Below are 70269 nucleotides of genomic sequence, written 5' to 3' on the forward strand. Positions count from 1 at the left end.
TGTGAGTTAACAATGTTTGTTCCTCCTATGCCTATACTGTAGGCCATCTATAACCATCCCTCTTCCTCCTGTCCTAATTTGCCCTTACATCTGATTCTTATCTGTTCCTATCTAACTCTGTCAAAAGAGGATTTTCTCTTCTCTATAAATATACCCAGTGAGCTTGTTCATTGGATTACCACTGCCCCGCCCTGCTCCAGTCTGAGCCAATTACCATCACCCCCATCACTCAGAGAATTACTACCCCTACCCCCTAACAAAAACAATCCCTGGCCTTTGCCCAGTATTCTCTGAGCTCCAGATAGAAGTTGCCCACAGGCCCAGTGTTAGATTCCTGACCTGGACATACCCACAGGCCCAGTGTTAGATTCCTGAACTGGACAACCCACAGGCCCAGTGTTAGATTCCTGAACTGGACATACCCACAGGCCCAGTGTTAGATTCCTGAACTGGACAACCCACAGGCCCAGTGTTAGATTCCTGAACTGGACATACCCACAGGCCCAGTGTTAGATTCCTGAACTGGACATACCCACAGGCACAGTGTTAGATTCCTGAACTGGACATAACCCCTTTTTGTGATAGTAAAGGCATCTGCTGAAACTAACGGTTACAGAATTGATTTTTTACAGTAACAGCTCTAATGCTGAATTTCCTCCTCAGACCCACCCAGCATCAGTGTGCCATCATGTGTTTAAGTTCATGTAGGCTGTAGTGTTATTTTGTTTCCATCAGGAGTGTGACACTAAAGACTTGGGGTGAAAAGGCAGGAGAAGACTATCAACGACTTGTAAAGAGCAGAATCAACAACCTCTGGGTCATCAAGACAGTTGCTTTGTGAGAACGTGTTAACCATAGAAAGGTGTTAACCCATGTTCACAGTAACCATTGTTATGTAAGGCTGAAAAGTATCAGTGGCCAAGCCTTGGCCCCAAGTCAGAGCAGGACCGCCGAGGCCATGGCCCAGTGAGACACAGGTGCCGGTCCGTGGAGATAGATTCATACAAGTCTGTGCCCTTTGGGTTAAACACTGAGGGAAATCTCAGGTGGAAACATGGCATTATTATATGTGCTTCATGGCTTCAGATCAACATTGGCACATTTCTGGGAATGTCAGAGTTTGTTCGTAACCCGTCGTATTAGCTACCATACCAGGAAACCCCTGCGTTACACAAGCAGTTAAAGTCTGTCTGTCTGTGGTAGGGATGTCTTCTGGTTTTCAGACAGACGGGAGCCTCATTCTGTGGCCTGGGAAGAGGATCATCCTGGGTTCTTACTGACACATATAGGTAATACGGCTGAACCTCCGTGACCTCTCCATCTGCGTCCTCCACAGGTCTGCATTGGTAAATTACCTCCCAGTACCTTATGGATAACAACATTCAGGTTGTTGATATATTTTTCCTGACTGTAGCAAACCGCAAGAAGCAGTACACTGAAAAGCAACTTCCATACAGTTAAAAACAGTACTACTGTACTTAGAAAGTCTCATTTCCTCAGGGTCAAAATAACCAGCTATAAACCTAAATATATGAGCACAGGGGTGGAAAAAGACGTTCTGAAGCTTTTTATGAACACACTCAAATTCACCGTTGCTAATGTGATTTCTTTGCAGTAGAATAGTGCAGAAAGAACACTTAAAGAGAGGAAGTGATATTGGAAACAAGGAGAGGGAAACCTTTTAAGAACTAGAAAAAACAAACTCTAGGTCTACCCAAACAATGCCTTGGTGGGACCCAACCCAAACCTTCAGAGAGAGAGAGAGAGCGAGGGAACGAGGGAGAGAAAAAGGAAGGGGTCCTAGATAAATACCAGTTAATGGGTCATAATGAGGCTTAATGACAGACGAGACCTTCCTCCTGAATACAGAGAACAGCAGAAACAAACAAATGATAACAACAATCATAACAACTATGTCCGCCTCCGCCTTTGTAGGCGTCACATGATAAAGGTGACAAGCAATGAGTCGTCTGCTCCCATTTCTTGAGAATCTCCCCACAGAGAAAGTCAACACAGTTTGGCCTTTACTGAAGATGACAAAACCCATACATTTGGGCTCTTCAGTAATCGAATGATTTTCATGAATGTAAAGGACGTCCACAGACCAACATTTTACACATCAACCAATGTGCTCTTTGGTCCAATAATGATAGGAAGCCACTGAGGTGAGTATTTATTTTCACTCAAATTAAATAGTTTTCTTTCTCTTTAAAAGCAGTGTTTTTTCTCTCTCTTTATTTGATGCTTGAGTTAAAGCTCTAGAGTCATGTAATATTGTTTAGGGACTTCTATAGCCTGATTTAAACACTGTAAAGACAAATACGTCTATATGAAGATATCCTGAAGCAATAAAGAAAAAATCCTCGCATTACATAGACAAGAGTGATCTTGTTTATGTAATATCTTGGATTGTTACTGGTTGTTGTCACGGATCAATTTCATTATATTGCATCACGATCATATCATTCAATAGGAACAACTTTAGACGAGATGAACACCTCCATCCATGTGCTTTAACTGACTACTTTGTGGCACAGGACTGGACACAATACTGGTAACAGGACGCAAAGCCAAGAGAGTGACAAAGCAAAGAGAAATATACAAAAGGAGTAACAGAGATATTTACAGAAGCTACTAAAGGAGTAACAGAGATATTTACAGAAGCTACTAAAGGAGTAACAATACGAAAGAGACATCTAAAAGATAACAACAAAGATGGAGACCCTGGATCCCTCCGCTCTCCCAGGTGCCACCACCGCTGTGACCTATGACTCCAAATCAGAGATGGTGACCCTACCAGGAGGGGTTGTCTCTGTGGCAGGCATCACTGTGATAACCGGGGGCGCTGAACTGTCCTGTGGCTCTTGCATGCTAGCCTTTGGTGTTTGGGGCACTCTAATTGGCCTAAGCGTGGTTGCCCTGGGTATCTGGGACCAATCAGTGCAGGTCGGGGGTCGGACCTCGCACCTCCTGGGGCTGGGATTGGTGGTTCTGGCTATCAGTTTTGGGGTGGTGGGCAGTGTGGTGGGCTTTCGCTTCCTGACGAAGGGGAGGAGAGAGATAACGAGGGAGGAGAGGGAGGATGGAAAGGTGGTGCTCATAGGGGAGAGAGGGAGGAGTGTTAAAAAAACTGTGACTGTGTAAAAAAAAAAAAAAAGAGGGGATGATTATTTGCACATAGTGGTCTGGCTGTGTTGCACACTGTCCCACTTTAGTATTAGTAGAAGAACAGTTATGTTTTATATGTATGTTATGAATTTGTTTCACACCATAAAAATGTATTTTGGTTGAGTAACTTTAAGATAAAATATTTGACCATCTCTGGCTCCATGTGTAAATGTCAATTATTTCCCCTCTTGTTCTGGTGTCACATAAACAGACCTTTCTCTCTCTCTCTCTCTCTCTCTCTCTCTCTCTCTCTCTCTCTCTTTTCCCTCCTCAATCTCCCTCTTCAATCTGGGTGGAATGCAACAGGAAAGTGTGACGATGAGAGGTTTCCTGTGGAAAACAAAACACAATTTTCTATGTGATGCAAGTAGTTTAGAAGATTACTTTTCACATGGCCATTGCACGTCACTCTTCACTATTTAGTCAGACAGGCCCAAACATTGCATAACATTTCCATTATCTGTTACGGCTCTCGTTTGTGGAATGACCGGACCAAGAAGCAGCGTGGTAGGCGTACATCGTTCTTTTTATTGATGACACCAAAAAGAAAATAACAATGACAAAAATGAAAGCGCACAGTTCTGTAAGGCAAAATAAACTATACAGAAAACAAGATCCCACAAAACCCAAAAGGAAAATGACAACCTAAATATGATCCCCAATCAGAGACAATGATAGACAGCTGCCTCTGATTGGGAACCATACTCAGCCAAAAACAAAGAAATACAATTTTCCCACCTGAGTCACATCCTGACCTAACGAAACATAGAGAATAATAAGGATCTCTAAGGTCAGGGCGTGACATTATCAAATCAAATCAAAGTTTATTGGTCACATATACAGATTTGCAGATGTAATCGTAGGTGCAGTGAAATGCTTGTGTTTCTAATTCCAACAGTGTAGTAATACCTAGCAATAATAATCCAGAAGAAAAATATATATACTGTACATGATTAGAATACAGCATATACAGTACCAGTCAAAAGTTTGTACACACCTACTCATTCCATTTAATTTTTCTTTAGGTTGACTATTTTCTACATTGTATAATAATTGTGAAGACACAACTATGAAATAACACATATGGACTCATGTAGTACTCAAGTGTTAAACAAATCAAAATATATTTTATATTTCAGATTCTTCAAAGTTGCCATCCTTTGCCTTGATGACAGCTTTGCACACTATTGGTATTCTCTCAACCAGGTTCACCTGGAATGCTTTCCCAACAGTCTTGAAGGAGTTCCCACATATTCTGAGCACTTGTTAGCTGCTTTTCCTTTACTCTGAAGTCCAACTCATCCCAAACAATCTCAATTGGGATGTGGTTGGGTGATTGTGGAGGCCAGATCATCTGATGCAACACTCCATCACTCTCCTTCTTGGTCAGATAGCCCTTACACAGCCTGGAGGTGTGTTGGGCCATTGTCCTGCTGAAAAACAAATTATAGTCCCACTAAGCGCAAACCAGATGGGATGGCGTATCGCTGCAGAATGCTGTGGTAGCCGTGCTGGTTAAGTGTGCCTTGAATTCTAAATAAATCACAGACAGTGTCACCAGCAAAGCACCCCCACACCATCACACCTCCTCCGCCATGCTTCACGGTGGGAACCACACATGCAGAGATCATCTGTTCACCTACTCTGCGTCTCACAATGACACAGCGGTTGGAACCAAAAATCTCACATTTCCACCGGTCTAAAGTCCATTGCTAGTATTTCTTGCCCAAGCAAGTCTCTTCTTATTATTGGTGTCCTTTACTAGTGGTTCATTTGCAGCAATTTGACCATGAAGGCCTGATTCACACAGTCTCCTCTGAACAGTGTTGATGTGTCTGTTACAGATGTTGAGATGTGTCTGTTACTTGAACTCTGTGAAGCATTTATCTGGGCTGCAATTTCTGAGTCTGGTAACTCTAATGAACTTATTCTCTGCAGCAGAGGTAACTCTGTGTCTTCCTTTCCTGTGGTAGTCCTCATGAGAGCCAGTGTCATCATAGCGCTTGATGGTTTTTGCGACTGCACTTGAAAAAACGTTCAAAGTTCTTGAAATTTTCCGGATTGACCTTCATGTCTTAAAAGTAATGATGGACTGCCATTTCTCTTTGCTTATTTGAGCTGTGCTTGCCTTGATATGGACTTGGTCTTTTACCAAATAGGGCTATCTTCTGTATACCACCCCTACCTTGTCACAACACAACTGATTGGCTCAAACGCATTAAGAAGGAAAGATACTCCACAAATTAACTTGTAACAATGCACACCTGTTAATTGAAATGCATTCCAGGTGTGTACTTTATCAAGCTGGGTGAGAAAATGCCAATAGTGTGCAAAGCTGTAATCAAGGCAAAGGGCACCTTTGAAAAATCTGAAATATAAAATACATTTCAATTGGTTGAACACTTGTATAGTCCATATGTGTTATTTCATAGTTTGGATGTCTTCACTATTATTCTAGAATGTAGAAAATAGTAAAAATAAAGAAAAATCCTTGAAGGACTAGGTGTGTCCAAACTTTTGACTGGTACTGTATATATAAAGTGGGTAAAAGAGTATGTTAACCTTATTAAAGTGACTAGTGTCCAATTACTCTATGTACATAGGGCAGCAGTCTCTAAGGTGCAGGGTAGACTACCAGGTGATAACCAGCTAGAGCAGTGAATAACTTCCAAGGCAGGGTGCTTGGCGAAGGCCCGGCTAGTGGTGACTTTTTAACAGTCTGATGGCCTGGAGATAGAAGCAGTTTCTCAGTCTCTCGGTCCCAGCTTTGTGGACGGTGCAATTGCCGTACCAGGCGGTGATACAGTCCGACAGCATGCTCTCAATGGTGCATCTGTAGTTTGTCTTGGCCTATTAGACCCTCACAAACTTCTTCAGCCTCCTGAGGTTGGTTGCACCTTCTTCATCACACTGTCTGTCTGAAGGGACCATTTCAGGTTGTCTATGATGTGCACGAAGAGGAACGTTTGACCCTCTCTACTGAGGACCTGCCGATGTGAATGGGGGCGTGCTCTCGCTGCTGTCTCCTGTAGTCCACGATCAGCTCCTTCGTTTTGTTGACGTTGAGGCTATTTTCCTGGCATAACTCCGCCAGGGCTCTCACGTCCTCCCTGAAGGCTGTCTCACCCTTGTTGGTAGTCAGGCCTACCACTGTGGTGTCATCAGAAAACTTGATGATTGAGTTGGAGACGTGCGTGGCCAAGCAGTCATGGGTGAACAGGGAGTACAGGAGCGGGCTGAGCACACACCCCTGTAGGCCCACTGTGTTGAGGATCAGTGTGTCAGAGGTGTAGTTGCCTACCATCACTAATTGGGGTCGGCCCATCAGGAAGTCCAGGACCCAGATGTACAGGGCGAGGTTCAGACCCAGGGCCCTGAGCTTAGTGATGAGCTTGGAGGGTATTATGGTGTTGAAGTTTGAGCTGTAGTCGATGAACAGCATTCTTACATAGGTATTTCTCTCGTCCTGGTGGGAAATCAAATTTTATTGGTCACATAGACGTATTTAGCAGATGTTATTGAGGGTGTAGCGAAATGCTTGTGTTTCTAGCTCCGACAGTGCAGTAATATCTAACAATATCTAACAATTTCACAACATATACCCAATACACACAAATCTATGTAAAGGAATGGCATTAAGAATATATAAATATACAGACAAGCAATGTCAGAGCGGCATAGACGAAGATACAGTAGAATAGAATACAGTATATACATATGAGATGAGTAATGCAAAATATGAAAGTGACTAGTGTGCCATTTATTATTATTATTAAAGTGACTAGTGTGCCATTTATTAAAGGGGCAAGTGATTTCAAGTCTATGTATATAGGGCAGCAGCCTCTAATGTGCTAGTGATGGCTATTTAACTGATGACCTTGAGATCGAAGCTGTTTTTCAGTCTCTCGGTCCCAGCTTTGATGCACCTGTACTGACTTCGCCTTCTGGATAATAGCGGGGTGAACAGGCAGTGGCTTGGGTGGTTGTTGTCCTTGATATTTTTTGCCTTCCTGTGACATCGGGTGCTGTAGGTATCCTGGAGGGCAGGTAGTTTGCCCCCGGTGATGCGCTCGGCAGACCTTGTCTACATGTCCACAGGAGAGCCCTGTGGTTTCGGGCGATGCAGTTGCCATTCTTCACCATGCTGTCTGTGTCTGTGGACCATTTCAGTTTGTCAGTGATGTGTACTCCAAGGAACTTGAAGCTTTACACCTTCTCCACTGCGGTCACGTCGATGTGGATAGGGGGGTGCTCCCTCTGCTGTTTCCTGAAGTCCATGATCATCTCCTTTGTTTTGTTGACAATGAGAGAGAGGTTATTTCTCTCCGGGAAGAAGTAGGGTGGGGGTGTATGTTTCATGATTAACGTCTCATGGTGTGATTGTGATAACATATGGGAACTCAAGTCCTTTTGTTCACCCGACCCAGGATACCTCACAATCAAATGCCGACTGTATTATCTCCCAAGAGAATTCTCCTCGGTTATAGTCACAGTTGTGTACACACCCCCCTCAAGCCGATACCACGGCGGCCCTTAAAGAACTGGATTTTATGCAAAAGGGAAACAACATATCCTGGGATAGGGCAGTGTGCAGTGCAATGGTGATTGCGCCGTCCATGGATTTGTTCGGTCATATGCGAATTGTAGTGGGTCTAGGGTGTCGGGTAAGGTGGAGATGATATAGTCCTTAACTAGCCTCTCAAAGAACTTGATCCTTCATCCTATGGTTATGATGGAGGGTGGAGTAAAGGAGTGAGTGAGTGAGTGAGTGAGAGTGTGAGAGAGAGAGAGTGTGAGAGAGAGAGAGAGAGAGAGAGAGAGAGAGAGAGAGAGAGAGAGAGAGAGAGAGAGAGAGAGAGAGAGAGAGAGAGAGAGAGAGATACACTGAGTGTGCTCTTTCATGACATAGACTGACCAGGTGAAACCTATGACCTCTTATTGATGTCACCTGTTAAATCCACTTCATGTCTCAGTTGTCTCAAGGCTTAAAAATCCTTCATTAACCTGTCTCCCCTTCATCTTGGCTGATTGGATTGTGTATGTGTGCCATTCAGAGGGTAGACCGGCAAAACAAAAGATTGAAGTGCCTTTTAATGGGGTATGGTAGTAGGTGCCACGCACACTGGTTTGAGTGTGTCAAGAATTGCAATGCTGAACCGTTTCCTGTGTGTATCAAGAATGGTCCACCACCCAAAGGACATCCAGCCAACTTAACACAAATGTGGGAAGCATTGGAGTCAACATGGGCCAGAATCCCTGTGGAATGCTTTCAACACTTCAGAGTCCATGCCCCGATGAATTGTGGCTGTTCTGAGGGCAAAGGGGGGTGCAACTCAATAGTAGGAAGGTGTTCCTAATGTTTTGTACAATCAGTGTACATACATACATACATACATACATACATACATACATACATACATACATACATACATACATACATACATACATACAGATAGACTGACAGGAGAGAAAGAGAAATGTGTGTTTGCCTCCATCTGCTGGAGAATGTACTGTACTCATTCTTCACGCCCTGGATAGCAATACTCAAAACTAGTTAAATTTTCTATAGTTCATGCAAAGGCTTATGAATTCCCAAACAGTACTGAGTTTCACTGGCACATTTCCTTCACTTCCCCAAAACATTTGTTATTACGGTAGTAACTCATGTTATGTAGAAAGGAAACTTTCAGCGCATAGTCAGCAGGATTTTCTGTAAAAACACAACCTGACCTGGTTAATCTACAGTAGCCCATGGCATGACTGCTGTATATGAAATTGGATACCTGGCCACGTCTTTGCAAACATCTGCTGGTTTTCTGCAATGTTCAGTTGTTCACACATACTATACTTGATTAAAGTGAAAGGTCATATGTGAATAATTCTGACAGGTATTAGAGAAGGTCACCTGACAATCCTTCAACGTCACGTGTCATTGTTCAAATTATAAACTTTTTTCCCTCTCTTGAGAACAAGACCAGCCCATGTCCCGCCTCTTGTACACGACCGTTGAACACTGCAGACAGTCTTATCACTCTGATAGGCCAGAACAGGAATTCGATCAAATGAGTCGCAATTAAACTACACCCCTTTCTTTAAACTCGTTTTTAGGAGTAATTGATATATTCTCCAACGTGAACTACTCGAATATGACCTGTTTCAACAAATGATATACACGTTTTGGGAACTAAAGAGACTCAACGGTAAGTTAAGACATAAAAAGACAGAGTGAACGTTTTGGTGCAGTTCCCCCGAACTACAGTAGGCTGAACAGTTGGCCAAATAAAATGAAAATGATCTCGTAAGATCTGTAAATCATCATGTTATTGCACTTCAGACCGGCTAGATCGAGTTGGTGTTTATTGCTTAGGCTGCATCGTCGATTATTCTTTGGACGTCCGTGTGTTGCTGTCATTCAATATCTCGTGTGTGCGTGTGTGTGTGTGTGTGTGTGTGTGTGTGTACTTTTGTAGTACATACCGTACCCAGCAACACAAACTACCAATTCAGCAACAGGTGGTAAGTGTTTGTACAGTCTGAATCGTTTTGGAGGACAGATTGCATAATAATCTGACAGTTACTTTAGAATAACAACACATCAATAACAAGAAAGAAACCCCATCAATGACCTACATATCCAGGGACAAGGCTTGCCAGACATTGGTCTAGGTTACTTGGGATCCACTGCCTGGTGGTGTGAGGCCTAGACCAGGGTAGTGGGTACTGTCGGATGGTTTCATCCCCAGTTAGGAGCCTGGTGGTGTGAGGCCTAGACCAGGGTAGTGGGTACTGTCGGATGGTTTCATCCCCAGTTAGGAGCCTGGTGGTGTGAGGCCTAGACCAGGGTAGTGGGTACTGTCGGATGGTTTCATCCCCAGTTAGGAGCCTGGTGGTGTGAGGCCTAGACCAGGGTAGTGGGTACTGTCGGATGGTTTCATCCCTAGTTAGGAGCCTGGTGGTGTGAGGCCTAGACCAGGGTAGTGGGTACTGTCGGATGGTTTCATCCCCAGTTAGGAGCCTGGTGGTGTGAGGCCTAGACCAGGGTAGTGGGTACTGTCGGATGGTTTCATCCCCAGTTAGGAGCCTGGTGGTGTGAGGCCTAGACCAGGGTAGTGGGTACTGTCGGATGGTTTCATCCCCAGTTAGGAGCCTGGTGGTGTGAGGCCTAGACCAGGGTAGTGGGTACTGTCGGATGGTTTCATCCCCAGTTAGGAGCCTGGTGGTGTGAGGCCTAGACCAGGGTAGTGGGTACTGTCGGATGGTTTCATCTCCAGTTAGGAGCCTGGTGGTGTGAGGCCTAGACCAGGGTAGTGAGTACTGTCGGATGGTTTCATCCCCATTTAGGAGCCTGGTGGTGTGAGGCCTAGACCAGGGTAGTGGGTACTGTCGGATGGTTTCATCCCCAGTTAGGAGCCTGGTGGTGTGAGGCCTAGACCAGGGTAGTGGGTACTGTCGTGTGTTTTCATCCCCAGTTAGGAGCCTGGTGGTGTGAGGCCTAGACCAGGGTAGTGGGTACTGTCGTGTGTTTTCATCCCCAGTTAGGAGCCTGGTGGTGGCAGGAGGAGGGATCTGTGAGGAGGACAGGTGTGCCTGCTAGGGCAAATCAGGTTGGGAAACACCCTAAGTCGCTGTGTGTGAATTAAAAGGAGTATGCTTACTAACCATGCATGGAGTCATTTTGCTTAGTAATACTAATGTTAAGTCATTCTGATTCTGCATACTGCCAAGTCACTTGTATAATGGCACAACCTGTTATTGGAGAAAGCAACAGACATGTAGAAGTAGACAAGACTCATAGTGTGAATAAAGTAACTAACTCGATACACACTGTATCACTTCTATATCTAGAGTTCACATTCTGTCCCTCACAGTGAGACACAGGAAACTAAGAGAAAAGGAAACAGATGATGGTGGTTTGATTGTTGTAAAGGGGTGTTTACTTCTAAAAATATTAATTTAGTATGTACCTGCAAGCCTATATTTCCACTGACATTGTATAAATTATGTACTTTTTCTCTCTCTCAGAATGCCCCCCCCCCCCCAGAATAGGGGGGTCATTTACTGTAGAAATGGAGGAAGGACCATGTACAGTAGAGAGATGGATGAAATGAGAGTCTAGATAAACTAGTTGGGTAGGTATTTATATATGAGGAAGAAATGTATTGACAGACACAGTTCATATACTCGTATCAGCTGAGACCCATTCACTTATAGACAGAGGGAGACAGAGTGGGATGGAGTGTGGAGAGAGTATCGTGTGTGGGTCTGGGGAGCTGGATCTGGACCCTGACATTGTGAGTGAAGAGGCCGGGAAACTGTACTCAGAACTACAGGTAAACACACATCACATCCACCACTCAACTGCTTTCTGTCCTATCGCCCTTTCCTGCTTCTCTTTCTCCTAGCTGGCTTTTCATTCCTCTGTCTCTTTTCCATCACCACCCACACTCATCTGATGCTACCCCCCCATCCCTGCTACAGACAGTGATAGAGACCCATGGCGTAGGGGTTGTGGAGTCCCTGGTGCCCATCCTAGTATGGGTCCTGGAAGGTCTGGCCAGCTGCAGAGCCCAGCTCAGAGAGAGGGAGGACGAGGCTGAGAGAGAGAAAGGAGAGCGAGATGAGCTGTTGGAGAGATACCAGAATGAGAAACTACTGAGGAGAGAGAGCCAGGAGGTGAGAGGGGATGGAAGTGTTTGTTTTGTTTGTTGTTGTTATTATGCTAATGTTATATGGAGTCAGGGTTTGGGGTCAATTCCTTTTCAACTCAGTAATTTCAGGATGTTAATTAAAATGCATAAATAAAACGTTTCATATAGTGTCATTCATTTTGATACATGTTTGTTTTTTGCCTTTAGCGGTATCTGGAGTTGGATGACCAGATTGAGCAGGAGCGGAGGACGATGAGGGGAAGAGAGAAGGAGAGAGAGAGGAGGGAAAAAGAACTGGAGAAAAAGGCCAGAGAGCAGGCTGACCAATGTGAGTGTCTGACTGGGTCACCTCGTACTGGAAGAATACTTTTCCTTTAACTAGTTGGACACAAAGGATTTACTTCAGACGCCCGACAAGGCCCTTATCCCCGTCATTCTCTTGAAAAAGAGATGGAGATATCGGGGACGTAGGTCTGGGTGTCTTGTAAGGATCCGACTGCGAGTGGATAATCTGTCCTTACCATCAGTCCGGTTAGCCTACGTACAATCATTTGATAAAAATAGACAAACTATGGGCATGTATATCCTACTGACGGGACATTAAATACTGTAATACCTTATGTTTCACCGCGTCACGATGACATGATTAACATACGGCTGGTGGGTTTTACACTTTTTCGGCAGGAAAAAGCTGGTGCATGAATCTAAAGAAGTCTTGAGGTTTTGCTCACCTGAGGTAGAGTATCTCATGATAAGCTGTAGACCACACAATTTACCAAGATATTTTATCTATATTCTTCGTAGCTGTCTATTTACCACCACAAACCGATGCTGGCACTAGGACCGCACTCAATGAGCTGTGTACAGCCATAAGCAAACAGGAAAATGCTTAGCCAGAGGTGGCGCTCCTAGTGGCCGGGGACTTTAATGCAGGGAAAATTTAATCTGTTTAACCTCATTTCTACCAGCATGTTAAATGTGCAACCAGAGGGAAAAAAACAAGTCCACAGACAGAGAAGTGTACAAAGCTCTCCCTCGCCCTCCATTTGGCAAATCTGACCATAATTCTATCCTCCTGATTCCTGCTTACAAGCAAAAACTAAAGCAGGAAGCACCCGTGACTCGGTCAATAAAAACGTGGTCAGATGAAGCAGATGCTAAGCTACAGGACTGTTTTGCTAGCACAGACTGGAATATGTTCTGGGATTCCTCCGATGGCATTGAGTACACCACCACATCAGTCACTGGCTTCATCAATAAGTGCATCGACGACATCGTCCCCACAGTGACTACGTACATACCCCAACCAGAAGCCATGGATTATAGACAACAGCCGCACTGAGCTAATGGGTAGAGCTGCCGCTTTCAAGGAGCAGGACTTGCTATGCCCTCCGACGAACCATCAAACAGGTAAAGCGTCAATACAGGACTAAGATTTAATCGTACTACAAGGGCTCCAACGCTCGTCGGATGTGGCAGGGCTTGCAAACTATTACAGACTACAAAGGGAAGCACAGCCGCGAGCTGCCCAAGTGACACAAGCCTACCAGACGAGCTAAATTACTTCTATGCTTGCTTCGAGGCAAGTAACACTGAAACATGCATGAGAGCATCAGCTGTTCCAGGCGACTGTGTGATCACGCTCTCCGTAGCCGATGTGAGTAAGACCTTTAAACAAGTCAACATTCAGACGGATTACCAGGATGTGTACTCCAAGCATCCGCTGACTAACTGGCAAGTGTCTTCACTGACATTTTCAACCTGTCCCCGTCTGAGTCTATAATACCAACATGTTTCAATCAGACCACCATAGTCCCTGTGCCCAAGAACACTAAGGTAACCTGCCTAAATGACTACCGACCCATAGCACTTGCATCTGTAGCAATGAAGTGCTTTCAAAGGCTGGTCATGGCTCACATCAACACCATTATCCCAGATAACACCTACGTGAGAATGCTATTCATTGACTACAGCTCAGTGTTCAACACCATAGTGCCCTCAAAGCTCATCACTAGGCTTAGGACCCTGGGACTAAACGCCTCCCTCTGCACTGCAATTGGATCCTGGACTTCCTGACGGGCCTCCCCCAGGTGGTAAGGATAGGTAACAACACATCCGCCATGCTGATCCTCAACACAGGGGGCCCTCAGGGGTGTGTGCTCAGTCCCCTCCTGTACTCCCTGTTCACTCATGACTGCATGGCCAGGCACGACTCCAAAACCATCAGTAAGTTTGCCGATGACACAACAGTGGTAGGCCTGATCATCGACAGCGATGAGACAGCCAATAGGGAGGAGGTCAGAGACTTGGCCGTGTGGTGCCAGGACAACACCCTCTCCCTCAACGTGATCAAGACAAAGGAGATGATTGTGTACTACAGGAAAAGGAGGACCGAGCACGCCCCCATTGTCATCGATGGGGCTGTAGTGGTGCGGGTTGAGAGCTTCAAGTTACTTGGTGTCCACATCACCAACAAACTATCATGGTCCAAACACACCAAGACAGACGTGAAGAGGGCATGACAAAGTCTATTCCCCCCCAGGAGACTGAAAAGATTTGACTTGGATCCTCAGATCCTCAAAAAGTTCTACAGCTGCACCATCGAGAGCATCAAGACTGGTTGCATCACTGCCTGGTATGGCAACTGCTCGGCCTCCGACCGCAAGGCACTACAGAGGGTAATGCGTACGGCCCAGTACATCATTGCGGCCAAGGAACCTGCCATCCAGGACCTCTATACCAGGCGGTCTCAAAGGTAGGCCCTAAAAGTTGTCAAAGACTCCAGCCACTCTAGTCATAAACTGTTCTCTCTGCTACCGCACAGCAAGCAGTACCAGAGCGCCAAGTCTAGTTCCAAAAGGCTTCTTAACAGCTTCTACCCCTAAGCCATAAGATTTCTGAACAGCTAATCAAATGGCTACCCAGACTATTTTCATTGCCCCCTCCCCTGTACGCTGTTGCTACTCTCTGTTAATTGTCTATGTATAGTCACTTTAACTCTACCTACATGTACATATTAACTCAATTACCTCGACTAACCTGTGCCCCCGCACATTGACTCTGTAAGGGCTTGTAAGTAAGCATTTCACTGTAAGGTCTACTACACCTGTTGTATTTGGTGCATGTGACAAATAAAATTAGTCTTGGATTAAAAAAAGTGAGGTAAACAATCAGAAATGAACAGTGAACATTACACTCAAAAGAATAAAGATATTTCAAATGTTCTGTAATGACGATGTACAGTCATGGCCAAAAGTTTTGAGAATGACACAAATATTAATTTTCACAAAGTCTGCTGCCTCAGTTTGTATGATAGCAATTTGCATATACTTCAGAATGTTATGAAGAGTGATCAGATGAATTGCAATTAATAGCAAGTCCCTCTTTGCCATGCAAATGAACTGAATCCCCCAAAAAACATTTCCGATTGTTTGGGGCATCCGGAAAAAAGCTTGTCCTGAGAAGACAAGGTGAGCTACCATCAGTCCTGTGTCATGACAACAGTAAAGCATCCTGAGACATTTCATGTGTGGGGTTGCTTCTCTGCCAAGGGAGTGGGCTCACTCACAATTTTGCCTAAGAACACAGCCATGAATAAAGAATGGTACCAACACATCCACAGAGAGCAACTTCTCCCAACCATCCAGGAACAGTTTGGTGATGAACAATGCCTTTTCCAGCATGATGGAGCACCTTGCCATAAGGAAAAAGTGATAACTAAGTGGCTCGGGGAACAAAACATCGATATTTTGGCTCCATGGCCAGGAAACTCCCCAGACCTTAATCCCATTGAGAACTTGTGGTCAATCCTCAAGAGGTGGGTGGACAAACAAAAACACACAAATTCTGACAAACTCCAAGCATTGATTATGCAAGAATTGGCTGCCATCAGTCAGGATGTGGCCCAGAAGTTAATTGACAGCATGCCAGGGCAGATTGCAGAGGTCTTGAAAAAGAAGGGTCAACACTGCAAATATTGACTCTTTGCATCAACTTCATGTAATTGTCAATAAAAGTCTTTGACACTTATGAAATGCTTGTAATTATACTTCAGTATTCCATAGTAACATCTGACAAAAATATCTAAAGACACTGAAGCAGCGAACTTTGTGGAAATTAATATTTGTGTCTTTCTCAAAACTTTTGGCCACAACTGTACAGTGTTGTAACAATCTCTATTTCTCTCTATTTTGATGCCTTACCCTCTTCATGTCCGTGTAGATTATTTTATATGATTTGATTCACTTCCTTCATTCACGTCCTTTTTGTTACAAACTGAGGATGTTTGGTAAGACCATGGCAAGTAGGCTACGGCAGAATCTGACTGGCACCCTTTGTCATTGAGACGTACTGTATGTGATGCTAATTGCTACTGTGTGTTGTTTCTGTGACAGTGGTGGCCTTGGAGGAGCAGAGGGCTGGACTGGGCAGAGAGTTGAACACACTGAAGCACACTCACAACAAGGTCAGACGACAGCATGTTTAGACTGATGAGGCTGTTTGGGACTCAACCTCTGTGTACTCTTCTATCAGCTTCTGTCTGTCATTGGAAATGCATTTTATTATTCCCCTGTCCCTCCTGTTGTCCTTCTTTTTCTCTCTCCATTTTCACTTTTTCTCTCTCGCTGTCTCTCAGTTGGTGCTCAGTTATAAGGATCTGCTGGAAAGGAAAAGGGATCTAGAGAGAGAGGGATCTCCACTAAGGTTAGCCACCACTCAATTCAGTTAATGACTACAACCACATGAAACGGTATTCAGTCTTTCCATTCTAAAGAGATAAAGAAATCTCTCACTGTGGTTGATTAATTTGATGGTTTCTGATTTTCACTGCTTTATGATGTCACAATGGGCCCTGTCTGTCTTTAGTAACCATGTGCGCCCCAAGAATTCACAATCTACCCAGGGCCAGTCAGAATCCTGTGTTAGCGGGCAGGAGGTACGTTCTCTAGATTTGATAACCTCTGTACTGTCTTGTAGCAGTAGTATTTTTCTATGGAAGTTGTCCTTACTGACTCCTCCCCTTTTCAAGCTAACTGATCGAAGGCCAGAAACACCTCCTGATTCTGTCCTGTTGGAAGAACCTGTAACCAAGGACGATAGGGTGATTGACATTGTCGTAAAGCCAGACATAGATGCGTCCTTCATCAATGACATCATAAGCTCCACCCCTGAGCTGGCGAAGTTTCATGGCCTTATGAATGCCAGGTATGTCCTGTATGTGTGCACTTACAGTGCAAGATGAACTGGACTGACTTTATTGCATTACCAAGAAAGCTTTTCTTTTACACATTCATAACAATAAACCAACTCAGCCACAACTAGTTACCTGTAAATCAGACTACTTCCCTTCACAGGTCTGTCATGGTTCAGAAAGACTCTTGATGGGACATCTCCCGAACACACACTTTACTGTTGCATAAACTGACACTCACTGCCCCCTCCCAATCTTTTCTCTGTTACCCATGTTCCCTAGCACCCCGGTCCGAGCAGACGTCTCTGATTGGCTCTTTGACGAGACCAAGACCAGCATGGAGGAAGAAATGAAGGAGGTGGAGGAGAAAGAGGAAGGAGGAGCAAAGCAGGAGGTGGAAGGAGAGGACAAGGAGGATATGAATAGTCTGGAATGGGAGCTGAGGAACACAGAGTCTGTGTTCTCAGAGCTGTCAGAGCTGAGTCGGGAATACGTAGAGAGTGTGGACCAGGGGGCCAGTGTCAGAGGTACGGCCATTAGGCAAGGGCACACCTACACCCCCTGTTTGCAGTGAAACACTGCACTGGTTGTTCACATAAGATTAAACATATGCCCTTTGTTCTCTTAACACATACAACCTTTATTTTACACACAGAGGAAGGCTAGGGGGAAAGAGCTGAGGCCGATGGAGGGGGTATCTTAGGCAGTGCTGGGCAGTAGGCATTAGTTAGACTGGACTAACTGAAGTGTCAATGTCATGAGAACTGGCATGCGCAATTAAAAGTTAGGGTTACGGTATGGGTTAATGCTTTTTGTGGTGAGAACTGTTTGTTTTTTCTTGTCTGTGCAGGCAGCACCGACCAGTCGGAGGAGATTCTTTCTCAGTATGAGGAACTGAAACACACCCAGTAAGTCCCTGCGTTTATCCCACCGTTATTATTACCCTACTATGGCTAGTCCTGTATGACTAACTGTGTGTGTAGGGGGCTTACCATTCACTATGCCTCTGTTTCATTTAGATATGTTGACAGAGTGCACATTGGGCCTGAAGTAAAACTGGGCGGGTCCTTTGTTTACTGTATTTACTCTCACTCGGACATTGTCTCCCTCTACCTCTCCCAGTGAGTTAGTGAATGCGGCCCGGAAAGCACTGATCTCTCGTGTGGAGGAGCTGACCAATGAGAGGTCAGCTCTTAAAGTGGAGGTGACTTCCTGCCAGGAGACTGTCACCCGATTGGCGGGAAGAATGAAGGACATGGAGGAGGAAACTAAGAGGTACACAACTCTAGTGTCAGGTCGTTAATGGTTGGCAGAATGAGACAACAAAGGTATACAAACCATATTTGTTCATGTGGTGTGATTCATTGATTGCGTGTGTTTCTGCTCTTCTGTAGACTTCGGAAAGAACTGGAAGCAAATCAATCAGATGATGATGTAAGAGGGCTTTCTTTGTGTTGTCTCTTTATATTCTGCTAATAGATGTGTTGTAACCTTTTTCTTTTTCTCTAATGGACTTGTACTCTAACTAGAATGTTAATCTGTTACCCATAGTCCTCTCTGCCCATATCGCTGCGTCGGTTCTCTCGTTCGGAGATGTCCCGTGTTGTCATGGAGAAGAACCAGTATAAGGAGCGTTTGTTTGAGCTGCAGGAGGCTGTGAGACGCAGTCAGACCATTCGGTAACCACACCTGCCTGTCTCCCCCATAGAAGTAGACTGACAGGAGGTTTCATAGTCCTGTGGAGAAGGGAATAACTCATTTTTCTCCATCTCACATCAGTCATCCCTTCTTTTCAGGGTCTCCCAAGAAGAGAGGATCACAGAGAGAGAGAGGACTAGTGTATGGAGAAGGTGAGAGCGAGGGAGTGAAGAATCAGGAAGGAATAGATGACTGTTTTTAATTTGGCAATTATTGCAGTGAAGAAGTCCACAGATGCTGTTTAAACCTTGAGCTGCTAACAGGCACACAACCACACATATTTGTCCTGGGCCTGGCTCTGACCCCTGACATCACAACATTTAGCTCAATAGCTGTTCATATTTACCTTTGGCTACACAGTCTCTAGCCCAAGCACATGACCAGAGTGCCTATGGGAAAGTAATACTTATTGTATTCCTGTGAGGTCGGCAGGGTTTCTGGTCCATTGCAGTCAAATGAACCATTAACTGTCTCTCTGTCCATTCAAGATTCAACCGTTTGTTTGGCCTGAACAAGAACCCCTTGGTTCCGTCCGCTGCTCTAGCGCTGGCCCTGCCGACGTCCCTCACTCACTCACCAATGGGGTCTCCACGGAAACTGGCTGTCAGTACAACTCAGACTGAGTACGTTGATTTTTATTTTATTTAACCTTTCTTTCTTTAACTAGGCAAGTCAGTTAAGAACACATTTGTATTTACTATGACGGCCTAGTGGGTTAACTGCCTTGTTCAAGGGCAGAACGACAGATTCTTACCTTGTCAGCTCGGGGATTTGATCCACCAACCTTTCGGTTACTGGCCCTAGGCTCCAACCACTAGGCTACCTGCTGCCCCATGATAATGGGATTACATGTCTATGGCGCTCTTTTCAACTGCTCAAAGTGCTTTACATTATAAGGTTTGAAGTGAACTTACCTCTACTCCCGCTTCCTCCCAGTGGTTCCTCCCCTGCTGCAGCCCTGTCTCCGCGGGTCAGGAGGAGGGAGCTGTACAGAGACATCCGCTCCCATGTCTGGGGAACCCTGGGAAAACGCCAGGTTCATGGCTGGAGCATGCCGCGGTCACACACACAGGTAAACACGCATACATACAGTTGAAGTCAGAAGTTTACAAACACTTAGGTTGGAGTCATTAAAACTTGTTTCTCAACCACTCCACACATTTCTTGTTAACAAACTATAGTTTTGGCAAGATGGTTAGGACATCTACTTTGTGCATGACACAAGTAATTATTCCAACAATTGTTTACAGACAGATTATTTCACTTATAATTCACTCCATCACAATTCCAGTGGGTCAGAAGTTTACATACACTAAGTTGACTGCCTTTAAACTTTTTTGTAAAATTCCAGAAAATGATGTCATGGCTTTAGAAGCTTCTGATAGACTAATTGACAACATTTGAGTCAAATGGAGGTGTACCTGCGGATGTATTTCAAGGACTACCTTCAAACTCCGTGCCTCTTTGCTTGACATCATGGGAAAATCAAAAGAAATCAGCCAAGACCTCATGAAAACAATTGTAGACCTCCACAAGTCTGGTTCATCCTTGGGAGCAATTTCCAAACGCCTGAAGGAACCACGTTCATCTGTACAAATAATAGTACGCAAGTATAAACACCATGGGACCATGAAGCTGTCATCATGCTCAGGAAGGAGATACGTTCTGTCTCCTAGAGATGAATGTACTTTGGTGCGAAAAGTGCAAATCAATCCCAGAACAACAGCAAAGGACTGTGTGAAGATGCTGGAGGAAACAGGTACAAAAGTATCTATATCCACAGTAAAAACGAGTCCTATATCGACATAACCTGAAAGGCCGCTCAGCAAGGAAGAAACCACTGCTCCAAAACCGCCATAAAAAAGCCAGACTACGGTTTGCAACTGCACATGGGGACAACGATTGTTCTTGTTGGAGAAATGTCCTCTGGTCTGATGAAACAAAAATAGAACTGTTTGGCCATAATGACCACTGTTATGTTTGGAGGAAAAAGGGGGAGGATTGCAAGCCGAAGAATACCATCCCAACCGTGAAGCACGGGGGTGGCAGCATCATGTTGTGGGGGTGCTTTGCTAAAAGAGGGAATGGTGCACTTCACAAAATAGATGGCATCATGAGGTAGGAAAATTATGTGGATATATTGAAGCAACTTCTCAAGACATCAGTCAGGAAGTTAAAGCTTGGTCGCAAATGGGTCTTCCAAATGGACAATGTCCCCAAGCATACTTCCAAAGTTGTGGAAAAATGGCTTAAGGACAACAAAGTTAAGGTATTGGAGTAGCCATGACAAAGCCCTGACCTCACTCCCATGGAAAATTTGTGGGCAGAACGGAAAAGGTGTGTGCGAGCAAGGAGGCCTACAAACCTGACTCGGTTACACCAGCTCTGTCAGGAGTAATGGGCCAAAATCCCCACCAATTTATTTGGGGAAGCTTGTGGAAGGCTACCCGAAACGTTTGACCCAAGTTAAACAATTGAGAGGCAATGCTACCAAATACTAATTGAGTGTATGTAAACTTCTGACCCACTGGGAATGTGATGAAAGAAAAAAAGCTGAAATAAATCCTTCTATATACTATTATTCTGACATTTCACATTCTTAAAACAAAGTGATCCTAACTGACCTAAAACAGGGAATTTTTACTAGGATTAAATGTCAGGAATTGTAAAAAACTGAGTTTAAATGTATTTGGCTAAGGTGTATGTAAACTTCCGACTTCAACTGTACAGTGCCTTCAGAAAGTATTCACACCCCTTGACTTTTCCACGTTTTATTGAGTTACAAAGTGGGATTAAATAGATTTAACTCATGTTTTGACAACAATCTACAAACAATAATCTGTAATGTCAAAGTGGGAGAAAAATTATAATATTTGTAAAACATTTATGGAAAATAAAACATCTATCTTGATTACGTAAGTATTCAACCCCTGAGTCAATACATGTTAGAATCACCTTGGGCAGCGATTTATAGCGCGATTATAAATAGTATTTTGGGCTAAATCTCTAAGAAGCGTTGCACACCTGGATACACTATTTGGCCATTTATTATTATTTAAAAAATTATTCATGCTCTGTCATGTTGGTTGTTGGTCATTGCTAGACAGACATTTAAAAATGTGGGCATCTTAAAGTTTATTTAAGTCAAAACTGAATGTTCCTGAGTGGCCTAGTTAGAATTTTGTCTTGGTAAGCAACTCCAGTGTATATTTGTGTTTTAGGTTATTGTCTTGCTGGAAGGTGAATTTGTCTCCCAGTGTCTGTTGGAAATCAGACTGAGCCAGGTTTTCCTCTAGGATTTTGTCTGTGCTTAGCTCTATTACAAACATTTTTATCCTAAAAAACTCCCTAGTCCTTGCAGATGACAAGCATACCCATAACATGATGCAGCCACCACCATGCTTGAAAATATGAAGTGTTACTCAGTTATGTGTTGTTCTGGATTTGCCCCAAAACATAACGCTTCGTATTCAGAACAAAAGATGAATTTCTTTGCCACATGTTTTCCAGTATTACTTTAGTGCCTTATAGCGAACAGGATGCATGTTTTCCAGTATTGCTTTAGTTCCTTATAGCAAACAGGATACATGTTTTCCAGTATTACCTTAGTGCCTTATAGCAAACAGGATGCATGTTTTGGACTATTTTTATTCTGTACAGTCTTCCTCATTTCTCTCTGTCATTTAGGTCAGTATTGTGGAGTAACTACAATGTTGTTAATCCATCTTCAGTTTCCTATCACAGCCAGTAAATGTTTAAAATCACCATTGGCCTCGTGGTGAAATCCTTGAGCGGTTTCCTTCTTCTCCTGCAACTGAGTTAGGAAGGATACCTGTATCTTTGTAGTGACTGAGTGTATTGATACACCATCCAAAGTGTAATTAATAACTTCTCCATGCTCAGAGAGATGCTCAATGTCTGCTTTTTTGCCCTTCTTTGCGAGGCATTGGAAAAAATCCCTGGTCTTTGTGGTTGAATCGGTGCTTGAAATTCACTACTCTACTGAGGGACCTTCCAGATAACTGTATGTGTGAGGTACAGAGATGGAGTGGTCATTCAAAACAGAATTCACACAGAATGAATCCATGCAAGTTGTGATTTGTTAAGCAACACTTTTACTCCTGAACTTATTTAGGCTTGCCATACCAAAGGGGTTGAATACATACAGTTCGGAGAACAAGTATTTGATACACTGCCAATTTAGCAGGTTTTCCTGCTTAAAGCATGTAGAGGTCTGTAATTTTTATCATAGGTACACTTCAACTGTGAGAGACGGTATCTAAAACAAAATCCAGAAAATCTCATTGTATGATGTTTAAGTAATTAAATTTCATTTTATTGCATGACATAAGTGTTTGATACATCAGAAAAGCAGAACTTAATATTTGGTACAGAAACCTTTGTTTGCAATTACAGAGATCATACGTTTCCTGTAGTTCTTGACCAGGTTTGCACACACTGCAGCAGAGATTTTGGCCCACTCCTCCATACAGACCTTCTCCAGATCCTTCAGGTTTCGGGGCGGTCGCCACTCCTTAGTTGCCCTGGCTGTGTGTTTCGGCTCGTTGTCATGCTGGGTGACCCAGCCACGACCCATCTTCAATGCTCTAACTGAGGGAAGGAGGTTGTTGGCCAAGATCTCGCGATACATGGCCCCATCCATCCTCCCCTCAATACGGTGCAGTCGTTCTGTCCCCGTCCTGTCCCCTGCAGAAAAGCATCCCCAAAGAATGTTTCCACCTCCATGCTTCACGGTTGGGATGGTGTTCTTGGGGTTGTACTCATCCTTCTTCAAAACACGGCGAGTGGAGTTTAGACCAAAAAGCTCTATTTTTGTCTCATCGGACCACATGACCTTCTCCCATTCCTCCTCTGGATCATCCAGATGGTCATTGGCAAACTTCAGACGGGCCTGGACATGCGCTGGCTTGAGCAGGGGGACCTTGCGTGCGCTGCAGGATTTTAATCCATGACGGCATAGTGTGTTACTAATGGTTTTCTTTGACTGTGGTCTCAGCTCTCTTCAGGTGATTGACCAGGTCCTGCCGTGTAGTTCTGGACTGATCCCTCACCTTCCTCATGATCATTGATGCTCCACGAGGTGAGATCTTGCATGGAGCCCCAGACCGAGGGTGATTGACCGTCATCCTGAACTTCTTCCATTTTCTAATAATTGCCTTGCCTTCTCACCAAGCTGCTTGCCTATTGTCCTGTAGCCCATCCCAGCCTTGTGCAGGTCTACAATCTTATTCCGGATGTCCTTACACAGCTCTCTGGTCTTGGCCATTGTGGAGAGGTTGGAGTCTGTTTGATTGAGTGTGTGGATAGGTGTCTTTTATACAGGTAACGAGTGGAGAACAGGAGGGCTTCTTAAAGAAACATTAACAGGTCTGTGAGAGACGGAATTCTTATTGGTTGGTAGGTGATCAAATACTTGTCATGCAATAAAATGCAAATTAATTACTTAAAAATCATACAATGTGATTTTCTGGATTTTTTTTTTAGATTCCGTCTCTCACAGTTGAGGTGTACCTATGATAAAAATTACAGACCCCTACATGCTTTGTAAGTAGGAAACACTGCCGATTTTGCAGGTTATCAAATACTTGTTCTCCCCACTGTATAAACTCAAGACATTTCAGCTTTTCATTTTTTTTTTATTTGCATAATTCCACTGTGACATGGGGTATTATGTGTAGATCAGTGACACACAATCTCAATTGAATCCATTTTAAATGCAGGCAGTAACACATCAAAATGTGGAAAAAGTCAAGGGGTGTGAATACTTTCTGAAGACACTGTAGGTAAACACAATATTTACTTCAGAGGTGAAAATACTCACACAGACTGTGGAAGTAGACACAAACCTTAATCTGGTGCATACAGTAGATTGTGTGGGATTATTGCAGGATTCCTCAGAGCCGACCCCTGAGCCCAAAGATGTCCCTGTCCTAGTGCAGCTCAGACTGATGGACCAGAGAGATTCTACAGCCAAGGTAGGACATACTATTCAGAAACATGTCTACAGTCAGTGCTATGGTTCTTAACCCAGACAGTCTTTTCCCAGAAGACAGTCCATAACTTGTGTTTTCTCTCTGTAGCTAAACTGTGCTGTTGCTGTTACACCTGAGATATCAGGCGAGACAACGGTAAGGTGGTGATTACTGTCAAATTACTAGTTCTAGTCACAGTAACTACCACTTGCAGTACCATCTAACCACCATTTTCAGACCATGTCATGCCAATGGTTTCCTCAATGCCAAATCGACCAACTAGCTCTTACTGGCACTTCTTGTAGATCTGGGAGGTTTGATAGGTAGAATCAATATGGTAGTAGCTCCATGTCCACTGACAGGCTAGATGAAACCATGTTGTTTAGCATACTGTTTACACCCATCCACACCTTTTTAGGTCTCCACACATATGCCTAGTGGGTAGGGGTTAGGGCAGTGTTTCCCCAGCTCGGTCCTGGGGACTCCAAGGTGTTTTGGTTTTTGCCCTAGCACCACACAGCTGATCCAAATGATCAACTCCTCACTAAGCTTTGATTATATGAATGTGAAGTGCTAGGGCAAAAACCAAAACGTGCACCCCTTGGAGTCTCCAGGACCGAGTTTGGGAAACACTGGGCTAGGGGTTGATCTGTCATTTTTCAGTAGTAGGCATCACTCCTCTCTCTTCCATCCACCCTGTCAGTGTGCTGTGTGGGTGGTCTCTGGTCCCGCCTCCAGTAGTGATATCACAGTAATCAACCCTGCACGGTCCAATACGGTGCTGGATCAGTTCAGCCTCCCGCCCACCTCGCCCGCCCTATGCATCTGTGCTGTGCCCCCTACTGGTCAGTGCTATCTATTACTCTCCGGGTAAAAGTTACCCTTGGGCACAGATCTAGGATCAGCTTACCAATTTTAGATTTCTGTAAACTTGTTAACCATAGCCACCATCATTTCCAAATCATCACTCAACTAGTTATTTCCATTAACAATGCTTTAAACACTGGCAATGCTATCAGCTTACCATCTCTGTTCTGTTTCTGTGTCATCAGGTGAGACCTCAGGAACTGTGTGGATTGGAACTCAGGAAGGAAGGTGAGGTGTGGAGATCAGAACCATGCTGTTCCATGATAATGTTAAACAATTGACAGTTGCTCATTCTCCCTCTCTCCTCTCTTTTTTCCTCCATTCCCAGTGTGTTAGTCCACTCCGCGTCCACAGCTAGGAGGCGCTGTCTGCAGTCTATCTCTCTGTCTGAGGGTGTGCACTCTCTCACGTGAGAACTCCTGTACCCAGTCCGATATAGACCGCGAGCCCCTACAGTTGGACACTTGGATGACTCGATCTGAAAGGATAATTGTGTACCAGTTTGAATATTGCTTTATTTATGTTTACTTTCAACTCTAAACCCTTCAGGTATTCACATGGTCAAGTCATTGCTGGATTAGCCAATGGGACGCTTGCATTCTTCTCGCACAACCCAGGTAATTCCCCCTCTCAGGTTACTGTCAGGATCAGGTCAGGCTACTGTCAGGATCAGGTCAGGTCAGGTTACTGTCAGGATCGGATCAGGTCAGGTCAGGTTACTGTCAGGATCAGGTCAGGTCAGGTTACTGTCAGGATCAGATCAGGTCAGGTTACTGTCAGGATCAGATCAGGTCAGGTTACTGTCAGGATCAGATCAGGTCAGGTTACTGTCAGGATCAGGTCAGGTCAGGTTACTGTCAGGATCAGGTCAGGTCAGGTTACTGTCAGGATCAGGTCAGGTTACTGTCGGGATCGGATCAGGTCAGGCTACTGTCGGGATCGGATCCGGTCAGGCTACTGTCGGGATCGGATCCGGTCAGGCTACTGTCGGGATCGGATCCGGTCAGGCTACTGTCGGGATCGGGTCCGGTCAGGCTACTGTCGGGATCGGGTCCGGTCAGGCTACTGTCGGGATCGGGTCCGGTCAGGCTACTGTCGGGATCGGGTCCGGTCAGGCTACTGTCGGGATCGGGTCCGGTCAGGCTACTGTCGGGATCAGATCAGGCTATGGTCAGGATCAGGTCAGGTTCCTGTCAGGATCAGGTCAGGTTCCTGTCAGGATCAGGTCAGGCCACTGTCAGGATCATATCAGTGCATATGAAGGAAAGGAGGGAAGAAGTGGTACCATTTAAGTTTGAGATACGATGGTTCTTGCTAGAAGGGATACAGTTTGTCAGAATGGACTTTTTGTAACAGGTTAGGAGAACTTAGCATAGCCGGTTAGGATAATTAGGTTACGTTTAAGAAAAGGGTTCGGGTTAGCTAAAATGCAAAAAAATATATATATATATTTTGATGTCAATTTGACAAACTTCATACCATCTATCCATGACCAGATACAACCTGTGATTGTAAAAGACTAATGATGACTAATCATCACTATATTTGACAGGTGGATGGGATCTCCAATCACATGAGGTTTTGCCTCTGGGATCAACTCCACTGCAGCCCATTCGCTGTTGCCTAGCGAAGGGGGCGGGCTTATGGGTAGGATACTGGAATCGGGTTCATGTGGTCAATGTCGAGAATAGAAAAGTGGAGGTAAGAGTTAGACAAACCTGAAAATATTGTGTGTGTGAATTCAGAATGGTTTGTACCTTGTATTATTTTGTCTATTTCCCACCTCTCTTTCAGCAAACTTTAACCGTCTCGGAGCGCAGTGAGCAGCAGGTGCGTTTCCTGTGTGCGGCAGGAAGTGGTGTGTGGACGTCCTGCCGGCTCGACCCTACACTCAGGCTTTTTGATTGGTCCACTGGCCGGCCTCTGCAGGATGTGGATCTGACCCCTCTGGTCACCAAAACACTGGGTAGGAGCATGAACAGGATTCTCAGTTCATGAATCTGTTAATGTTTTATACTGCTGATGTGAGCATGTAATGGCTGACATATAAGTTAATGTATAACTTTGAATAAATTTTCTTCAATTTTGCTTGATAAGTTCCTGACTGTTTGGCTCTCTGTTTCCTCCAGGCCCTGCCTTCTTGTCTCTCTCTCCGCTCCAGATCTCGTCCCTCACCTTCATCTCTGGCCGGCTGTGGGTGGGAACAGGAAGTGGCGCCATCTTCTCCATCCCTGTGTCTCTCAGTGAGTGCAGACCACTGAGACCCAGGGGTCAACAACATAATGACCTGAGAGATAATGCCCTTACACTGGTCACATCTCAATTGTCTTCTTCTCTGCATTCCATAGGTTCAGAGTCTGCCTCTATACCATACTGCTTTTTGGCGGCAGCACAACTGTGTTACCATGGACACCGCCAGGCTGTCAAGTTCATCATTGCTGCACCTGGTGAAAATCTCTTATCGTTGTTCATTCATTCACTGTTGTGTAACAATGCAGTTATTCTACAGCGGGGCTATTCAACTGGCGGCCCACGGCCCATATCCGGCCCATTTATTAATTTACCCTGGCCCTTTGATCAATTCTAAACATTAATCAAAGATCTGCAAAAGAATCCCCTCAAAAATCCAACGTTCAGTGTCAAAATGACAAGCACTATAGTGGTTGTCTATAGTGTAGTTTCTAGTGTTTTTTTGTGGTTTATAGCGCCTATGTGGCATGTTGATCATTTTTTCTTCATATGAATTTGGCTCTAGTGTTTGAACGGTTTAAGCTACAACATATTATGACACCATTCCTGAAAGCTACGACTCTCAGGAACACTACGTGCCTTCTGTTTCCCTCTCTGATGCTCACAAGGACTTGTTAGAAGGGAGTGGGACAAATGAATGCACCTAATGACTGTGAGAAATGAATTCAAAGCTTCTGTCCCTCAGAATGGAATTTGGCATCACCTGATTTTACATATCTTTGTGTTCTTTATTAAGATGCCTAGTTTTCAGATTTTAAAATAACCTAATTACATTTAAGAAGCTTTTAATAGGTAAAATAATGAGCAAGTGTTGTGACTTCCTTTTCAATGATGAGCGTTTTTGGGCTGCACCTCGACTCACGTTGGTTGAGCGCCCTTCACTTCTTTCCTAATTACTTTTTGCAACATTTCATTTGAAGAAAAGTGCTTTATTGGTGATGTGCGTTGCTTTTTTTTTATACGGTTCTTCCGAACATTAATTGCATGTGGAAAATGTCCATCCCCCTTGCAATGAACCTTTTTACATCTGTCCCCGGTAGGAATATAGTTGAATAGCCCTGTTCTACAGTATTAAATGCTATGCAGTTATTGCATAGTTATTAAAAAGTATTATATTGTGATACTATGTAGTTATTACATAGTTATTTGACAGTATTATATTGTGCTACTATGCAGTTATTAGTATTCTATATCTCTGTTCCCCAGGCTGTGTGACCAGCTTCTCTACAATAGGAGGCGGTGCTGTAACTCTAGTCTCTACCTCACAACTCATTCTCAGTGGAGGAGAGGGCTACATCAACTTCCGTATCGGTGAGTTGGGGACATCACGTGATTGTCATTAGAGTGGTTGTCTAACTGACTCTGTCTCCCTCTTACCTTTTCCAGGGGACGACGCGAATGACGGCACACCCGAAGCTGCTCCACTGCGGTCAGACCGCAGTCACATGATCATCTGGCAGAGCCCCACCCCCTCCCTGCCCAGCTCCGCCCTTTGACCACACCCACATCCAGTCTAGAATGAGACAAGGAAGGATTAGTCAGAGATGTCATACAAGAGACCAGGAAGTACAAATGGGAGCCATGTTTTAATTGGCTTCATTCACTAGGAGTTCCATTTGGATTTTTGTTCTAGAATCTTGGGATTAAATTAAGACATCACAGCTTAATCCTTCTTGTCTCACTCTGTTATTCAGTTGCTACCCTCATCTCCTTGACTAAACCTTTCACCTGGTTAAGCCAGTCTCCTCTGTGTGCCTTAATATGATTTGACAATCGTTGCTGTGAGATTGGTCATTGTACAATGTTTTGTGTTTTTTGTGAAACGTTTCCTCATTATGGTAATCATATATGGGCGGCAGGTAGCCTAGCTGTTAAGAGCGTTGGGCCAGTAACCCAAAGATCGCTGGTTCGAAAACCCGAGCCGACTAGGTCAAAAATCGGTCTGTGCACATGATGAGCAAGGCACTTAACCCTAATTGCTCCTGTAAATCACTCTGGATAAGAGCGTCTGCTAAATGACTCAAATGTAAATATCATCATCACTGTAGCAAAGTATTTTACAGTAAGAGTCTCTGACTTTTGGTTGGTTAGTTAAGAATGGTTAGGGTTTGTGTGCAATTCCATGACGTTTGTTCAAACTCGTTTACATTGATACTGAGATGTAGTGTTGAAGCTGCTGGGTTCCTGGTAACTATTGTTGCATAAGACCCTGGCCTTCAGTTCCCATTGCATGCTGGGTAAATCTACAGCGTAACTGCACTCTCTCTCTCTCTCTCTCTCTCTCTCTATCTCTATCTCTCTCACATTTGCAGAGCGATATGGGAGTGGAAGTCTCAAAAGATACTTAAAGTATTTTATGCAGTATTTGAAAGAGTGTTTGTGTGACCCATGTCTGAAAATGTTCATCATAACTGGACTCTATGCAAGATAATCTATGAAAAATAAACTTTTGTTAATACTTTCATAAAAGATCTGTTTTCAAGTCAATATAATGTAAGACTTTAACACCCCAAATCTTCACAAATGCCCTATGGTAGGTTATTTTATAGTTTTAATACAATTGTATAATTTAATACAAAAACCCTATTATGATTCAAAGAAAACCACAACACATGAATTATTATGAATATAAAGACCAATTCTGTACAGATTCAAGCCTAAACAAACCAACCAAGTGAACTATGAATAGCCTCCATGCTTGATTGTTTAAAATCCTATTCAGACAGTGTACAATTCTGTTATCTACCAGAGGTGTTTTAGCAAAGGTCAAGTCACAATAAAAAGCAATGACCGACTGTTTTTCCATCTTGTAATTGACATTAGTGAACTAGCAGTATGTAAGTCTCTTCCACTGTGGAGGCGGTGGAACTTGGGTTAAAGAATGAGGGAGTTCTATAAAAATATATATATATATCTTAAACAGAATCTTATTCCTGTCCCGGGTGAAATGGGTTGGCGTTGATTACATTCGTTTTGGAACCGGGCATCCTCCCCGTCAGCTCCAAAAAAAAGGTGACATAGGTTAATCGTGTGGAGTAATGAATAGGATTCTGCGTTTATACATACACAAAATCATTTTTTTATCAAAAGCAATCATTATCTGCCTTCCTATTGAAATCTAGCTTGAAAATGTGAACATATGCTGCCTTGATGACAACATGACCGAGCGGCGCAGATTACTGTTTGGTTTGAGAAGGGTGCTCCTCCCAACCCCTCTTTTGCCTGTTCACATCACGGGCCATAGCCTGGTTCATTTAATAGCACTCCCTCAATGCCAACAATACTGCTCCCAGACCCCCAGGCAGTTTGACTATCAGGGGCCAATAGTCTAATGGAGACAGTGAGGACCCTCCCCTACAACCACACCCTTCTCCTATGCCTGACCATGAAGCATCATGAGGGGCTGCTGTGGCTCCTAGGGAGTCGTATCCTGCGGCTGAGGGAGCGGGCCAGCCGGTCCATGGCACCCATGGTTCCCCCTAGCTCCTTCCTGGAGGTCAGGCCCTCAAGGTTCCCGCTGTACCACATGACCCATCCTCCCAGGGACATGAGCATCAGTAGAGCCCCAGAGTACACCAACAGGTCCCCAAAGTCCTGTCCCTTAATCTCTAATGGGGCGAAAACCCCCACCAGAAGAGCAGAGACACCTAGCAGGTCCATCAATATGGCAAACACCAGGGCCAGCTTACAGTGGGACAGACCATCATAGTGCTGCGCCATGGTCACTCACCTGGGGGACAGAGAGGTGGAGGAGGTGAGGTGTGTGGCACATTGACAGACATAAATCGTGTACATTGACATTGCTCAGAGTAGAATCACAATAGAGTCACCTCTGGCAATGATACGGGGTTCACTCTAGGCCTACTGGTCGAGTGGGAGGATATTGTATGAACATAAACATGACACCATGGCGTGTATGTTCTGGAGCTATTAAAGTACAGCTATGTATGAAATAATGTAACCATGGTCAAATAACTACAGTATGTTATGTCAATATTTACTGTGTCTGTGTATTTAGGCCTACACTTTAAAAAAAAGAAGTTTTATATAACATTGTAGGTTCCTACAATACTCTTCAATGTATCTTTATTCATAGGAAAAACAGGTGCCACACCTGAGCGTTATGATACTCCCAGCACAACCAAGACACTTTTGTGTTTCGATGCCCGTTAAAAAACGCATTTAAACACAGAAAAACATAACAGATTAATACTCACCTCATCACAAGTGCAAATGCGTTTTGATTAGTATCTTTTCAATGTTTATCTCATAAAAATGTAAGTCCACTCAAACTGTATCCTTCCGGTTCTTCACTGGCAGGTAAAAACAGTGACTCATGAGTGAATAATGTTACCTGACACCTCTCCACTCCCCCCTCACCTGAGCTTTTCTGCACTGACGAATATCATTGGTCCTATCATTGGTCCTATCATTGGTCCTATCATTGGTCCTATCATTGGTCCGGAGCAGCACTAAACGAAAGCAATAAAAACATGTCAAACAATATTTTACTTTTCAATTATTTTCACCCTGACATTTATTTTGGAATATGATTTCTAATGTATATGCTAAACAGAAATATAAATGCAACATACACAAATGTCCACTAGCAGTTCTGCCCCTGTGACAACAATTTTGGACCCCCTTGTGGCCCCCCTAAATGTGGAGTATTAAATCATTTTTACATAACTCATTTTTGCTATCGTTCTTTTTTTACATCCGTTATTAGACAGTGGCAACGCGGAACACTAATTTAACCCACACATTTTCTAGAGGGACGGCTTTAGGCGGAACATTGAATGATTATGAACATGGTCTCTTGCCTGCTAATGCCTACAATGCAGTGAAGAAAACGATATGACAGCAATAACGTCTAATGTAACTGGCCCCTCTAACAGTACAACTGGCCCCAGCTTGGCCCCCCCAGTTGAAATGGTCTAGAATCGCCACTGCAAATGTCAACGATTTTACTGAGTTACAGTTCATATAAGGAAATCAGTCAATTGAAATAATTGAATTAGGCCCTAATCATCTGAGACCAGCCAATCAGAATGAGTTTTTCCCCACATCAGCTGCCGGGTGGCTGGTCTCACATGATCCTACAGGTGAAGAAGCCAGATGTGGAGTTCCTGGGCTGGCGTGGTTACATGTGGTCTGCGGTTGTGAGGCAAATTGGACATACTGCCAAATTCTCTAAATACGAAGTTGGAGACGGCTTATGGTAGAGAAATTACAATTAAATTCTCTGGCACCAGCTCTGGTGGACATTCCTGCAGTCAGCATGCCAATTGCATGCTTGCTCAAAAGTTGAAACATCTGTTGCATTGTGTTATGTGACAAAACTGCACATTTTAGATGTGGCCTGCACCTGTGTAATGATCATGCTGTTTAATCCGTTTCTTGATATGCCACACCTGTCAGATGGATGGATTATCTTGGCAAAGGAGAAATGCTCACTAACAGGGATATAAACAAATGTGTCCACAAAATTTGAGAGAAATAAGATTTTCGTGTTTATGGAACATTTCTGGGATATTTTATTTCAGCTCATGAAAGATGGGAGCAACACTTTAAATGTTATATTTGTGTTCAGTATGTAATTTAATGTGTTCTTATTTAATAATGACCAATTAATACAATACACAAGAGCTTTCCATTGATAAAGATATGTATTTACAGTTCGAAACCTGGGTTGACACCGACAACTGGGACGGGATGTACAGCAGGGTCTTTTCGTTACAAACTACATTTCAGTAAATTATAGACTCTCCCTTAGGTAACCGGAAACGACGGCGAAGGACATAAACAAGACTTGTAAAATTAACGCTAAATTATTATTGTTATAGCTAGGTACGAAAGTGGACAGAATGAACGGGATTTACATATGAAATACATTGTTATAACGACTGAATAACGGTTCGTATATCATTGATTTGTGGAGAACTCCACCAGAAAATAGTTTGTGCGTAAAAGAAGCTGCTAGCTTGCTACTAGTAAAATAGCTAGCTGCTGATTATCTAACTAGCCTGTGTAAGATTAGCAGAGTCCTTATGGCAATTTGATGTGTAGCTAGCTAACGTGTCCATTTTTTAAATTATAATCTTTCAAACTAGCATGTCAGCGACGAACATCGTGTATAATGTGCTAATATAACTTTCTAGTACGCTCGCAAGTGTAACGTTAGACAAAGGGGAATAAAGCGATCTGTGTGAAATAAGTAGGTAACTTATTCTGCATCTCTGCTGAGAATTGCCATACAGTAACTACTAGTAATTACATTTCTAGTGGCATAATTGCATCCACAAATGCTTAGTTAGCAAGCTGAAGACAACACTTCGAAGTTATTACAAAACTGACTGCATACTGTTACATTTGCAACGAAACATCGTCAATGGGAGTTGTTATCCATCATTGGATGTTGTGTGCCAAATGTAATACATTAATAAACCTGTATTGTTTCTGTACAATGAAGGGTGCACGAGATGCAGGAGGGAAATATTAATGACGCTTTGCCTACCTCCAAGAACCATACAGGTTCCCATCCCATGCAGAGTAAGATTGTGAAACCTTCTAAAATCTGCATCATTGATATAGCTGTGTATGTACCTCTTCAAGACAAAGTGATAACAGTTATTTAGCCATAATAATGCCTACTGTATATTTCTCCCACTGTAGCTCCGAAGAACGAGGATGCCTATGAAATCTCCATTCCCTTTGAGGAGAATAACTTTGAGCAGCAAGGCTTCTTCAATCAGAATGAGCAGAGTTTTGAAGGTTCATATCAAAGCTTTTATTTCCTACTAGATCAGAACCCATACCATAGATGAATGTAGTTGAATGACCATCTGGAAGGACAGTCCAGTGAGTCCACTCACCTAGTTTCTCCGGTGTGAATCAGTTAGTGATTAAGATTAATCCTAATATTTATTCCCTGACCCTTAACTTCCTGTGTGTGTTTTTCAGAGTCGCCCCCTCCCTCGGGTGCCCCCCCACCAGGCAGCTCGTACCTGCTGATAACCAACCTGCGGACACAGCTGCAGATCTCCCTGGAGAAGAACTCGTGGCTGCACAAACGCATAGAGGATCTGGAGGAGGAGAGGGACTTCCTGCGTTGCCAGCTGGACCGCTTCATCTTCTCTACCAAGACCCATCAGAACCAGGGCCCCAGCGAGAGCCAGTACAGCAACGGTGAGAGAGGGGCATGGAGAGGTTTTGGGAAGGAGGATGGACACTGGGGAGACACAACCATGATGTAGAAAGATGTATTGTGATTAGAGAAGTTCTACCATGCTAACCACACCACTCACATTGTGTGCACGAGTGTTGCTCAATAAATGTACACATGTTATTCAATAATTTCATCCCAACTGCTTGTGCGCCTCAATCAGCGCCTGCGTAGCCAGGCGCTAAAATAGAACTTGGTTCTATTTTAGACACTTGATGTGCTGCAAGACCCGCCTCTCCCATCTCCTCATTGGTTTTTAGGAGCATATACCCATGTGGGTGATTGAAAGATGGAGGTCCACACTCCAATCTATTTGGTAGTGGTAATGTACCTTAAATATGGTTGCCAACCACCATATAAAACTCCACAGAATAAGAAGAATGAACAAGGAGAAAAACTAACTAGGTTTCCCCTTTTTATCTGTGGATTAATTGTCGGAGTAGAGAACACACGATTTTGTATGACTCTACATAGATAAACATTCGAAAAAGATCCTTAAAAAAAGGACCATATGCATTTCAGGTAAAATAACAACCCAATGTTTATTTTCCAGGGCAAATTAGCTAGCAACAGCAAGCTAGCTAAATGTCCATGAAAGTTTCATGTGTGTTTCGACCTGTCCCCAAATGAATATAGTTTGTCCACAGTTGGTTTGGTATTTTAACCTGTATGTCATGAACGCGTCTGGTGGGGATAGACAAAATCAGCAGGTAGACGCACGCACACGTGGAGACGGTTTGTCAGCATGTAAGACAACATACTTTTTACAGGCATAGATTTATTCTCGGGAACCGTTGTTTTTCCTCCTGCAGGCTATGACTCTAGACGTTTTGAATGGAAGCCGAGGAGAGAGGTGGAGCGCCCAGTTGGTAAGGACTGCTTTATGACCTCACTAGTCCCTTGTTGTTCATGATACATGTATCTAGATTCAGAGCATATTCTATACATTCTCATCACCTCTCACCACTACTGGCCTCAGTTCACTGATCACCCTCATTGATCTTCACCTTTTCTGTTCGTTAACCCTTTCAGAGCAGAAGTCCGAGCCACAGCGTTTCACATCTCGTCAGATATTCCAGCGAAGACCCTCCCCCACTGCCATGGCCCCACCCAAAAACCACACTTCCAGCACGATAGCCAATCAGATGGCCGCAATGAGCTCCATGTTCAGCTCCGGGGCCTCCCAGACCCTCTTGCAGGGGCACAGCAGTGGTAGTAGCAGTGCTAACAGAGCCACCATGAGTGACATGAATGCACACGGGAGCATAGGGCCAGGTAAGGGGATCCAAACAAAAGGTTGACATGGGAACAGGACTCTTGCACGTGCCAAGGGATTCCGGCAGGAATGGGAGAGGCCTCCCGAGTAGTGCAGTGGTCTAAGGCCCTGCATCACAGTGCTAGGTGCCACTAGAGATTCTGGGTTCGAGTCCAGGCTCTGTCGCAGCTGGCCGCGTGCGCCGAACCATGGGTCTCCCGATCAATTGGCCCAGTGTCGTCTGGGTTAGGGGAGGGTTTGGCCGGCAGGGATGTCCTTGTCCCATCATGCACTAGTGACTCCTGTGGCGGGCCGGGCGCATTACACGCTGACACGGTCGCCAGGTGTATGGTGTTTCCTCCGACACATGCAGCTGGCCCAGTGCAGCTGACTTCTGGGTTAAGTGGGTGTTGTGCCAAGAATCATTGCGGCTTGGTTGGGTTGTGTTTCGGTGAATGCACAGTTCTTGGCCTTCACCTCTCCCGAATCCGTACGGGAGTTGCAGCGATGAGACAAGACTGTAACTACCAATTGCATACCACGAAATTGGGGGGAAAAGGAGTAATAAAAAGGAATTGGAGGGAAGTTCTAGGGTCGAGTTCAGGACAGGACTGGACAGGATCGACAGTCCACAGGAACGGTCGCAGTACAGGAATAGTTATACAAATATTTTTTGGGGGGAGGGTTAGGCTCGCTCCTTGCTCCAGTTTTAGCCAGTCCCTACTTTACCTAAGATGCCAACGTACATCAGTGAATGATGAAGCCTTCAAGAGAGGAATTGCAATATCTTGTTGCAGCCAAGGACCCATCACTAACATTAGAGCCATTAAAAGGAATGAGCTATGTTTTAGCTAAATGTGATGGAGTTGTCTTTGACAACGAAAGAACCGAGTACACAGAACCAACCGGAGAGCGGGACAAGCGGCATGAAGCGGCATAGCTGCTCCACCAACAACGTTACCGGCCAATTGTTTGCATATTTAACTAAACCTGTGCCATCTGAAGTAACGAATAGGATGGCCATAGGGTGGCAGATACGGCCTCCGGCCATTTAATCTGGTTGAGGGCCAAAATCGGGTAATGGGGTTGCTATCAGCTGTGTGTGAACTGCAGGCGACTGTCTCCTGAGCGCTGAGCAGCAGCCAAACAAACCAGTTGCTATGGCTACCATATATACAGTCATTGATGATGGCTACTCACAAGCAGAGTGGGGGACAGAGATGAGCAGCTAATTAAGGAAGTTATTTCTCATTTCTGTGTGTAAAAATGTGGGATTTTTATCGGACAGGAAAGTTCCCGGGGTTATAGAACTATTTCGGGATCAGGACCAGTGATGTACAGTACTTAAGTAAAAATATTTTAAAGTACTACTTAAGTATTTTGGGGGGGTATTTATACTTACCTGTACTATTTATATTTTTGACAACTTTTACTTTACTACATTCCTAAAGAAAATAATGTACTTTTTACTTCATTCATTTTCCCCGACACTCAAAAGTACTCGTTACATTTTGAATGCTTAGCAGGACAGAAAATGGTCCAATTCAGACACTTATCAAGAAAACATCCCTGCTCATCCCTACTGCTTCTGATATTGTGGACTCACTAAACACAAATTATTTGTTTGTACATTTTGTTTGAGTGTTACAATGTGCCCCTGGCTGTCCGTAAAATAAATATCAAAACAAGACAATTGTGCCAGCTGGTTTGCTTAATATAAGGAATTTGAAATGATTCATACTTTTACTTTTGATACTTATGTATATTTGAGCAATTCCATTTACTTTTGATACTTAAGTATATTTAAAACCAAATACTTTTACTTTTACTCAAGTAGATTTTTACTGGGTGACTCACTTTTATTTGAGTCATTTTCTAATAAGGTATCTTTACTTTTACACAAGTATGACAATCGGGTACTTTTCCCACCACTAATCAGGACAGTACAGGGGGAAAAATGGACAGTACCAGATGGGACAGGAATAAATGTTCACTTACATGACAATCTCTAATCCAAACTATGAGCACCTCTCGTCTATCAGCTCTAGTCTATCAGCTCTAGTCTAGCACCTCTAGTCTAGCACCTCTTGTCTATCACCTCTAGTCTATCACCTCTAGTCTATCCCCTCTAGTCTATCACCTCTAGTCTATCAGCTCTAGTCTAGCACCTCTAGTCTATCACCTCTAGTCTATCACCTCTAGTCTAAAGTTGTTTTTTACGGTCTTGTTTGTCTGTTCAGATTCCCTGTCCCTCCTGGGGGAGGCCGAGGAATTCCTGGAGCAGGATGGCTACATGAACGAGGAGGAAATGATTTCAGGAGAGGACGTGATGTCCGAGGGCATGAGCAGCGGTGGGCACCCAGGGATGAAGAGGAGGCGGGTCTTCCGAATCACCAGGGAGAGGCAGAGAGGTGAGGGACAATGGCAGCCATGTTACTCATTTCATGTTCCACCAAAAATTCAGAAATGTTTATTCCCAACTACAACATTTTCCGTCAAGATAGAACTGCCAAAGGGGGAGGAGTTGCAATCTACTGCAGAGTTCTGTCATACTTTCCAGTTCTATGCCCAAACAGTTTTAGCTTCTAATTTGAAAAATGAATCTCTCCAGAAATAAGTCTCTTACTGTTATAGACCCCACTCAGCTCCCAGCTATGCCCTGGACACCATATGTAAATTGATCCCCCCCCCCCCCCCCCCCAATCTATCTTCAAAGTTTGTTCTGCTTGGTGACCTAAAATGGGATATGCTTAACACCCCGGCCGTCCCACAATCTAAGATAGATGTCCTCAATCTAACACAAGGGACCCACAAGGTACCGTAAATCTGTACCTAAATCCGTAAACATGGGCTCCCTCATAGATATTATCCTGACCAACTTGCCCTCCAAATACGCTGTTTTCAATCAGGATCTCAGCGATCACTGCCTCATTGCCTGCATCAGTTATGGGTCCGCAGTCAAACGACCACCCCTCATCACTGTCACAGGCTACCTAAAACACTTCAGCGAGCAGGCCTTTTTAATCGACCTGGCCCGGGTATCCTGGAAGGATATTGACCTCATCCCATCAGTAGAGGATGCCTGGCTGTTCTTTAAAAGTAATTTCCTCACCATCTTAAATAAGCACGCTCCTTTCAAAAAATGTAGAACAAAGAACAGATATAGCCCTTGGTTCACTCCAGACCTGACTGCCCTCGACCAGCACAAAAACATCCTGTGGTGTATTGCACTAGCATCGAATAGTCCCCGCGATATGCAACTTTTCAGGGAAGTCAGGAACCAATACACACAGTCAGTTAGGAAAGCAAAGGCTAGCTTTTCCAAACAGACATTTGCATCCTGCAGCTCTAACTTCAAAATGTTCTGGGACACTGTAAAGTCCATGGAGAATAAGAGCACCTCCTCCCAGCTGCCCACTGCACTGAGGCTAGGAAACACTGTTGCCACCTATAAATCCACAATAATCGAGAAATTCAATAAGCATTTCTCTACGGCTGGCCATGCTACCCCAACCCCGGCCAACAGCTCCACACCCCCCGCAGCTACTTGCCCAAGCCTCCCAGCTTCTCCTTCACCCAAATCCAGATAACAGATGTTCTGAAAGAGCTGCAAAACCTGGACCCGTACAAGTCAGCCGGGCTAGACAAGCTGGTCCCACTCTTTGTAAAAATGATCTGCCGCCATTGTTGCAACCCCTATTACTAGTCTGTTCAACCTCTCTTTCGTATTGTCCGAGATTCCTAATGATTGGAAAGCTGCCGCGGTCATCCCGCTCTTCAATAGGGGTGACACTCTTGATTCAAAATGTTATAGACCTATATCCATTCTACCCTGCCTTTCCAAAGTCTTCAAAAGCCAAGTTAACAAACAGATCAATGACAATTTAGAATCCCACTGTACCTTTTCCGCTGTGCAATCCGGTTTCCGAGCTGATCACGGGTGCACCTCAGCCACGCTCAAGGTACTAAACGATATCACAACCGCCATCGATAAAAGACAGTACTGTGCAGCCGTCTTCATCGACCTAGCCAAGGCTTTCGACTTTGTCAATCACCATATTCTTATCGGTAGACTCAACAGCCTTGGTTTCTCAAATGACTAGCTCACCTACTTCTCTGATTGAGTTCAGTGTGTCAAATCGGAGGGCCTGTTGTCCAGACCTCTGGCAGTCTTTATGGAGGTACCACAGGGTTCAATTCTCGGGCCGACCCTTTTCTCTGTGTATCTCAATGATGTCGCTCTTGCTGTGGGTGATTCCTTGATCCACCTCTACGCAGACGACACCATTCTGTATACATCTGGCCCTTCTTTGGACACTGTGTTAACAAACCTCCAAACGAGGTCAATGCCAGACAACACTCCTTCCGTGGCTTCCAACTGCTCTTAAACGCTAGTAAAACTAAATGCATGCTCTTCAACCAATCGCTGCCCGCACCTGCCCGCCCGACTAGCATCACTACTCTGGACGGTTCTGACTTGTGAATATGTGAAGAATATGTGGACAACTACACATACCTAGGTGTCTGGCTAGACTGTAAACTCTCCTCCCAGACTCATATTAAGCATCTCCAATCCAAAATTAAATCTAGAATCGGCTTCCTATTTCGCAAATAAAGCCTCCTTCACTCACGCTGCCAAACATACTCTCGTAAAACTGACTATCCTACCGATCCTCGACTTCAGCGATGTAATTTACAAAATAGCCTCCAACACTCTACTCAGCAAACTGGATGCAGTCTATCACAGTGCCATCCGTTTTGTCACCAAAGCCCCATATACCACCCACCACTGCGACCTGTATGCTCTCGTCGGCTGGCCCTCGCTACATATTCGTCGCCAGACTCACTGGCTCCAGGTCATCTATAAGTCTTTTCTAGGTAAAGCTCCGCCTTATCTCTGCTCACTGGTCACCATAACAACACTCACCCGTAGTACGCGCTCCAGCAGGTATATCTCACTGGTCATCCCCAAAGCCAACACCTCCTTTGGCCGCCTTTCCTTCCAGTTCTCTGCTGCCAATGACTGGAACGATATGCAAAAATCGCTGAAGTAACTTATATCTCCCTCACTAACTTTAAGCATCAACTATCTGAGCAGCTCACCGATCGCTGCAGCTGTACACAGCCCATCTGTAAATAGCCCATCCAACTACCTACCTCATCCCCATATTGTTTTTATTTATTTATTTTTGCTCTTTTGCACACTAGTATTTCTACTTGCACATCATCAGCTGCACATCTATCATTCCAGTGTTAATTTGCTAAATTGCAATTACTTCACTACTATGGTCTATTTATTGCTTTACCTCCTTACTCCATTTGCACACACTGTATATAGATTTTTCTATTGTTATTGACTGTATGTTTGTTTATCCCATGTGTAACTCTGTGTTGTTGTTTTTTTGTCGCACTGCTTTGCTTTATCTTGGGCAGGTCGCAGTTGTAAATGAGAACTTGTTCTCAACTGGCCTACCTGGTTAAATAAAGGTGAAAAAAAAAATGCTTTAGAAATGCGTCTTTCCTTCCTTGAAGTAGGCCTAATCAATCCCCACCTCTCTCCATCTCCTCCTCTAGTCAAAGACGCTGCAGGGGTTCTGTTTCGCTACAAGAAGATCCTGCTGACCTACCAGCGGCTGAAGAACATGTCCAAGGCCTTCCAGATCCACGGCGTAGACCGCAACACGGTGGCCTCCACCACACCCATCGCTGAGATGCTGCTGGTGGCCCCGGAGAAGGTGGCGGAGGTGGGCGAGTTTGACCCGTCCAAGGAGAAGCTGCTGGATTACGCACGGCGCTGCTACGTCGCCCTGGACGAGGAGACGCTAAGCAGGGTGCAGGCCCTGAAGAAGAACAACCTGCTACTACCCATCTCCTACAGGTTCAGACACTGATGTGGGGTTGGACGCTGGGGCCAAGGGGATGAGGGGAATCTGGGGGCCAAGGGGATGAGGGGAATCTGGGGGCCAGGGGGATGAGGGGAATCTGGGGGCCAAAGGGGATGAGGGGAATCTGGGGACCAAGGGGATGGGGGAATCTGGGGGTAGGAGGGCTTCATTTTGTTGTGAAGAAGAGCAGGGTGGGACTTTTGGAGAAGGTCGTCACTCAACCATCTCCCTAAGATTCAGACATTTATGGAAAGTTAAGATTTGTGTATGGGTGCCCTGGATATGTAGGGGAGGTTGTTGCTCATCCTGTACAGAGTTTGTTTTATATTCTTAACTATTTGTTCAGAATCCTTTTGAAGTAGAGGTCATGAACTATGGCATTCCTTATTTCTGACCAGAGTACTATTGAACTTTGTAGTACTGTATTTCAGTGCAATTTTGACACGTAGGGCCCCATTTTGCCATTGCCAAAAAGTGGTGCTATTGTCTGAAGAGGCTGTGCTTCTCCCAATTACTTACAGTAGCAGCATGAAGGTATAGTGATCAAATCATAGATTTGTAGCATTCCAAACTGGCTCTTTATTTTCATCATACTTGAAATAAGTGCCGTGCTGACTATTTGAGGTAATACGGCCTTTTTTGACGATCATCTATTTTGAGCTGTCTGCATTTCACCTTTTAGTGTCTTCATGTAAAAGTGGTGTCATATTCTGCACCCTCACAAAAGCAATGTCAATACTATACATCTTTATTTACAGATAAATGTTTGTTGTTTGTATAACATTCCCTCGTCTTTTTTCTAGCACTTCAAAAACAAGTGTATTATTTGTGCACTTAAAATGATGACTTTATTTAGATATTTAAAAAAGCCCACACCTAGTGATTTTGGATCTGTCTCTCATTTCTCCAGGTTGAAAGGAGGAGAGGATTCTCTTAAAGAGAAGGAAACTCACGCGACCACAAACTGAACAAAGCAAAGAGTAGTTGCACACTCTATTGCTCAGATTCAATCCTTTAGTAGAATCATTCCAGTGTTCTGTCAGAAAGCTTCCAGGTTCTGAAACAAAGGAAGTTAGCTAGCTGACTGACCACTGGTGTTGTGTCTGCACCAGAACAACAGAATAAGCAGATATTCTTTGCTTTGGAAGGAGGATGAGGCCAGTTTTGGGGACAGTTCTACTGTGAGGCTAAGCTGTTGTACCACAAATACATCACTTTCTTTGTTGCACCAGAATATATTCTGTCACTGTAAAGTGCCACTGTAGCATACAGTTGTGAGATGTGTCATTTGACTGAAGTGTGGTGTAGTATAACATCACGTACCCTTTGTACTGTGCTACGAAGATTAGTTTTTTACTATAATAGTAGTATGATTTACTGTGCTATTTCACCATCAGTTGAGATTTTTTTCAGTCCTCTACTGCAATACTTTGTTTGCTTGAGAATAATTTATTGGAATTAGATTGCATACTATTATGTTTCTCTTTTTTTGTGTTAGTAAGTAAGCTCAGTGATTTCCACAAAAGGGACAAAATACAAATGTTGATTTTTATTTGAACATATCAATCACCAGTTCCCCATTACAATTGCATGTGAAATTAACTCTTGTTGGTCAGTTGTTTAGACAGAGCTGTTGTTGAACTTAATAATGATGTTAAAGAAAATAGCAGTAGTATTGGCGATGGTGTAATATAGTGGTATATTGTGTGTTTATTATACTGGTACAAGGAATTGCTGAGACCCCAGGTTGTCTGAGTGTGTGAAAGGGTACCTCTCAGTTTAAACTTCATGTCTTACTTATTCACAACACAAACTCACCCACTGACCGGTGTCAGTGTGGCAACTGCTGAAATCATGTTATGTTACAACACCTTTTATACGGGTCAGAGATGTCATTTTGACTTTAATAAGGAACCAATAATTTACTGAACAGTGCAGTACAACCTGTATCATTTAAGATACAGGTCTCTGTGTGTGCAGCATTTCAAAAATGTTTAATATTGTATTTCTCTTCAATAATCACGAGGAGTAGCCTATATTCAAAAACTGAAAATGTTTGGTTGATTATACAAATTGTATGGACTGTAAAAACAGAAATGCCATTAAAGCATTTGATTTCTTAAAAAATCATGATTTGATGTGTGAGTGTGTAGATAGGGAGATGCTAGGAAAAACAAATGCTGCTCCCCTGGGTCAAACTCCTTTCTGTTGTAATCACAGATCTGAGAGGTTGTTTCTGAAATCAATAAAGGGATATCTAGCTTTCATGTATCCAATGCATACTATAATGTCCAATGTTAGAAAATATCATGCATTTTGTAAGAACTTCTTGTTTGGTGCTAGGGCAAAGATAATATACTGTATGTACATGTTTTGTAGGTTGAATTACAGGCCCAAAGGGGGCGCTAAAAGTAAAATGTGTATATCAACTTCCGGTGTCACGGGGTGCCTGGGAGACGAAACGCAAAAAGCGGGCATACCGAACATATCCCGTATTTTCTCCTTGTATACATTTAATTGAAAAACATATATTGGGACGACGCCAAACACCGTTGCAACATCAACAGGACGAACCGCATAACATTGGATGTGCAATTGTACCAGCATATCCTTATTCACTCGACTTGCTAGTTAGCATTAGCTCGCTACCACGACTGCTTCAAGAACAGGCCCCAGCCTGGGCTTTGCTTTATCTAACTAGCTATCACAAGATAACACGTTTTCTTCATCAAAGTTATTTTCAGTTCTTAGTGTAAACAAGAACCACATCTTTAACTCACCTGGAGTTGTTTATTTTTATATTTCTAAACCGTTGCATTGGTGGTGTGTAGTTAGCTAGCATTTTACTAAGTGTGCTGTGCACTTTTTTCGCAAGCTAGCGACCGCTCAGCATTCCCGTCCATTTTACAGTCACAACTAACTAACTAGCTAGGGCTAGCAAATAAGAAACGGCAATGTCGGATTTCGACGAATTCGAGAGACAACTGTCTGAAAACAAACAAGGTAAGCTAGCTAGTTAATCACTTATGTTTTATAGCCAGGCTCTAAACTAGCTAGTTAGTAATCGCATATCATCACAACACAAGAGCGCGGGCTGGCTAACTAGCTAGTAGGAACGTTGGCTGCTAGGATCAACACTGTCGCAGAAGTCGTCCCAGGCACATTCGTGTGGCTATAACTAGCTAACCCATTGTTTAAAAGTAACGATATTTCTGTCACTAATCGACCCTGTTTTGAGCCAGCTGACGTTTTCCTGCTCTGAATGTGTTGAAGTTGCCAGTTAAAATATTAATCCATGAAAAGTTAACATCTCTTGGCCAGACAGTAGCTATATCCTATGAAAGTAAACACGTAACGGTGTCAATCCTCTTGCCCCCTGTACCATCTTCTCTCCTCCCCATCTCTATGGTCCTCTGTAGCTCAGTTGGTAGAGCATGGCGCTTGCAACGCCAGGATAGTGCGCTCGATTCCCGGGAACACCCGTACGTAAAATGTATGCACGCATGACTGTAAGTCGCTTTGGATAAAAGCGTCTGTTTAATGGCATAGCTATATTATTTTAACTCAACAGTTTTCTCTCCTCTCCCTCTTTTTTCCTCCCTTTCTGTTTTCTTTCCTCCCATCCCCCCTTGTTCTATTGTTTCACCGTTCCTTCCCTTTTCTTTCCCTTCCTCCAGCGGAGAAGGACAAGGAGAACCGCCACCACCGTCGCTCCCCCTCTCGCAGCCGCAGCAGAGAGAGGAAGAGGAGGAGCAGAGACAAGGACAGACGCAGCAGGGATCGCCGTGGAGACAGCAAGGAGCGCAGACCGAGACGCAGGTAACTACTGCATTGTCTTACTGCACGCCCTCAGGTGTGTAAGAGACCTAGTTACGTGCAGGTACTGCATACTGGTTTGAGTAGGGCTATCTACACACCTGATGAGTGAACAGCATCAGGACACTTGGAAAATAAGCAACCCAGGCAACACTGACTGTACCTCGTAAAAAGTTTAAATCTGAAATAGAAAGCTCTCAAGCATATTGATATACAGCATTATTCCTCTGTCTGAGGTAGCCCACCTATTGTCCTGACAGTGAGATGCAAGTTTGTGGAGGAAGACTCACATCTAACAGTGTTCACACATACGTTGGACATTCTACACCTGGTCCCTGAAGTTGTTTTAGTGGAAAGAGCCATAGCGTACACTTACTAGACCTCAGTGTTCTGTAGAAGATTCCAAATTTGTCCCTATCCCTAGGCCCTACTAGTAGATCTGAAAGGAGTGGATGTGGTGAGAGCTCCAGCAGAAGACCATATTGCTTATACCCATCCAATCCTTTAGCATCTATGTGAAGTTCATACAAACAGTGGCTTGGGGCTAATTTCGAATTGCACTCTAGTTCCACTTCCTTCATTGGAACTACCTGTGACCAGGCTTGGAGTGAAATGAAATGTGAACTCCTTCCAATGTCATTTCAGCTCACCATCCCAACAACAACCCCAAGAGATTGCTGTAAGGTAATACAGCAAACTAACACAGAGCTTGTTTCTGCATTATTACAATATCACTCCAGTCACTCTAGCAAGTGATCTTTCCTCTGATTGTGTACTATCCACTCATGTTTACGACAGTGTATTATATCCTGTGTATACCATTGTGTGGGAAGGTTTCGGTAAGGGGTTTCTATGGAGAGAGAGAAATGAAACTGTAGGGTCAACTCTGTAATAATGGGTTAGATTTGTAGAGCTCTGTGACATCATCCACTGTAAATGTCATTTAAAAGTAGTATGTCATTTGAAATCGCTTGTATTTGTAAAAGGTATAATAATTTCTAACATGGATTCAGAAGTGTAAACCTGGTGTTTCTCATAGATGGGTTAAAGAGAAGCTGTAGGTTTCTCTAAAGGTCTATTTAAGGCTTGACTCACAGGACATCACAAGTAATGACTTCTTTGTCTTTTTACGGCATCTGTTTCTCCCTGCACTCCTCTGTTGGTCTTTCTGTCCTCACTCCTGTCCTATTTTCTCTCCATCAGTCGTTCCCCGCACCGTGAAACGAAGAAGAAGAACAAAGTGAAGAAGTACTGGGACGTCCCTCCTCCTGGCTTTGAACACATCAGTGTGATGCAGTACAAAGCCATGCAGGGTAAGAGAGGAGGCCTCACTTCATCATCCTCTTCCTCTCTTCCTTGTTCTCTCTCCTCTCTATTTTCATCTACTCTATTCAACTCTTTGACCCTCGTTTGGCCTCCTATTTAATTGTTCTTACTAATACTGTCTTGTTCTGGAAGCTGTATGAATGTTTTAAACATGTGACCTCTCCTCAAGCTGCGGGTCAGATCCCAGCCACGGCCCTGCTGCCCACCATGACCCCAGACGGCCTGGCCGTGACCCCCACTCCTGTCCCTGTGGTGGGAAGCCAGATGACCAGACAGGCCCGTCGGCTTTATGTGGGCAACATCCCCTTCGGCATCACAGAGGTCAGTTAGCTCCTGGATGGATGTAGGGACAGAGATCAGAGAGATGGAGTAGGTAGAAGTTGATACAGGGCTCTACAGCACCGCAATTTTACTCGCATATGTGCCTAAATATGTAGCTGTGCGACCTGGAATTTTTATTTAGGAGGACCAGTGTGCCTAGAAAAATTACAGATTCTAGCTTTTATTTGCTCATTTTTCATTGCGGTTTTAAATTTCTTTGTTTGCGCCTACATTTTTCACATGTTCCTTGTAAAAAGAAAAAAAGTTCACCATAGAGCCTTGGCAGTTTAAAAGATAGGGGCAGCGCCATCTGATTCTGTCAGGTTAAGGCTAGGGGCCTCGCCATCCGATTCTGTCAGGTTAAGGCTAGGGGCAGCGCCATCTGATTCTGTCAGGTTAAGGCTAGGGGCCTCGCCATCCGATTCTGTCAGGTTAAGGCTAGGGGCAGCGCCATCTGATTCTGTCAGGTTAAGGCTAGGGGCCGCGCCATCCGATTCTATCAGGTTAAGGCTAGGGGCAGCGCCATCTGATTCTGTCAGGTTAAGGCTAGGGGCCGCGCCATCTGATTCTGTCAGGTTAAGGCTAGGGGCCGCGCCATCCGATTCTATCAGGTTAAGGCTAGGGGCCTCGCCATCCGATTCTGTCAGGTTAAGGCTAGGGGCAGCGCCATCTGATTCTGTCAGGTTAAGGCTAGGGGCCTCGCCATCCGATTCTGTCAGGTTAAGGCTAGGGGCAGCGCCATCTGATTCTGTCAGGTTAAGGCTAGGGGCCGCGCCATCCGATTCTATCAGGTTAAGGCTAGGGGCAGCGCCATCTGATTCTGTCAGGTTAAGGCTAGGGGCCGCGCCATCTGATTCTGTCAGGTTAAGGCTAGGGGCCGCGCCATCCGATTCTATCAGGTTAAGGCTAGGGGCCGCGCCACCTGATTCTGTCAGGTTAAGGCTAGGGGCCGGGCCACCTGATTCTGTCAGGTTAAGGATAGGGGCCGGGCCATCTGATTCTGTCAACTAGTATTTCAAGCTCAGGGGGATCAGAATGCATAATAAATACTGTTGTTGGAGTGTGTCTTCCAGAGTATTGCCTCAATGTCTCTCCCTCTACCTGTGTAGGAGTCCATGATGGATTTCTTCAACGCTCAGATGCGTCTGGGTGGTCTCACTCAGGCTCCAGGAAACCCCGTCCTCGCTGTTCAGATCAACCAGGACAAGAACTTTGCCTTCCTCGAGGTGGGTCTCAACACCCACTTGACTATACGCAATACTGGAGAAGAAATGTGACCTTCCTCAGTAGTCCAAAAGGACCTCTTTTCAAATCTAACTTTATTTGTCACGTGCCGAATACAAGAAGTGTGGACTTTACTGTGAAATGCTTACTTATATAAGCCCTTAACCAACAGTGCAGTTCAAGAAGAAGAAAATATTTACCAAGTAGGCTAAAATAAAAGTTATAATATAAAGTAACTATAAAAATATAAAGTTATAATAATAACGAGGCTATATACAGGGGGCACCGGTACCGAGTCAGTGTGCAGGGGTACAGGCTAGTTGAGGTAATTTGTACATGTAGGTGGGGGTGAAGTGACTGCATAGGTAACAAACACAGCGAGTAGCAGCAGTGTACAGGGGGGGTCAATGTAAATTGTCCGTTGGTGGTTTTTATGAATTGTTCAGCAGTCTAATGGCTTGGGGTTAGAAGCTGTTGAGGAGCATTTAGGTCCTAGACTTGGCTCTCCGGTACCGCTTGCCACTCGGTATCAGAGGAAACAGTCTATAACTTGGGTGACTGGAGTCTCTGACAATTTTATGGGCTTTCCTCTGACACTGCGTATTATATAGGTCCTAGATGGCAGGAAGCTTGGCACCAGTGATGTACTGGGCTGTACGCACTACCCTCTGTAGTGCCTTACGGTCGGAGGCTGAGCTGTTGCCATACCAGGCTGTGATGCAACCAGATGCTCTTGATGGTGCAGCTGTAGAACTTTTTGAGGATCTGAGGACCCATGCCAAATCTTTTCAGTCTCCTGAGGGGGGAATAGGTGTTGTCGTGCCCTCTTCACAACTGTCTTGGTGTGTTTGAACCATTCTAGTTTGTTGATGTGGACTCCAAGGAACTTAACTCTCGACCCGCGCCACTACAGCCCCGTCGATATTAATGGGGGCCTGTTCGGCCCTTTTATCTGAGCTTTCTGAAATAATCTGACAGGTGAAAGTTAACCCTCTACCTTTCTAAAAACCTGCTCTGTGTTTGTTGTCCCATAGTTCCGCTCAGTGGATGAGACAACCCAGGCCATGGCTTTCGATGGCATCATCTTCCAGGGACAGAGTCTGAAGATCCGCCGTCCCCATGACTACCAGCCCCTGCCCGGCATGAGCGAGAACCCCAGCGTCTACGTGCCTGGTCTGTCTGTCTGTCGGTTTACTGTCCAAGCTTCTCTGGCTGTTTCACTCTAATTAGCCCATCTTTAAACCCTTCTTAGTCTGGCCTACTTGAACTATTTACCTGTCTCTATAGGATCAAATCAAATTTATTTATATAGCCCTTCGTACATCAGCTGATATCTCAAAGTGCTGTACAGAAACCCAGCCTAAAACCCCAAACAGCAAGCAATGCAGGTGTAGAAGCACGGTGGCTAGGAAAAACTCCCTAGAAAGGCCAATACCTAGGAAGAAACCTAGAGAGGAACCAGGCTATGTGGGGTGGCCAGTCCTCTTCTGGCTGTGCCGGGTGGAGATTATAACAGAACATGGCCAAGATGTTCAAATGTTCATAAATGACCAGCATGGTCGAATAATAATAAGGCAGAATAGTTGAAACTGGAGCAGCAGCACAGTCAGGTGGAAGTTGAAACTGGAGCAGCAGCATGGCCAGGTGGACTGGGGACAGCAAGGAGTCATCATGTCAGGTAGTCCTGGGGCATGGTCCTAGGGCTCAGGTCCTCCGAGAGAGAGAGAAAGAAAGAGAGAAGGAGAGAATTAGAGAACGCACACTTAGATTCACACAGGACACCGAATAGGACAGGAGAAGTACTCCAGATATAACAAACTGACCCCAGCCCCCCGACACATAAACTACTGCAGCATAAATACTGGAGGCTGAGACAGGAGGGGTCAGGAGACACTGTGGCCCCATCTGAGGACGGGGCCAAACAGGAAGGATATAACCCCACCCACTTTGCCAAAGCACAGCCCCCACACCACTAGAGGGATATCTTCAACCACCAACTTACCATCCTGAGACAAGGCTGAGTATAGCCCACAAAGATCTCCGCCACGGCACAACCCAAGGGGGGGGCGCCAACCCAGACAGGATGACCACAACAGTGAATCAACCCACTCAGGTGACGCACCCCCTCCAGGGACGGCATGAGAGAGCCCCAGCAAGCCAGTGACTCAGCCCCTGTAATAGGGTTAGAGGCAGAGAATCCCAGTGGAAAGAGGGGAACCGGCCAGGCAGAGACAGCAAGGGCGGTTCGTTGCTCCAGAGCCTTTCCGTTCACCTTCCCACTCCTGGGCCAGACTACACTCAATCATATGACCCACTGAAGAGATGAGTCTTCAGTAAAGACTTAAAGGTTGAGACAGAGTTTGCGTCTCTGACATGGGTAGGCAGACCGTTCCATAAAAATGGAGCTCTATAGGAGAAAGCCCTGCCTCCAGCTGTTTGCTTAGAAATTCTAGGGACAATTAGGAGGCCTGCGTCTTGTGACCGTAGCGTACGTGTAGGTATGTACGGCAGGACCAAATCAGAGAGATAGGTAGGAGCAAGCCCATGTAATGCTTTGTAGGTTAGCAGTAAAACCTTGAAATCAGCCCTTGCTTTGACAGGAAGCCAGTGTAGAGAGGCTAGCACTGGAGTAATATGATCAAATTTTTTGGTTCTAGTCAGGATTCTAGCAGCCGTATTTAGCACTAACGGAAGTTTATTTAGTGCTTTATCCGGGTAGCCGGAAAATAGAGCATTGCAGTAGTCTAACCTAGAAGTGACAAAAGCATGGATACATTTTTCTGCATAATTTTTGGACAGAAAGTTTCTGATTTTTGCAATGTTACGTAGATGGAAAAAAGCTGTCCTCGAAATGGTCTTGATATGTTCTTCAAAAGAGAGATCAGGGTCCAGAGTAACGCCGAGGTCCTTCACAGTTTTATTTGAGACGACTGTACAACCATTAAGATTAATTGTCAGATTCAACAGAAGATCTCTTTGTTTCTTGGGACCTAGAACAAGCATCTCTGTTTTGTCCGAGTTTAATAGTAGAAAGTTTGCAGCCATCCACTTCCTTATGTCTGAAACACATGCTTCTAGCGAGGGCAATTTTGGGGCTTCACCATGTTTCATTGAAATGTACAGCTGTGTGTCATCCGCATAGCAGTGAAAGTTTACATTATGTTTTCGAATAACATCCCCAAGAGGTAAAATATATAGTGAAAACAATAGTGGTCCTAAAACGGAACCTTGAGGAACACCGAAATTTACAGTTGATTTGTCAGAGGACAAACCATTCACAGAGACAAACTGATATCTTTCCGACAGATAAGATCTAAACCAGGCCAGAACATGTCCGTGTAGACCAATTTGGGTTTCCAATCTCTCCAAAAGAATGTGGTGATCGATGGTATCAAAAGCAGCACTAAGGTCTAGGAGCACGAGGACAGATGCAGAGCCTCGGTCCGATGCCATTAAAATGTAATTTACCACCTTCACAAGTACCGTCTCAGTGCTATGATGGGGATCAGACTGGATGTAGGCTGTTTATATCAACATTTGGTTGACTTTAAATAACTTCTCTCTCCTCTGTCTGTGTAGGCGTGGTGTCCACAGTGGTGCCTGACTCGGCCCACAAGCTGTTCATCGGGGGCCTGCCCAACTACCTGAATGATGACCAGGTCAGTGAGCTTAACCTTAAGCAGCTTAGCCTTCTAACCAGGTCACCTGGAGCCACATGCTGGCTGCTCACCTCCCGTGACGTCCCAGTCTGGCCCAGTGAAAACCTCCTGTTTCCTCACATGCCTAGTCAATGCTGGACGCGGTTAGCAGTGTACTGAAGTAACACTGTTGATGGAAGCCAGACAGCTTGAAAGAGCTCCAATAGTCTGAGATGTTAAGTGTTCAATGTCTCCTCTCCTCATCTGACTGTTCTCCCATTTCCCCTGTCCCTCCCATCTTTTTTCCCCTCTAATCTTTATGGTAATCTTCCCTCTGTGTTCTCCAGGTGAAGGAGCTCCTGACATCGTTTGGGCCTCTCAAGGCCTTTAACTTGGTCAAGGATAGTGCCACAGGTTTGTCTAAGGGTTATGCCTTCTGTGAGTATGTAGACGTCAACCTGAACGACCAGATCACCATGGAGAATCAGGTAGCTAACCACCCCCTTAATTTTAGTTCTTCACACACCATGTCATGGTTTTGGATTTGATCCAGGTTTTTCTTTTCTTTTTTGCAATATCTCTTCACATTTTGAATTACTTGCATATGAATAAAAATGTAAATGAATGTGAAAGGGGAAGGGGAACTATATTGCTCTTGCGATATTATTGTGTTTCATATATAATACTTTAGGCCCCACAGCAAGAGACATAACTCTTGACAAAGTGATTTCATATGGTTACGCTCCCAATATTTCACAGTAATCTGTTATGATTGAACTGAATTGCAGTAAAAATGTAATAAAACCTTTTAAAATGACCATCTGTAGAAAGGTAAAAATCCTAAATTCAGCTTTTGATTGGGTTCTTGAAAGGGAGAATTTCAATATAGTGTAGAAGTGCATAGACCCTGGGGGGTTGTCCCTGCTGATTGACAGCTGTATTAACCACTTGGAGATGCCCTGTCCCCACAGGCCATAGCAGGACTCAACGGCATGCAGCTGGGAGATAAAAAGCTCCTGGTGCAGAGAGCCAGCGTGGGATCCAAGAATGCCACTCTGGTAAGACTGAGAGATGGAGCTGGTCAGGCAGGGAATAGTGTGCTACAGTGGAGAGGGAAGTAGAAGGTAGAGGGGAAACGCTTGGTCCAGGGAGCCTTCAGGACATTTGAGAAAGAAACACTTGTGAAGAGGATCTTGTGCAGGGGATCTTAGATAGAGACGAGGGGGAGCATATGTTGTGCCCTTGGGGTGGTCTGTGCTGTTTGTTTTTACTTTTCCAATCCCTCACGGCATGTTCTGTATCCACCAACACTCCTTCTCCAACCCTCCCCTCTCCCCTCCAGACAAGTATAAACCAGACCCCGGTGACGCTGCAGGTGCCGGGCCTGATGAACAGCTCAATGACCCAGATGGCCGGCCTGCCCACAGAGGTGCTCTGTCTGATGAATATGGTGGCTGTTGAGGAGCTGGTGGATGAAGAGGAATACGAGGAGATCGTAGAGGATGTGAGGGACGAGTGCAGCAAGTACGGCCAGGTCAAGAGCATCGAGATCCCCAGACCTGTGGATGGGCTGGAGGTCCCTGGCACTGGCAAGGTGAGAGAGAAGCTTCTGTGTGTCTTCAGCTTTATGACTATGCCTTTTTGAATGATCTCCATTGAACCTCCTTACATTTCCTCTCTCTGTCCCTCTCTGTCCTATAGATCTTTGTGGAGTTCATGTCAGTGTTTGACTCCCAGAAGGCCATGCAGGGTCTGACGGGCAGGAAGTTTGCTAACCGGGTGGTGGTGACCAAATACTGCGACCCTGATGCCTACCACCGCCGAGACTTCTGGTAGAGGATGACGACAGACGAGGATAGTGAGGGGGGTGGATTGTCATATTTCAAATCGACCCCTAACCCCACACCGCCTAGGCACTTGTTTTGACCTGAAAAGGTGTGAGCGACATAATGTTTCACCTAGTCCATCAGAAGGTCAGGTGGAGTTCAGAGAAGTACCCAGGGGTAGGGGCTGGGGATCCATTTGCTATTGGGCAAAAGAGAAGGGAGAGAAAGGATTTGTATTCTGATGAAAACCGGGGGGGGGGGGGGGGGTTCAACAATTTTTGTGAATTGTGTGTAGTAACAGGACAGGGGTAAATGATTTTTTTTATACTTTGTGAGAAGGGGGGGGGGGGTTTGCCACACCTGTTTTAAGTACTTTAGGTAGGTGTGGTGAGGGGGAAGTGGACTGGTCTACTCTATAAGAGTGGTGGATAGATAGATGGACAGGAGTATTCCTCATTTCATATGGGGAGAGGGAGGTGGTGACATTTTTTATTTGACCCACCAATGTAGATAACATGATCAGTTTCTTGTTGTGAAAAGGGTGGATGGAAAGCTATTGACAGGATAGAATGGAAAGCTATTGACAGGATAGAATGGAAAGCTATTGACAGGAATGGCCTCGTTTTGTGATTTTCCTTCTCAGATTTGGACCTTTACATTTCCTCGTTTCTTTTCCATGTACATCAGACTAAGCCCCTCTCCCTGTGTGTGTAGCGAGAGGGGGAGAAGCTGTAACTACACATAACCAACTCCAATGTCATATTGGACTAATTTATCTGAATGTCAGCTTTTGTGGTTCCAATACTGTATATTTACACTGTCACACCTTGCATTGTCACCAGGGCCGGAGTTTGACTACCATACGTTTTTATTACTGCCTGTGTCTCTTTGAAGGTTTTGTTTATTTTTTGGGATTGAAACCTTTCATCTAGTGTGAATTTATCCATCGCCATTTTTAGCAGGCAAAATAATTCTGTCCCTACACCCTACCCTTACCCATAAGAGAGACTGGGAGAGGGGAAAGGCAGGCTTTTGAAGTTCTGAATTGTTATTTTTGAATTGTGAGGGGTAAATATTGGATTGGTGTTGAGTAGGGCTCGATCTGATTCTGATTAAAAGCCTTAATGTTATTTTTCATGTCACATTCGAGAGTAAAATATGTGGAGTACTCATTCATGTCTGTGCTTAGCAAGGTTGTCAATACATGGAGTCATTTCATGCTTTGGTATTTTCAGGTAACAATGATTTGAGATTGTAGTCAATATTCAAGTTACTATTGTATTGCTTTGTCTGGAATGAGTTTCTTTTGTTTTGCTTCCTGTTTCAAACCTACCTATAGAATATTGGACTGCTCATACAGAAATCTCTTTGGCCCAGGTAGTGTTTGTGTAACTTCTCACCTCAGCAGACAAAATAAAGGTATAAAGACTAATACCACTGTTTCCTGTTCTACTGCCCACAAATAAAATGCACTATTTACTTTGACCAGGTTATCAGGCTTTTAGTAACCATAGAAGTCAGGTAGTATTGTGTGATTGTACACCTCTTCTGTTAAGTAATGGGTTTGTTGTCACAAAGGGTGAGATGGAGGTATTAAACAGAGTTTTTTAACTGAAGGGGAGTGCAGTCTTTTGGATAGGTTCTCAAGTGTTGTATTGGACTGGTCAACAAAATGTTCATACTCATCAAAAGGTTGTCCCCTCAACTGTATATATGGTCTCACTTCTTCCTCATCTCCCTCAACCTTTGTCATTACGACTCCAAGGACCACTGGTTACACTGGGGTTGAGGGAGTTCCCATGATGCTTTGTGTTCAGACCTAGAGCTGGGCACTACCAGTGAAATGTGACTTCCTCCCTTTCTAAAATTAGCTTGTTAAATCTTACCATGTCATTTTAATTGAATCTTTTTGGGTGGGAAAATGTGAATTAATGGAATAAAAAATGGCTAAAACCACATGTAGTTTATAATAGTGTGCATCTTTTATTGAACCTTTATTTAACTGGGCAAGTCGGTTAGGAACAAATTCTTATTTACAATGACCCTGACCCTAACGACGATGGTCCAATTGTGCGGCACCATATGGGACTCCCAATCACGGCTGGAATTGAACCAGGGTTTGTAGTGATGCCTCTAGCAATGAGATGTAGTGCCTTTAGACCGCTGTGCCACTTAGTTCTCGTTTTCAAAAGTTGCTCAAACAGGATTTCTATTGCTCTCTGGATATCACACACTGAAAAGCATGAGTTGACTAACAGTGCAAATAGACTTGGCTTGTATGTTTACGTCATTTAGCAAATGCTCTTATCCAAGACTTCCAGTAGTGAGTGCATACATATTCATACTGGTCCCCCATGGTAATCAAACCCACAACCCTGGCATTGTAAGCTCCATGCTCTACAAACTGAATCACACTGGACTGATTTGGACTGTTTTTCCATTGAAATGTCAAGGTGACAGATTCAGAACCACAGTACACATAAATCTGAGCTGACTGGTCAGCAGTGTACATGGGTAGAGGCTGGCCTAAGTGGCATGAAAACAGGTTGACACTGCAGCCTCCAGTGTTCCATCTATACTCACCTGGGTCTTATTCAGGAGGGAACAGCTACAGAAGTGTATAGTGCAGCACAGACATGACACTGTCGTGGGAATAATGAACCATGTCTCTATACATCCCATGTCTGTCTGCGCCGTTGCACTCCACTGAGGAAGGCCAGCAATATGGTGCAATCCCTCCAAACCAGGCAGGTAGATGTTGCCAGAAAGCACAGAATCTAAGATCAGTTTACCCACCCCAATCCCAAGAGGGAAAACAAAACTGTCCTTAGATCAGTGTAAAGGAACAACTTCATCCTACTCCAATGGGAATCAGTATAGAGACTCAGGGAAGATCTCAATTGCGTACTCATTGCATCTTCTCTCCTCGTCTCCTCCTCAAAACCCATTGGATGAGAAAGCCAGAGGACCTGCCCCTCCAAAGGGTTTTGAGAAGGAGACAAGGAAAGAGGATGCGAGGAGTATGCAATTGAGATCTTTCCATTGTAACCCACTATATGAGCCCAGCCCAGGCAGGTCTGATGCTGCAGTAGTATATCCATGTAGTGCTGCCCTCTAGTGGGAAGTCTACACCACTGGCGCTGGTCCTTGTCATTCTACACCACGCCTCCCAACTGATCTTCATTCAGAAAGATGGAACGCTGCAGTAGCTTGGGAGAGAGCAACTCTAAACACTACATCAAGGGATGGAGGCTGTGTGCATGTGTGTGCCTGTGCATGTGTGTGCCTGTGTGTGCCTGTGCCTGTGTGTGTGAAAGTAGAGCACAATTTGTAAATGCATAGGTTTAAGGTTCAGATTTCTCTTGTCATGGCATCACAGAGCAGTAGATCAAACAAACATTTAGTGTTTTTACTCTTCTACGCAGTCCTTAGTTCAACTATAGAAAATCTTATAGATGACATCATGCAGTGTGTGTGCGTTTCGTTGTGTGTCCGCGTTCGCGTGCGTTTTGGTGTACGTGCTTGCATGAGTGTGTGTGTGTGTGTGTGAGTGAGTGTGAGCACACATCACTCCGGTGGTGACAGAACAACTTTGAGTGATGTGTATATGAGAGCCTGAGGTTGATCACATCAGCACACAGTGTATTATAAGACCTGAGATTACCACTGTCTTCCTATCAGACCATATGAGGGAGGAGAGGTAAACTAGAAAAAAGTTACGAAATAAAGCACACAAGTATAATTGTATTTTGACAGGAAAGCTAATTTGCATAGGCAAGATAAAATACTGTAGGCCACCTTTTATGATTGATACCACATTAATTCAATGCATTTCTTTGTCAAATCTGACAGCCCCCCTTCCCTCATGCCTTGCGTGTTTCTGGACCCTTGCCCACCCACCCAGGGTGCTAGGAAAATGAATCCAGTTGAATGGATGTTTGGCTATTCATCAAGCCGATATGCCCACCATATTGTCCACTTTCTGAAAATAATCATCACTTACAGAACAAGCGTGTTGTTATGCTGCAATCCCAGGAAGTGGTGAGGAACTGAGATGAGTGGTGACTGGGGGAGGGGTATTCCTGTCAGCCCTGTACCTCATTTGCCGAGTGACACTTCAATTCAATTCAAGGGCTTTATTGGCATGGGAAACATGTGTTAACATTGCCAAGGCAAGTGAGGTAGACAACATACAAAGTGAATATATAAAGTGAAAAACAACAAAAATTAACAGTAAACATTACACATACAGAAGTTTCAAAACAGTAAAGACATTACAAATGTCATATTATATATATATACAGTGTTCTAACAATGTACAAATGGCTAAAGGACACAAGATAAAATAAATAAGCATAAATATGGGTTGTATTTACAATTGTGTTTGTTCTTCACTGGTTGCCCTTTTCTCGTGGCAACAGGTCACAAATCTTGCTGCTGTGATGGCACACTGTGGATTTTCACCCAGTAGATATGGGAGTTTTTCAAAATTGGATTTGTTTTCGAATTCTTTGTGGATCTGTGTAATCTGAGGGAAATATGTCTCTCTAATATCTCTCTCTCTCTCTCTCTCTCTGTCTCTCTGTCTTTCTCTCTCTCTCTCTGTCTCTCTCTATGTTTACATCTCTCTCTGCATCTCTCTCTCTGTGCCACGTGTCATGTGTAACCCAAACTGTGAGCAGTACAGCAGAGCAGGAGCTGGATCATGTGGAGAACTTCCATGAGACCAGGCTGGACCTCTCTCTACACTCTGCTTCCTTAAAGGGAGGTTCTGTACTATAGACCACTGACTGGGCTTCTGATTGTGCTTTAGAATAGTGATTACAGTTCTAATTGTCTTTAGAACATTGAATGGGGTTCCACTCTGCTTTAGAACATTGAATGGGGTTCCACTCTGCTTTAGAACATTGAATGGGGTTCCACTCTGCTTTAGAACATTGAATGGGGTTCCACTCTGCTTTAGAACAATGAATGGGATTCCACTCTGCTTTAGAACATTGAATGGGGTTCCACTCTGCTTTAGAACAATGACTATGGTTCTGCAGCTCTACAGGAAAGCAAACTGTATGAAATGTAGTTGTACCTTGACTGCTCTTGTCATCTCTTTCTCCAACACACTCTCTTTTTCTTTCTACCTTTTCCTCTGTCATGCTCTCTTTCCAGTGTGTTTCTGTCTGTCATTCTGTTGCAGTTTGTCTCTCTCTGTCTTTCTTTCCTTCTGTCTTTCTCCACTAATCCCCCCCCCCCACCTCTCTCTTTCTCTTCATCTCCTCTCTCTCTCTCTCTCTCTCTCTCTGATTAACAGTGTGTTATGGATTGCTGTGAAGTGCTACCCTGGCCTCCACTCATATAAACAGTACAGAGGCCCCTCCTTTGCCACCACTTAATGTCATTAACAGCTGGCTTTCTTAAATAGACACACACACACACAATGTTTTTACCCACACAAACGTTGCCTGTCATCATGGCAGAAGACAAAACCATAAAGATTTTAAACAAATGTAGAGTTGAGTTTGAACATGGACCTGGATACACACAAACACACATTCTGAGGGTCAGAGGCCAGTAGACACAGTTAATCAACTACAGAACCAACCTACCCAGCGCTCCCTCTCCTCTTACTCTCTCTTTCCATATCCTTTACTTACCCCACCCCCTTAACACACACTGACTATCTCTTTCTTTAGCCCCATTTATACCTGGTTTTAACAACATGCATCATCTGTCCTGATCTGGTCCACATTCTGATTGTGCCCACATTTTTAGACAGGTGTAGACGATTAACAATACGCATTGTGATCTGATCTTTCTGACCACCCCCAGAGGTAGTCAAACATGCATTGTGTCTGGATGTCTTGTCTTGTGTGTACAGTAGACAGATCTGGACAGAGAAACAATTGAAATCATCATTTTCCCACCTTCTAAAATCATTGACAGGTGGCACCATTAAATTATGACATCAATATGTCTTAAAATAAATAAATACATATTATTTTAAAAGAATAACACTCAGTTAATTTGCATACAGGGAGGGACCAGGAAATCTGGAAACAATCAGAATGTAAACAATCATGACAAAGGACCTATATTAGCACCAGGTATAAACATGTCCCTCTCTCTCTCTCTCTCTCTTCCTTTCTCTCTCTCTGTCTCTCTCTCTCTCTCTCTCTCTCTCCCACCCCCTCTCCAACACTCCCAACTTTCTCCCCTCTATTAAGTTCCAAGCTTCTTTCAATCTGAAGTGAACAACATATTCCAAACAGGTCAGACTTACTTTTCTCCTTGTTGTTATTGGTGCTGGGCTTTAGATCGTGCTTATAGCTGCATGTTGTGCTGGTTGCAGTAGTGGTGGTTAAGTAGGAGAGAGTGTTGCTGATTTTCACAGATGTCTTTTTTCCTAACATGTGTGAGCAGTTAGAGCCTGCCGTTTTAGTTCTACTGCTCAACAAGTAATGGACAGATTCTTTTGAAACTAAACATTTCTGCAGTCGATCTTAGTTTTGACGGATATGTACACACGATTAGGTTTGATCTGATTCGTAAAACAGTTTGCTGTGTTATTTAGACTATTTTGACCATGATTAGGAAATCACGGACATTGCACAGCAAAAAGTGACATCTAAGCAACTTAAATATGTTTTCTAGAGTGATAATTCACTTCAAATGAGTGTTTCTTGACTTACTAAGCTAAAATATCTCACGTCATTGGCAGATATTTGGCTTCTTTTAACCTAAAAAAGGCTAAATACAAGTCATTTATCTCATTTGAATATATTTTCAAGTCTTATTAAAATAATCTGGCAATGACGTTACATAATTTAGTTAAGTAAAAAAAAGAACATAAGTGACTTATCACTCAATATAACATATGTTTGCTTGCTTAGATGTCACTTTTTGCAGTGCGTGATGTAATGGGATATCTATCCATGTGAGGTGTGTGTAATTCTACAGCTCCTAATTCAACTGTCAGCAGTTGCTCTTGTTATTTTCCATTAGGTTCAGTGCTATGCCTTATGCTATAGATATAAGCTATAGGTTACTTCATGTGCAAGAGAAGTTTCGGTCTAGCCATTGGATATACATATCTCTGATAGTGTATGCCATTAAATATCTTTATTTTGGTTCTGTGGGACATTCCATAGGGAGCGCATGATGCTCTTTGACAGACAGAAAGTGATCCCTTCCACTGTGGTTGCCAGATCTGTCAGAAGGACGTCCCAGTGCAACATTTAAAAAGGGGCAGACAGTTCTCAGCCGTTTGACTTTGGTTTGGAGCTATAGACTGATAGCAGAGTACACACCTAATGGATTACTACACAGCAATGGAGGCTGGTGGGAGGAGCTATAGACTGATAGCAGAGTACACACCTAATGGATTACTACACAGCAATGGAGGCTGGTGGGAGGAGCTATAGACTGATAGCAGAGTACACACCTAATGGATTACTACACAGCAATGGAGGCTGGTGGGAGGAGCTATAGACTGATAGCAGAGTACACACCTAATGGATTACTACACAGCAATGGAGGCTGGTGGGAGGAGCTATAGACTGATAGCAGACTACACACCTAATGGATTACTACACAGCAATGGAGGCTGGTGGGAGGAGCTATAGACTGATAGCAGAGTACACACCTAATGGATTACTACACAGCAATGGAGGCTGGTGGGAGGAGCTATAGACTGATAGCAGAGTACACACCTAATGGATTACTACACAGCAATGGAGGCTGGTGGGAGGAGCTATAGACTGATAGCAGACTACACACCTAATGGATTACTACACAGCAATGGAGGCTGGTGGGAGGAGCTATAGACTGATAGCAGAGTACACACCTCATGGATTACTACACAGCAATGGAGGCTGGTGGGAGGAGCTATAGACTGATAGCAGAGTACACACCTCATGGATTACTACACAGCAGTGGAGGCTGGTGGGAGGAGCTATAGACTGATAGCAGAGTACACACCTAATGGATTACTACACAGCAATGGAGGCTGGTGGGAGGAGCTATAGACTGATAGCAGAGTACACACCTCATGGATTACTACACAGCAATGGAGGCTGGTGGGAGGAGCTATAGACTGATAGCAGAGTACACACCTAATGGATTACTACACAGCAATGGAGGCTGGTGGGAGGAGCTATAGACTGATAGCAGAGTACACACCTAATGGATCACTACACAGCAGTGGAGGCTGGTGGGAGGAGCTATAGACTGATAGCAGAGTACACACCTAATGGATCACTACACAGCAGTGGAGGCTGGTGGGAGGAGCTATAGACTGATAGCAGAGTACACACCTAATGGATTACTACACAGCAGTGGAGGCTGGTGGGAGGAGCTATAGACTGATAGCAGAGTACACACCTAATGGATTACTACACAGCAGTGGAGGCTGGTGGGAGGAGCTATAGACTGATAGCAGAGTACACACCTAATGGATTACTACACAGCAATGGAGGCTGGTGGGAGGAGCTATAGACTGATAGCAGAGTACACACCTCATGGATTACTACACAGCAGTAGAGGCTGGTGGGAGGAGCTATAGAGGGACGGGCTCATTGTAATGGCTGGAATGGAATTCATGGAACGGTATCAAATATATGGAAATCACGTTTGACTCCGTTCCTTTTATTCCATTCCAGTCATCCTATAGCTCCTCCTTCCCCACATTTCTATCACTTTTAGATGGTCATTCAAACTCCCAAATTCCCACGTTTAAACGGAACTGCTGTCTCCTATCCTATCACGTTGCCCCAACACAACTTTGTCCCTAACCCCTCAGGCACTTGTGTAGATGCTAGTGGATTGTATGTATAAGCAAAATATACTAACGTACCCTCCTATAGGCTAGGAGGACTTTTCATCTATTTTACTTATGTGCCTAAAGAGTAGGGGCAATGGGTTGATTTAGGATTCCAGTTTGATAGTAGAGAAGACACTTAGGATCAAGTCTTTCTCTTTTCACCTGCTGTCTGACTGGCTGTGCCCCAACCTGGGAGCTGTCCATGGTACTCACTCCACCGCCCTGTCCCCTGATGTGGGACCTATCCCTGGGACACTCAATCTGTCCACCACCACTATCTGCTGTCTGACTGGCTGTGCCCCAACCTGGGAGCTGTCCATGGGACTCACTCCACCGCCCTGTCCCCTGATGTGGGACCTATCCCTGGGACACTCAATCTATCCACCACCACTATCTGCACTCGCCATTAATTGCCACCCAGGGCTGAATTATCTCACTCACTCACTCACTCAAGCTCATCTCCTCCTAGATGTGTTTGGATCAACAGAAACTACACAGAGAGCCAGGACACACACACACACACACACACACAAAACATTCATGGTATCTGCGGGTATACAGTTGAAGTCGGAAGTTTGCATAAACCTTAGCCAAATACATTTAAACTCAGTTTTTCACAATTCCTGAACCAGACTTGTGAAGGTCTTTACTGATTTCTTTTGATTTTGCCATGATGTCAAGCAAAGAGGCACTGAGTTTGAAGGTAGGCCTAGAAATATACCCACAGGTACACCTCCAATTGACTAAACTTATGTCAATTAGCCTATCAGAAGCTTCTGAAGCCATGACATAATTTTCTGGAATTTTCCAAGCTGTTTAAAGGCACAGTCAACTTAGTGTATGTAAACTTTTAAAATCCACCTCTCTAAAAACAAGTCTCTCACCGTTGTCGCCTGCTATAGACCACCCTCTGCCCCCAGTTGTGCTCTGGACACCATATGTGAACTGATTGCCCCCCATCTATCTTCAGAGCTCGTGCTGCTAGGCGACCTAAACTGGAACATGCTTAACACCCCAGCCATCCTACAATCTAAACTTGATGCCCCCAATCTCACACAAATGATCAATGAACCTACCAGGTATCTCCCCAAAGCCTTAAACACGGGCACCCTCATAGATATCATCCTAACCAACTTGCCCTCTAAATACACCTCTGCTGTCTTCAACCAAGATCTCAGCGATCACTGCCTCATTGCCTGCATCCGTAACGGGTCAGCAGTCAAACGACCTCCACTCGTCACTGTAAAACGCTCCCTGAAACACTTCAGCGAGCAGGCCTTTCTAATAGACCTGGCCGGGGTATCCTGGACGGATATTGATCTCATCCCGTCAGTAGAGGATGCCTGGATATTTAAAAAAAAGCCTTCCTAACCATCTTAAATAAACATGCCCCATTGAAGAAATTTAGAACCAGGAACAGATATAGCCCTTGGTTCTCCCCAGACCTGACTGCCCTTAACCAACACAAAAACATCCTATGGCGTTCTGCATTAGCATCGAACAGCCCCCGTGATATGCAGCTGTTCAGGGAAGCTAGAAACCATTATACACAGGCAGTTAGAAAAGCCAAGGCTAGCTTTTTCAAGCAGAAATTTGCTTCCTGCAACACTAACTCAAAAAGGTTCTGGGACACTGTAAAGTCCATGGAGAATAAGAACACCTCCTCCCATCTGCCCACTGCACTGAAGATAGGAAACACTGTCACCACTGATAAATCCACCATAATTGAGAATTTCAATAAGCATTTTTCTACGGCTGGCCATGCTTTCCACCTGGCTACTCCTATCCCGGTCAACAGCACTGCACTCCCAACAGCAACTCGCCCAAGCCTTCCCCATTTCTCCTTCTCCCAAATCCGTTCAGCTGATGTTCTGAAAGAGCTGCAAAATCTGGACCCCTACAAATCAGCCGGGCTAGACAATCTGGACCCTTTCTTTCTAAAATTATCTGCCGAAATTGTTGCCACCCCTATTACTAGCCTGTTCAACCTCTCTTTCGTGTCGTCTGAGATTCCCAAAGATTGGAAAGCAGCTGGGGACACACTCTTGACCCAAACTGCTACAGACCTATATCTATCCTACCATGCCTTTCTAAGGTATTCGAAAGCCAAGTCAACAAACAGATTACCGACCATTTCGAATCTCACCATACCTTCTCTGCTATTCAATCTGGTTTCAGAGCTGGTCATGGGTGCACCTCAGCCACGCTCAAGGTCCTAAACGATATCTTAACCGCCATCGATAAGAAACATTACTGTGCAGCTGTATTCATTGATCTGGCCAAGGCTTTCGACTCTGTCAATCACCACATCCTCATCGGCAGACTCGACAGCCTTCTCAAATGATTGCCTCGCCTGGTTCACCAACTACTTCTCTGATAGAGTTCAGTGTGTCAAATCGGAGGGTCTGCTGTTCAGGACCTCTGGAAGTCTCTATGGGGGTGCCACAGGGTTCAATTCTTGGACCGACTCTCTTCTCTGTATACATCAATGAGGTCGCTCTTGCTGCTGGTGAGTCTCTGATCCACCTCTACGCAGACGACACCATTCTGTATACTTCTGGCCCGTCTTTGGACACTGTGTTAACAACCCTCCAGGCAAGCTTCAATGCCATACAACTCTCCTTCCGTGGCCTCCAATTGCTCTTAAATACAAGTAAAACTAAATGCATGCTCTTCAACCGATCGCTACCTGCACCTACCCGCCTGTCCAACATCACTACTCTGGACGGCTCTGACTTAGAATACGTGGACTACTACAAATACTTAGGTGTCTGGTTAGACTGTAAACTCTCCTTCCAGACCATATCAAACATCTCCAATCCAAAGTTAAATCTAGAATTGGCTTCCTATTTCGCAACAAAGCATCCTTCACTCATGCTGCCAAACATACCCTTGTAAAACTGACCATCCTACCAATCCTCGACTTTGGCGATGTCATTTACAAAATAGCCTCCAATACCCTACTCAACAAATTGGATGCAGTCTATCACAATGCAATCCGTTTTGTCACCAAAGTCCCATATACTACCCACCATTGCGAACTGTACGCTCTCGTTGGCTGGCCCTCGCTTCATACTCGTCGCCAAACCCACTGGCTCCATGTCATCTACAAGACCCTGCTAGGTAAAGTCCCCCCTTATCTCAGCTCGCTGGTCACCATAGCATCTCCCACCTGTAGCACACGCTCCAGCAGGTATATCTCTCTGTTCACCCCCAAAACCAAATCTTTCTTTGGCCGCCTCTCCTTCCAGTTCTCTGCTGCCAATGACTGGAACGAACTACAAAAATCTCTGAAACTGGAAACACTAGCTTTAAGCACCAACTGTCAGAGTAGCTCACAGATTACTGCACCTGTACATAGCCCACCTATAATTTAGCCCAAACAACTACCTCTTTCCCAACTGTATTTATTTATTTAATTAATTAATTTTGCTCCTTTGCACCCCATTATTTTTATTTCTACTTTGCACATTCTTCCATAGCAAAACTACCATTCCAGTGTTTTACTTGCTATATTGTATTTACTTTGCCACCATGGCCTTTTTTGCCTTTATCTCCCTTCTCACCTCATTTGCTCACATTGTATATAGACTTGTTTATACTGTATTGACTGTATGTTTGTTTTACTCCATGTGTAACTCTGTGTCGTTGTATCTGTCGAACTGCTTTGCTTTATCTTGGCCAGGGTGCAGTTGTAAATGAGAACTTGTTCTCAACTTTCCTACCTAGTTAAATAAAGGTGAAATAAAATAAAATACAACTTCTGATCCACTGGAATTGTGATACAGTGAATTATAAGTGAAATAATCTGTCTGTAAACAATTGTTGGAAAAATTACTTGTGTCATGCACAAACTAGATGTCCTAATCGACATGTCAAAACTATAGTTTGTTAACAAGAAATGTGTGGAGTGGTTGAAAAATGAGTTTTAATGACTACAACCTAAGTGTATGTAAACTTCTGACTTCAACTGTACATTACACTCAGTGTAATGCAGAATATTTCTTTCAGAGAGGGTATTAATAGCAACCTGCGAGGAGGATCTGTAGGGGCGGACCCAGGGATACCTGGCTGGGATATTGGTCGGCGTCTGGTGAAATCAATAGCCTTTCCTTATGGCTGTCTGGCCCAGAGCCAGCACAGTTCCTAATGGAGGATTCAACACTCACCTTAACCCTGACAGCAGTCTGCTCTAATAGCTTGTATCTGGCTCATACTCTCTCTGGTGTATAGGACAGCAACAAAAACATGTCCAATCCAGGCAGTTCTTTAATAAGAAGAATGATGAAATGATTTGGTGGGTGCTTGTATTTGTACTATTTCACACATGTATGAATTGGAAATGTGTGTTTTTACATTTCCCAACTCCCCCTGAGACACCTTCAGAATGGGGTCACAGCCAGCTATTGTTAAGGCACATTAACAGGGGAGTTGGGATATTGCCTTGCTCAAAGGCACATTAACATATGTTCTTTTCACCTTGTCACTGCAGGGATCCAAACTAGCGACTTTTACAGTTACTGTCCCAACGCTCTAACCACTAGGCTACCTGCTGTATCTAGGCTTGTACTCTGCTGCATAGGGCAGCAACAAAGGATCTCTACTCCTGGCAGACTGGCAGTTTTATCCACAGAGAGATCAGTGTTGGCCCAAGTGTTTTTTCCCACCTGAACTTGATCCCCCTTTTTAGGGAATCATCATCTCTCTTGTTACGGATGGGGACAAAGAGGGTGTTGTCGTTGTTAACCGTTTTTTCTTCTTCTTTCCTTGTTTTCATTCAGGTGTTCCAGTATCTCCCATCTTGTCTACTCCCTTACTGAACCATCCATCTCTCTCTCCCCTTTCCTCCTCCCATTCTCCATTCTTCATCCCCACATCCACCTCTGAACTGCTGTTATCTGTGTCTCTACCTTCCTTCTGTCTTCAACCTTCCTTTCTTCTTTTTGGGGTTCACCCCCCTTCAATTATTTCCCTGCTTCTCTCTCTTCACCCTCTTTCCCATCCTCTTCCCTCTTTCCCTCCCTTCCTCTCTCCATCCGGGCCTCTGTCGGCCTCTGGTAGAGGTCACCATGTGGGCCAACTACATTGTCCAGCCGGAGGAGGATGGCCGTATGGGGGTGGTAGGAGCAGGACCCCATGGGGGCCTGGCAGGGGTGAAGGGAGTTGGGCGTGCTACAAGGCGGACCCCTAGGATGAGTGACAGCCAGGAGGGGAAGATCAAGCTGGCGTTCTTTGTGGCCATTGTGGGCGTGACCCTGACAGTGCTGGGGGTGGGAACAGAGTTCTGGGTGGAGCTGGCCACGCCCAAGACCTGGAGTAACAACCAGACGTGTCAGACAGCCCACTACGGCCTGTGGAAGGGGTGTACCCGCACCCTGTGGGTGGACGACATCAACCCCGAGAGAGAGAGCTGTGGCCCCGCTGACCTGCCCGGAGGTGAGGAACCTGTCTGTCTGTTGCATTAGGGCAGGCCATGAGTTGATTTTGGGGACAGGCTAGTTAATATCCTTAGGGTCTCATTTTGATGACAACTGTAAAAATGGGTTCTGACTAGAGGGAGTAAAGCTACGACCGCAAGGGATTTTTTCGTAACAGGTTAGGAGAATGTGCGCAGCAGGTTAGGATAATTAATGTGGCAGGTTAGGAGACTTTGGTTGAGGTTAGGAAAAGGGTTAAGGTTAGCTAAAATGCTCTCCTAACCTGCTACGAAAAACCTCTTCCGGTCATAGCTGGACTCCCTCAAATCACAACCGCAGAAATGGAGTTAAAGATGGAGTCAACTGGGACACTGATTTCATGACCAACTCCTGATTGCACTGTAGTGCTGTGTGTGTTAGTTAGGGCTTCCTCCCCTTCCTCTGTAATGATCTGTAAACATAGGATAGGTGGAAGCAATGTGTTGGATGTCTCCCAGGAATTTGCATCAATATGTGGGTGTGTGTATACATGTGTATATTGTATGTATGCGTGTGCATGCACTTGTGTGTATGTGTGTGTGCACGTGTGCTTATGCAAACGTGTGTGACTAGGAGGCGTGTATGCCAGCTTTGCTGCGTGTGTATCTGGGTCATCCTACAGATAATGTGCAAATTGAGTCCTTAAAGGAATACTGCTTTGAAATGGAGCCAGTCTGAATTTGACAAATCTGAATGTGGTTACTGGTCTGTCTGTTAGTTATCTAGCTATAGGCATCAGATTTGTATAATCATTGGTGAGTCAGAAAAGGATGTTTCCAGTATCCTTGTAAAGATCCAAACTTTCAGTGTGTTTATATAAGACAGACGCTTCCCTTTTACTGCATGATGGAGCTTCGTCTTTCGGAATATTTCAATGGATTATTATTTCATTTAAATTTATTTTAGTTTTAGAATTTTCATTTATTGAATTATCAGTCCGAAATATATTTTGATTGCAGGAATTCGTCATTATATTAAACATTTAACTTTTTAGATTTCAGGAAAAGAAAGCTAATAAACTACGATTTTCAGCCACTTCCTCCATCCTGTACTGTTACGTTCCTCCATGTAAGTCTGTTATCTGTGGAATGACCCGTTTCTGTCTGTAGGGATCGTCCAGTGGTGGATGAATGCAGGTATTAAAGCACTTGTCCCACAGAGGGGGCCAGACAGGGCCTACGGTAGGATGAGGTAGCCATCTCCTGTATTCGTGCTTTATCTGCCAGAGTAGTCTGATATTCAGCCAGGCTAGCAGTGGTTGGCTTTGATACACGACCAATGATGTATGTATTGTTTTTAATAGGATGTATATATATTTGACATTGTATAAATATAAAATTGATGTATTTCATTTTGCAGTCTTGATTTAGCTTGTTTTATTAGGATGGATGAATCCTATGAATGTTCATATCTATTACAATGTAGATTACACGCTATATCCATCTGGTGCATTGTTTATCAGCCTCCGGTATTTTAGAGGGCTGATTCACCTTGGATGTCTAGTCGATAAACATCTATGTCTGACTCACCTTGTGTGTCTTGTCTAGCAGATAAACATCTGTGTTTACGATGACGGTCTGTGTGTTGGAGTCGAGTCAGTATCTATTCTGACACTTCCTCGTCTCCTTGCGTCAAAACACTGTTGGCCCACAGCGCCTGACAGACAGGCT

At 44.3% G+C, this 70269-nt stretch overlaps 6 protein-coding genes across 14 annotated transcripts in view; 5 read left to right on the forward strand and 1 right to left on the reverse strand.

Moving 5' to 3' along the window:
* The first annotated feature begins 2715 nt into the window (after nucleotides 1-2715).
* LOC116376725 (transmembrane protein 100) lies at nucleotides 2716-3144 on the forward strand. The gene has a single exon (XM_031838109.1). It carries the CDS (start codon nucleotides 2716-2718, stop codon nucleotides 3142-3144), a length of 429 nt encoding a protein of 142 aa, XP_031693969.1.
* Nucleotides 3145-9170: 6026 nt separating this feature from the next.
* Nucleotides 9171-30610, forward strand: LOC109868782 (C-Jun-amino-terminal kinase-interacting protein 4-like). 6 transcript variants are annotated; one of them, XM_031787247.1, is made up of 30 exons: nucleotides 9172-9368; nucleotides 9639-10772; nucleotides 11191-11297; nucleotides 11380-11498; nucleotides 11647-11841; nucleotides 12024-12144; nucleotides 16211-16281; nucleotides 16453-16520; nucleotides 16683-16752; nucleotides 16846-17021; nucleotides 17290-17534; nucleotides 17858-17915; nucleotides 18130-18282; nucleotides 18402-18441; nucleotides 18559-18686; nucleotides 18804-18857; nucleotides 19194-19328; nucleotides 19642-19777; nucleotides 24615-24701; nucleotides 24807-24854; nucleotides 25402-25543; nucleotides 25751-25793; nucleotides 25894-25974; nucleotides 26115-26182; nucleotides 27118-27266; nucleotides 27360-27531; nucleotides 27695-27808; nucleotides 27914-28012; nucleotides 29022-29126; nucleotides 29202-30610. In XM_031787247.1, the coding sequence occupies exons 4-30, from the start codon at nucleotides 11400-11402 to the stop codon at nucleotides 29309-29311; spliced, it is 2967 nt and encodes a 988-aa protein (XP_031643107.1). In that variant the 5' UTR covers nucleotides 9172-9368; nucleotides 9639-10772; nucleotides 11191-11297; nucleotides 11380-11399; the 3' UTR covers nucleotides 29312-30610. The 6 variants fall into 6 exon arrangements, with proteins under 6 accessions (XP_031643109.1, XP_031643105.1, XP_031643104.1 ...); XM_031787246.1 differs by having other exon boundaries at nucleotides 9639-9684; XM_031787249.1 differs by having other exon boundaries at nucleotides 9171-9368; nucleotides 9639-9684; nucleotides 11191-11498.
* On the reverse strand, nucleotides 30349-32150 carry LOC116353139 (transmembrane protein 238-like). Its single transcript, XM_031787268.1, has 2 exons — nucleotides 32033-32150; nucleotides 30349-31545 (listed from the first exon to the last, which is right to left on the reverse strand). The coding sequence occupies exon 2, from the start codon at nucleotides 31533-31535 to the stop codon at nucleotides 31209-31211; it is 327 nt and encodes a 108-aa protein (XP_031643128.1). The 5' UTR covers nucleotides 31536-31545; nucleotides 32033-32150; the 3' UTR covers nucleotides 30349-31208.
* A 1428-nt stretch (nucleotides 32151-33578) lies between these two features.
* Nucleotides 33579-44308, forward strand: LOC109868256 (coiled-coil domain-containing protein 106). Its single transcript, XM_020457694.2, has 9 exons — nucleotides 33579-33731; nucleotides 34288-34367; nucleotides 34491-34589; nucleotides 34779-35003; nucleotides 35853-35909; nucleotides 36073-36315; nucleotides 38536-38706; nucleotides 41870-42173; nucleotides 43091-44308. Exons 2-9 carry the CDS (start codon nucleotides 34298-34300, stop codon nucleotides 43146-43148), a joined length of 1227 nt encoding a protein of 408 aa, XP_020313283.2. The 5' UTR covers nucleotides 33579-33731; nucleotides 34288-34297; the 3' UTR covers nucleotides 43149-44308.
* A 286-nt stretch (nucleotides 44309-44594) lies between these two features.
* LOC109868230 (splicing factor U2AF 65 kDa subunit) lies at nucleotides 44595-56289 on the forward strand. Of its 4 annotated transcripts, XM_020457666.2 has the most exons (13): nucleotides 44595-45183; nucleotides 45600-45662; nucleotides 45858-45999; nucleotides 46642-46680; nucleotides 47200-47309; nucleotides 47492-47643; nucleotides 48753-48869; nucleotides 49902-50040; nucleotides 52447-52526; nucleotides 52853-52993; nucleotides 53477-53563; nucleotides 53848-54099; nucleotides 54207-56289. In XM_020457666.2, the coding sequence occupies exons 1-13, from the start codon at nucleotides 45135-45137 to the stop codon at nucleotides 54339-54341; spliced, it is 1506 nt and encodes a 501-aa protein (XP_020313255.2). In that variant the 5' UTR covers nucleotides 44595-45134; the 3' UTR covers nucleotides 54342-56289. The 4 variants fall into 4 exon arrangements, with proteins under 4 accessions (XP_020313255.2, XP_031643119.1, XP_031643120.1 ...); XM_031787259.1 differs by lacking the exon at nucleotides 46642-46680; XM_031787260.1 differs by lacking the exon at nucleotides 45600-45662 and having other exon boundaries at nucleotides 44596-45183.
* Nucleotides 56290-60489: 4200 nt separating this feature from the next.
* Nucleotides 60490-70269, forward strand: part of LOC109868243 (voltage-dependent calcium channel gamma-6 subunit-like) — a 19127-nt gene continuing 9347 nt past the window's right edge. The window contains exons 1-2 of the mRNA XM_031787265.1: nucleotides 60490-60594; nucleotides 67925-68579. Coding sequence (XP_031643125.1) covers nucleotides 68213-68579 — 367 coding nt within the window. The 5' untranslated portion in view covers nucleotides 60490-60594; nucleotides 67925-68212. The remainder of the gene's footprint in view (nucleotides 60595-67924; nucleotides 68580-70269) is intronic.

Source organism: Oncorhynchus kisutch, linkage group LG13 (assembly GCF_002021735.2).
Source record: "Oncorhynchus kisutch isolate 150728-3 linkage group LG13, Okis_V2, whole genome shotgun sequence".
Lineage (NCBI taxonomy): Eukaryota > Metazoa > Chordata > Actinopteri > Salmoniformes > Salmonidae > Oncorhynchus > Oncorhynchus kisutch.

Bases quoted from the DNA above. Each gene is read 5' to 3' on its own strand.
- LOC116376725 (XM_031838109.1), top strand. From the start codon at position 2,716: ATGGAGACCCTGGATCCCTCCGCTCTCCCAGGTGCCACCACCGCTGTG.
- LOC109868230 (XM_020457666.2), top strand. From the start codon at position 45,135: ATGTCGGATTTCGACGAATTCGAGAGACAACTGTCTGAAAACAAACAA. The intron at 45,184-45,599 runs GTAAGCTAGCTA...GGTCCTCTGTAG, and splicing joins ACTGTCTGAAAACAAACAAG to CTCAGTTGGTAGAGCATGGC. The intron at 54,100-54,206 runs GTGAGAGAGAAG...TCTGTCCTATAG, and splicing joins AGGTCCCTGGCACTGGCAAG to ATCTTTGTGGAGTTCATGTC.
- LOC109868256 (XM_020457694.2), top strand. From the start codon at position 34,298: ATGCAGGAGGGAAATATTAATGACGCTTTGCCTACCTCCAAGAACCAT. The intron at 34,368-34,490 runs GTAAGATTGTGA...CTCCCACTGTAG, and splicing joins AGGTTCCCATCCCATGCAGA to CTCCGAAGAACGAGGATGCC. The intron at 35,004-35,852 runs GTGAGAGAGGGG...TTCCTCCTGCAG, and splicing joins CGAGAGCCAGTACAGCAACG to GCTATGACTCTAGACGTTTT.
- LOC116353139 (XM_031787268.1), bottom strand. From the start codon at position 31,535: ATGGCGCAGCACTATGATGGTCTGTCCCACTGTAAGCTGGCCCTGGTG.
- LOC109868782 (XM_031787244.1), top strand. From the start codon at position 9,332: ATGATATACACGTTTTGGGAACTAAAGAGACTCAACG. The intron at 17,022-17,289 runs GTATGTCCTGTA...CATGTTCCCTAG, and splicing joins CATGGCCTTATGAATGCCAG to CACCCCGGTCCGAGCAGACG. The intron at 17,535-17,857 runs GTACGGCCATTA...TTGTCTGTGCAG, and splicing joins CCAGGGGGCCAGTGTCAGAG to GCAGCACCGACCAGTCGGAG.